Raw genomic sequence first — 72,089 nt, forward strand, 5'->3', positions numbered from 1 at the left:
TGTTCTGGGGTGGAACTGGGGATTCCATCTGTGAGGCAAGCAACTGGCTAGCAGAATTCTCGCTTTGCTGAGAGTCCCTGTTTTCCTTTTTTATTGTTCCTTTTCGCCCAATAAATTTTATTTTTCTCACCCTTCAAGGTGTCTGCGAGCCTCATCTTTCATGGCCGTGTGACAAGAACCTGGCTTTTAGCTGAACTGAAAAGAAAGTCCTACAACAAATGGGGTCACTTTTACAGAAAGATGCTCTTAGATGCCATGCATTTAATGAGCAAGAAGTTTTAGTTTTGTGTAGGTTGGTCCACCCATGCATTTTCCAGGACCCCTAAAGGGGCTTATGGGTGTCACCTTAATCACCTTAAATTTCTCTGAGACGCCTTGAGATTTTACATCCTAGGGCCAGTTTTTCTGTAGGTCCAGGGATCAACAGCCCCTTTATGTCTTGGGACAGCATTTCACAATATCCCCCTAAGTCCACCTCCCTGTGAAGTGTGTGTTACCAAATCTGTAACATAACCTATGTGAGGCTCAGCTATATCCAGCCAGGAAACCTGTTTATATTTACAATGATAGAAAATAACATCAGCATAAATGGCCAATAATAGATTTAATAAGAACTTTTTTTTATGAGATGGAGTTTTGCTCTTGTTGCCCAGGCTGGAGTGCAGTGGCACGATCTCAGCTCACTGCAACCTCTGTGTTTTGGGTCCAAGCAACTCTCCTGCCTCAGCCTCTCGAGTAGCTGGGATTACAGGCATGCACCACCATGCCTGGCTAATTTTGTATTTTTAGTAGAAATGGGGTTTTACCATGTTGGCCAAGCTGGTCTCAAACTCCTGACCTCAAGTGATCCACTCACCTCAGCCTCCCAAAGTGCTGGGATTACAGGCATGAGCCACCACTCCTGGCACATCCAACAGTTTATTATACAGTTATTAAAACCAAGTCATTTAATTCATTCACTTAACAAATATTTTTTGTGCCCTGTTCCCAGATTCCCAAGCTGGCCCTGGGAGACAATGGTTTAAAAAAATGCCTGCCTCGCCTCTGAGTAACTGATACTTGCTTTCCAGTGGGAAAGCTGGATAATAAACAAGTCAATAAGCTAAATAATTACAAACTATAGTAACTCTATAAAGAAAAGGGAGCTGTGATAAGAAGTAGAAAAGAGAAAGCCTATTTTCCATAGGGGTCATCAGGGAAGGTCTCAGAGGAGACACTGACTCTGAGACTTAAAAAAAAAAAGGAGGAACCAGCCGTGCATAGCACAAGAAAGTCCTCATGCACTCAGGGAGCCAACCAGTTCCTGTGCAGCTGGCATGTCGTGAGTAACAGGAAAACAGTATGAGATGGAACTGAGGTGGGGGCAAGGAAGGAGCAGTCTTCCTGGTTGCTTTCCACCTCAGTAAGGAAGCAAAGCATGATTTATGTTTGTTTATTTTCATGAGAATGTATCACTGAAGAATAAGTAAAGAAAAATATATTACATGCATGCAAAAAAATACATTATCATTCAAGGATAGAAAGAAATGTTGGAAAGGAATACTTCAAAAATTCAAGAATGTCATGGGTTTATGAGTGATCTTTTTGTTACTTCTTTTGGCCTATCTACAAGGGACATATGTAAAAAGAAAAAGACCCATAGTTTAAACACAATGACACTGTAGAAAACTTAATGGATGCCTGAGTGTAATATGGTTGGCAAACACTGATGACTCGGCATGTGAAGCACAGGCAAATCCTAATGGGGGCTGCGCACCCTCCAGAGAAGCGGACCTGTCATTGCTGCTCTCCCATTAAGATGTGAGGTCATGTGCACAGATCCTCAAAGATGACTCTTGAATGGGATGTGGACACCATGATATATACTACTACAATTTTCATATTGTGGCTCATATGCCCTTTGAAAGCTAGCAGAAATAAACCCTTGAGAACTGAAATGGCGTCTCTCTAGACCCCAGAAATATTGTCACAGGAAATATTTTGATTGTATTAATCACCATTGAATTCCCCATTCCCTGCCTTCCAATCAGCCCTTGTTTAAAGCTTATTTTCTGTGACAATCAAAGATTTCTTTCAGATAATCACGAAAACTCTTCTTTGGGAACTAACAAATGTACTCATTGGGTTTCACTGTCTCCACCTCCAGGTGAGCTGGAAGACATGATGTGTATCCTAATGCTACTCACTTTACAGCTGTACTCAGATAAATGTGAATTTGGTTTCAATCTTCAAATACATTGTCTGAGATGAGTTGTGTAGACCACTGCTCCATGATTACATTCGGGGAGATTCAGAGGTTCGTGACTGTGTCTAAGCCAAAAATGGTGGCAGTATATGATATGAAAAAGTGAGTAAAAGGTTACATAACGGAAAATACGAAAAGTGAATTGCTCCAGGGTGTGCCTTCAAGATTGCAGCCAATCAAATCTCCCAACAAGAGAAACTAAAAGCATATAGCCAAAATATTTTTAAGTTTTTTTTTTTTTTTTTTGACAGAGTCTCGCTCTGTTGCCAGGCTGGAGTGCAATGGTGTGGTCTCAGCTCACTGCAACCTCCGCCTCCTGGATTCAGGCAATTCTCCTGCCTCAGCCTCTCGAGTAGCTGGGACTACAGGCACACACCACCACGCCCAGCTAGTTTTTGTATTTTTAGTAGAGACAGGGTTTCACCATGTTGGCCAGAATGGTCTCTATCTCCTGACCTCGTGATTCGCCTACCTCGGCCTCCCAAAGTGCTAGGATTACAGGCGTGAGCCACTGCGCCCGGCCTAAGCTACCTTTTTCAAGACATTGGAGAGCCCTAAGGGGAGGAGGCCATGAGTGACAAAGACCTTGGTATAAAGGAGCCCGGTTGGTGTCAGCTACTGTTTTGCACAACCTTTATCCATTAGGCACTTACCAGCTTAAGTGTGATGGGATGGGGGACTGTGAATCTCAGTGGAAATCCTAGCATAAAACAGAAGCAAGGTAGCATTCTCAGCAGCCTCTCAAGGACAAGGAAATAAAAATTGGAGCTCATGGTCATCAAGGTAGCTAGAACTTTAAAGACTAAGATCTGAGAGAAATGGGAAAAACAGAAATGAACTCAGAGATTCTTCTCAAGACATTTGAGAATGCCTTATTTGCACAGTGAAAGAAGCAAAGAACCTGCAGAGAAACCTCATTAAAAGACTGAAAAGCTAAACATAGCTTTCAGCAGTCTCATAGTTTCAGGGAGATGAAAATTACAGTTAATGGTTGTCTTGATTTATGACAAGAGTGACACCATAGTACAGTGGTGGAAAGAATCATTCTTTGGATGTATGGTGCTAGATCAAATGAATATTCATACAGACAAAAAATGATTCTTGAGACTTATCTAAAAGTTATACACAAAACTCTAAATTGCCTGCACTTCTAGAAGTTACAGATATAATGATAATCCTTCTAGAAAGGAGTATAGGAGAATCTCTTTATGACATTGGGTCAGGAAAATATTTTCTAATTAGTTCATGGAAAGTAAAAAACTTCAAGGAAAAAATCAATTTAGCTACATTAAATTGGAGAGTTTTACTTAAAAAACAAACACCAATAATTAGCTTGACTATGGTCATTTCACAATGCACATGAATATCAAAATATCATGCTGCACGCATAAAAAATATCAGTTTTTGTTTGTCGATAATACCTCAATATAACTGTTGGAACAAAAATACTAGTAGGAAAAGGCAAGCTGTAGAAACACTATAAATATATTTTTTAAAAAGAGGAGATTCAATAGAAATGCTGGGAAATTTTGGAATAAGCATTTCGTACAAAGAAAAAAAAACACATCCAAATGATCACTGAAAGTCAGTGTAGCAGTTAGTTAATTCTGGGTGTGGTGGTGACTTACAGGGTTGAAAAGGGGTCTTTCTTGGGGGCCAGTAGTATAGTAAGTCTTAATTTTGGTGGTGGTTATACAAGCATGTTAACTGTAAAAAAATTGTTGAGTTCTACACCTATGATTTGTGCCTTTTTCTTTATATCAACTGTATATATATAATTCCATTTAAAATCATTTATTTAAATTTTACTTTACAAAAGAGTAGGAACACTTCCACTTTCAATCAGTATGGAGTAATGAGAGCAGGTTTTACCCACCCATATGATACAGACAAAAAAAAAGAAGTCTAGAAATAAAAATATTTGAAACAATAGATTTTAAGACATTGGACATTAGCCAACAAGGGATGCTGATCCCTGAGGGATGGAAGACAAACTAGATGGATACTACAATGCTTCTAGTTCACGGCTCTAAGAGAGTATTCTTGCTGTAGTACAGGGAAAAAGAAAGCTCTTTGATTTGAGGACTCTGAGAGACCAGCAGACCAGAATCAAGAGGACATCATACTGAAGAAGAGAGAGCCCCACTCTCTTGAGAGAGAGAAAGAACTCCCACATTCTTCAGAGGAGCCTCAATGAACATGAAACAGAATTCCGGTCAGCAGAGGAATGTGAGGAACCCCCTGAAGCCAGAGGAAAGAAATACTTGAAATAATTTGTAATAACCGTATTCAGGGCCAGGTGTAGTTGTTGTTCTCGTCAGCAAGAATGGAAAGCCTCATGCTTCATAGAGTATTACACAGAGTGCAGAATGGATCTCACTCAAGAAGGGGTGAATCATTAGACTTACAACGAGCACTGTTCAAGTTGCAACTAAAACGTTGTAAAAGTAAGTTCTAAAACTGACAAACTATTTTCATAAAATATAATGGCATCCCAGAACAAAAGCCAGGATTATTTCTAGTAATGCCAAAAAACAAAAAAACAAAAAACCCTCACCCAACTAGGTAAACTGTACAGTGTCTGGCATCTGATCCAGATTTACTTGGCATGGAAATAAGCACACAAATATGACCATAATAAAGAGAAAAACCAATCAGTCAGAAACAAAAGAGAACGGACGCAGACGTTAGAATTACTAGACAAGTACATGAATGAAGTTGTTATAACTGCATTTCATATGTTCCAAGAGGTAAATAAAGCCATTTCCTCTCTTTCCCTCTCTCCCCCACATAAGCACTGACACGCCCACACACATACAGACAGAAATGCTCCTCAACTTACAACAGAGTTATGTCCAGATAAACTCAACATAAGTTATAAGTAAAAAATGCATTTAATACTCCCAGCCTATGGAACATCATAGCTTAGGTTAGTCTACTTCACACATACTCATAACACTTACTTTAGCCTTCAGTTGGGCAAGATTATCTCACACAAAGCCTATTTTATAATACAGTGTTCAATATCTCATGTAATTTATTGAATACCACACTGAAAGTGGAAAACTGTATTGCTGTATGAGTATTCAAAGTATGGTTTCTACTGCATAAATATTGCTTTTGCACCATAGTTCAGTTAAAAAAATCCTAAGTTGAAACATTGTAAGTCCAAAACTGTCTGTATACGTATATGCATTTGTATATAGTTACATGCATATATGTCGAAATCTACATATCTACATATGCGATGAATAGATACAAGTGTTTTAACATGTAGAAAATCCTATCTCTCCCAATTAAAACTTCTAGAGATAAAAACCACAATCTCCGAGATGGAAAATACCCTGGGTAGGAATAACAGCAGACTAAGCATCACAGAATAAGAACTGTGAACCTAAAACTGTAAACAGTAGAATGAAATTATCCAAAATGAAACAAAGAAAAAAAAAGAGAAAACAGAGAAATGAGAAGAGCATCAGTGAGCTGCAAAACAATCCCAGACACCTAATATTTGAGTAACTGAAGTTCCAAAGGAGAAGATGAAGAGGGGGTGACAGAAAAAAATAGATTTGAGGATATAGTGACTAAATTTTTTTCACCTAGTTTTATCAAAACTAGAGATCCAATAGGCTCCATGAACCCCACCCAAAACACAAGAAGCATGAAGAAAAATACACAAAAGCACATCATAATCAAATCAGCCAAACCCAGGGATAAAATCTTAAGAGCAGTCAGAGAAAAGAAGTATTTGATACAGAGTAACAAAATAATGATGAGAACCATTTCTTGTCAGAAACAAGCAAAGCAAGAAGAGAGTCAGATAGCATATTTTAAAAACTGAAAAAACATGGTTCATATATTTGACAATTGTCTATCCCCAGAAAAATATTTTAAAAGTAAAGGCAAAATAAAGATTTCTTTACACAAAAGACTGATAAAAGAATTTATCAGCAACAGACCCACACTACAAGGAATATTAATAGAACTCTTTTAGGCAAAAATGAAATGATTTCAGAAGGAAATATGGATGTCCACAAAGAAATAAACAATACTAGACATGATAATTGAATGGACAAGTACCTAAGTTTTTTTTCTCATTTCTCATTATAAATCTCTTTATAAGATAATTGACTATTAAAACAAATACAAAAACAATGTAATGTGAGTTTTATGTAAAAGTATGGCAACAATTGCGAAAGGTTTAGGGGAAGAAATAGAAGTACAGTATTTTAGTTTCTTATACTTATGCAAAGTAGTATAAATCACTTTAAAGTATACTGTGATTGTCCTTTGCCACACCATGGGTATAACTGTAGATCATCATATTAAGTGAAATAACTCAGAAATGGAGAGTCAAGTACAGCATGTTCTCATTTACAGGTGGGAGCTAAAAAATGTGCGCACATGGACATACAGAGTAGAAAAATGGACACTGGAGAATCCAAAGGGAAGGGAGGCTCGGAGGGGAATGAGGGATGAGAAATGACTTAATGGGTATAATGTACACTATTCAAGTGATGGCTACACTAAAAGCCCACACTTTGCCACTGGGCAATATACCTATGTAACAAAACTGCACTTATGCCCCTTAAATCTATTGAAAAAAACTATACTGTGATAAGTTACATTGTGCAATTTAAACTCTGAAGAATGCATCATAATAACAAAACAGATTTAATCAGCAAACATAGAATATAAAATGGAATCCTAAAAATATTCAATTAATCCAAAAGAAGGCAGGAGAAGAGGAAAAGAGGAAGAAAGAACATTTGAGGAAATTATAATATAAATAGTAAGATGATAGATTTAATTCTAAACATATCAGTAATCATATTACATGTAAATGTATAAATACTCCAACTAAAAAGGCAGATATTTTTATTTTGAATATAAAGGAAGGCTCAACTATGAAACCCACTTTAGTAAAAAGAAACATATAGGTTAACGTTAAAAAATGGAAAAAATTCCTGCTCACACTGAACCAAGGAAAAGTAAAATTGATACATTACTATCTCACGAAGTAAACTTAAGAGCAAAGAATATCATCACAGATAAAAAAGTTTATTTCAAAATGATAAAATAGTCAATGCATTGAGAGGCTACAATAACTTTCAATATTTACGCTCCTATTAACAGAACTTGAAAATACATGAAGCAAAAGCTGATAGAACTGCTAGAAGTAGACAAACCCACAATGATAATCATAGATTTCAGTATTCCTCCCCAAAATTGATAGGCCTAATGGAAAAATCTGTGAGCATATAATATACTTGAACAACACTAACAATGAACCTAATTGACCTTTATAGAATAGTCCACCCAAGAAGAGCAGAATACACAGCTTTTTCAACTGCACATTGAATAATCACCAAGTTAACCCACATCCTGTGCAACCTAGAACTTAAAGTATAATATATATATATATTATATATATATACATGGAGTTTTTCCACTCTCTATATGGTGTATAAATAAAGGCAGTTTTCCTAATCCCATTCCATCTGGGTGCCTTTTATTTCTTTTAATTGCCTTATTGCACTGGCTAGAACTTCCAGTACAATATTGAATACAAGTGATCTAAACAGGCATTTTTGTCTTGTTCTTGATTTCATGGGGAAAGCATTCAGACTTTACCAGTAAGAACGATGCCAACTGTTGGTTTCTCAGTAGATGCCTCTTACAGATTGAAAACTCCACTGATTATATATATATATTATATATATTATATACATATAATTGATTATATAATATATAATTATATCTATTATATAATTATATATTATACACATATAATTGATTATATAATATATATAAATCAATTATATGTATATAATATATACTATATATATAATATATATTGGAATATATTCAGTCAATATAAATATATTCAGTCAATATAAAAGCATTTCAGTAATACAAAATATATGTTGTGACCACACAGGAATTAAAAATTGTAATCAATAACAGAGAGATTTCAGGAAAATTTTCAAATGTTTCAGAAATTAAATATGCAGTTTTAGATTTCTATGGGTCAAAGAAGACCTCAATGACCCAGAATTTGAGAGGGGGAAGTTTAAATGCCTGTATCAGAAAAGAAGAACAGCCCTTCGATGACTTCAGCTTCCATCTTAAGAAACTAGAAAAAAACAGATAAAACTCAAAGTAGGCAGAAGAAAGGATATGTTTTTAAAAAGAGCTCAGAGTAGATGTCAATGAAATGGAAAATAGAAAAAAAAAAGAGGGAAATTAATCTGAAAGCTTGTTTTTAAAGAATATAAAAAGTATTGATAAATACCTTTCACACTGATCAAGAAAAAAAGGCACACAGATTCATAATACCAGGGAGCAGAGAGATGGCATCACTACACATTCTAAAGACGCTAAAAGGCTGCTAACAATATTACAAACAGTTACGTAGCAGTAAATTTGAAAACATATATAGAAAAAAAATCTTGAAAAACAAAACTACTGAAGCTCAAGTGAAGAACAAAGAGCTAACTTCAACAGCCCTATATCTAATAAGGAAATTTGCATTATTAGTTTAAAAAGTTCTTTAAAGAAAATTCCAGTTCCAGACGGTTTCACCGTTGAATTCTACCAAATATTTAAGAAAGACACAATACTCATTTTATAAATTTACTTTAAAACATTGAAAAAAGGAAACTATGAGGCCAACATGGCCAGAATACAAAAACCAGACAAAACTTTACAAGAAAATAAACCTAAGAACCGATATCCTTCATGAACATAAACATAACAATTCTAAATAAAATTTTAGCAAACTGAATCTAATAGTGTAAAAAAGCATAATACCACCAGATCCAGTGTTGTTCATCTTAGGATTGCCTAGTTGGTTTAAAATTTATATATTCATCAATTATTTACTTCATATTAACAAACTTAAAATACAAAATCATAGGATAATCTCACTAGATGTTAAAAAGCATTTGGCAAAATTCAGCATTCATTCCTGATTAAAATATAAATAAATAAACTTCTAACCAAACTAATCATCAGGGAAGATCCTTGCAATCTGTAAGAGGTATCTACCGAAAAACCAACAGTTGGCATCGTTCTTACTGGTAAAGTCTGAATGCTTTCTCCATGAAATCAAGAATAAGACAAAAATGCCTGTTTAGATCACTTGTATTCAACATTGTACTGGAAGTTCTAGCCAGTGCAATAAGGCAATTAAAAGAAATAAAAGGCACCCAGATGGAATGGGATTAGGAAAACTGCCTTTATTTATACACCATATAGAGAGCGGAAAAACTCCATGTAGGAAATTCAATCGACTGGAACTGCTTAAAACACTTGCAGGGTCCAAGCACGAGATTCAGCAAAATCAAACTACAAAAATCCTTTCAAAGAACAATCAGAAATCCAAATTGAAATTCAAAGATACTACATACTTCCAAAGAACAGTCAGACATCCAAATTGAAATTCCATTTATAATGCATCAAAAATATAAAATACTTAGGGATAAATAATAAAAATGGGAAAGACCTACATTGAAAACTATAAGACTTTGCTGGGAAAATTATAAATAAAGAGATCTATCATGTTCGTAGATGAGAACTCTCAATATTGTTAACATGTTGATTTTTCCCAAATCAATTTATGATTCAATGAAATCCCAATCAAAATCCATAAAGACACTTTAAATAGAAATTAACAAACTGATTTTAAAATTTATAAGGAAAGGCAAAAGACCTAGAATAGCCACAACAATGTTGAAAAAAAAAAGAACAAAATTAGCACTAATCAAAATCATAACATGCTTTTTATATAAAACACAACTAAAGAGAATAAAAATGCAAGCCACAGACTGGGTGAAAACATTTGCAATCATAAATTTGACAAGAAGTTTGTATCTAGAATATAAAGAATTCTCAAAGTTCAAGAAGAAAAAAAAATGACATGAGTGAAAAATGGAAGGAAAATTTGAACAGGTGCTTCACCAACATAGATACATGGAAAGAAGGCACACAAATAGGTATTCTGCACCATTAACCATTAGAAAAATAAGAGATTACTACATATAGAGATTACTACATAGAGAGAGATTACTACACATCTATTTAAATAGCTAAAATTAAAAAGATGAATGGGGCCAGGCATAGTGGCTCACGCCTGTAATCCCAAAACTTTGGGAGGCCGAGGCAGGTGGATCACCTAAGGTTAGGAGTTCGAAACCAGCCTGGCCAACATGGCGAAACCCTGTCTCTAATAAAAATATAAAAATTAGCCAGGCATTGTGGTGGGCGCCTGCAATCCCAGCTACTCAGGAAACTGAGACAGGAGAAGCACTTGAATCCAGGAGGCGGAAGTTGTGGTGAGCCCAGATCATGCCACTGTACTTCACCCTGGGCCATAGAGTGAGACTCCATCTCAAAAAAAATAAATAAAAATAAAAAGACTAATGTCAGGAACGTGAAAGAAATACTCCACAATGACTTTGGAATGCAAGTACTTTGGCAATTTCTTCGAGTTAAACATATGCCTATCATATGATCCAACCATCCTAGGCATTTGCCCAAAATAAATGAAAAGGTATATTCATAGAAGCCGGCACATGGATTTTCACTGCAGCCTTATTTGTGGATAGCCCCAAATTGGAAGCCAGCCAAGTGTCCCTTAACAGGTTAATGGATGCACAGAGAGTGGTATCTTCATACAATGAATACTAATCAACAATAAAAAGAAACAAAATATTATTCAATATTTTAATATTGAATATTTTATTAAATATTAGGAATAAAATGGATGAAGTGTAAAATAGCCATGCTGAGTAAAAGAATCCAGGCTGGGTGCAGTGGTTCACCCCTATAATCCCAGGGCTTTGGGAAGTCAAGGCAGGAGGATGGCTTGAGGCTAGGAGTTTGAGACCAGCCTCAGCAACATAGTGAGACTCTGTCTCTACAAAAATACTTAAAACTAGCCAGCTGTGGTGGCACACACCTGCAGTCCAAGCTACTCAGGAGGCTGAGGTGGGTGGATCACTTGAGCCCAAGAGTTCAAGACTGCAGTGAGCTGTGATTGCACCACTGCACTCCAGCCTAGGCAACACAGCAAGATCCTGTCTAAAAAAAAAAAAAAAAAAAAAAAGAAATCCAGACCAAAAAAATAGTACACATTCTAAGATTTCTTTAAATGATGTCTGAGAAAAATGCAACCTCATTTATAGTCACAGGAGGCAGAGCAGTTGTCTGAGGAGGGTGGTATGGAGGGGTGTGAGGGAGGGATTACAAATCAAGGTGAAAAATCTCTCCGACCCCGTCTCTACTAAAAATACAAAAATTAGCCAGACGTGGTGGCTCATGCCTGTAATCTCAGCTACTAGGGAGGCCGAGGCAGGTGAATCGCTTGAACCCAGGAGGCGGAGGTTGCAGTGAGCCGAGATCGCACCATTGCACCCCAGCCTGGGCAACAAGAGAAAAACTCCATCTCAAAAAAAAAAAAATCTTTCTGAGAAGATGGATGGGCTCATTGTCTTGATTGAAGGGAGTTTTTCACAGGTGCATACATATAGCAAAACTTAGGAAACTGCACACTTTCAATGTGCACAGTTTAGTGTATGTTAATTATACTTCAATAAAGCTGCTAAAACTACTTGTCCACAATTTATTTGCCAATTTTTCTGTTAATAAACAAACAATCAAACAAGATATAACAGAAAAGTATTTGCAAATAGCTGTGAGTCACCAATGTTGTGGTTCCCCAAACTTTGGAAATCTTCTTTTATATTTCCTTTGTTGGTGGGAGAGGAAGCTTATTTGTTTCCTTCCTGGGCCCTGGAATTAAAATATGTTGTTGTCTGTGGAAGATACATGAACTCATTACTACCAAATTTAGCAGCCATCATCAATAACATCTCTGAAATCACAATTTTCTGTGCTAATTGTATGATTTTCAATACTCATTAAAATAAATTCCTATTTTTTCATAGTCTACTCTATTTCCTAAAAATCATCTTTGTATTACCAGTTTGATGTTCTTTGTGGAACACAGTCAGAGCTTAATGTCCATAGTGAAGTGCCTGTCTCCATCTCATTTACCTTCCTCTCTTACCTCACACTTGCTGTATTTTCTCTAAATATGGTGGTAATTTCAAAACACATGGGTTTGCTTAATTTTCACTTCTTAATATTCCAGTGGATGGCCAGATGTGGTGACTTAAGCCTGTAATCCCAACACTTTGGGAGGCTGAGGCAGGCGGATCATCTGAGGTCATGAGTTTGAGACCAGCCTGGCCAACATGGTGAAACCCTGTCTCTACTAAAAATACAAAAATTAGCCAGGCATGGTGGTGAGCACATGTAATCTCAGCTACTAGGGAGACTGAGGCAGGAGTATCACTTGAACCTGGGAGGCAGAGGTTGCAGTGAACTGAGACCAAGACATTGCACGCCAGCCTGGGCAAAAGAGCAAAACTCTGTCTCAAAAAAAAAAAAAAAAAAAAAAAAAAAAAAAAATTCCAGTGGAGATTGTACCTGATCGTTTATTAAGCCTTAATGCTACCTCTGTGCTTCTAAAACTCTATCTAAGGATGATCTAGGCTGCCTTGCTAGTAGAGTCCTAATTTTTGTCTCCAAGTGAACGTCAGGTGCATGAGGTTTAAAAGGTAAAAAGCAGGGAAGGCACTGGTCTCTAGTGGCAGGTGCAGAAATGCGTGTGGGCCTTGGTGGATGGTGAGCATGAAGCGGTGCGCCAGTTTCCTGACTTCCTCCTGGGCATCAGCCAGTTGGGTGCCAACATAATTTGCAAGATTTATATCAGCCTTTCTGACTTTGCCTGCTCAGTCCTTCCTTCATTGAGTCAACCTTTAATTCTCTACATGAAACAAGCCCTGCTACAAGCATCTAGTGACTTCAGATTTATTGTCTAAACCAATTAGTGTTTTCATATTTGGTTGGTTGGTTTTGTCTTTTAAGATACTAAACTTTGTGGAATTTCTTAAATTGTGGTTAAATATACATAACATACAAATTTACTCTCTTAATCATTGGTAAGTGTACAGCACATTCACACTGTTGTGCAATTGATCTCCAGAACTATTTTCACCTTGCAAAACCAAACGCTATTCCTATTTCCCCCGCCCCCAGCAAGCACCATTCTCCTTTTTGTCTCTGTGGATTTGACCATTGTAGGTACCTCGTATAAGAAGAATTATACAGTATTTTTCTTTTGTGAATGGCGTATTTCACTTAGCATGATATTTGAACCAGTTGTATTTTGTCATATTTAATATATGGAACCTTGGCCTGAGGAATAAAGCAAGTGTTTGATTTTGTTGATATAAAATAGATTCCTTTCCTAGAATTCTAAGTAGTTCTACCCATGCAAAAAAATTCACATGTTGTGTTTCTTACTTCTTTTGCAGTTTTCTACTACCCTGATAGACAGTGCATCCAAAGTGCTGACGATGGCTAAGGATAATATGCCAGAGAACCTCTGCCTACTGGCAAGCCCCAGGAGACCTCTCCTTGTTGTGTTAAGTCTCTGAAATCAGACATTCTCACCCATGCTGAGTGTTATCTAGACATAATTTCTCTCTAAATTCTATTACTGGCCTTTGGCTGCCGACAAATAAGTTAATTCACATCCATGTCAATAACTCAGTCGCACTAAAATTGAATCAATGAATGTAATTAGGACTCCAAGTATGCTGTAATTTGGCAATGATGGTACTCATAGTGAGGTGGTGAGATTAATCACTGGGTGTCATAAATGAAATGTGCTGGTTCATGAAGAATCCAGCACAACTTCCCTGGCTGGGATGAGGGTTGGCAGTCGTGGGTTTTCTTGGACAGTGTCAGGCCCATACACTCTGAGGGGAGCCTGAGTGTGCTACCATGAAAAGATGCGAGTGTGAAGAATGTTTTCCATCACCTGGAGATTCAGGGTCAAATGAGTCAGTGTTCTGTTTTGGCTGCCCAGGTTTTGGGGGGGGGGTGCTAAATGTCTTTACGAGCCTAGGAAACTTGTGGTCCCCCAACTATCCAGAACAACGGAGGAAAATTCGAAATGAAAATACCTCGTGCAAACTCGAAAACTCATCCATGAAAAACTAACAGCTTGTTCTGCACATGAATCTTCTGAGTTTGGTTTTCTGGTTTACAAAACCACAGCGGATCAGAAATAGCAAGTTATAAAATGAAACAGAGCGAAGTATACAGGAAATGACAATGGACAATAAGAAAACTCTGGAAAATAATGCAAACACCTCCGTTTGGGCCATTAAATGTAGGAGCAAATAGCTCTACAGAATGCAGCAGATCTTATGTTTATCTACAAATTTCACCACACTGTCAAGAAACATGTTCATAATTACAATGTTCAGATGCCCTGAGGAGATTGATAATCCTTGTAGTTTATGGAGTCAAGGAATACAGTAATATGTTTAAGCACAGTTCTACCACCCTCACATATTAGTGGGCTCATACATGGTTTGTTTGTTTGAGACAGAGTCTCGCTCTGTCGCCCAGGCTGGAGTACAGTGGCACGATCTCGGCTCACTGCAAGCTCCGCCTCCCGGGTTCACGCCATTCTCCTGCCTCAGCCCCCCGAGTAGCTGGGACTACAGGCACCCGCCATCATGCCCAGCTAATTTTTTGTATTTTTAGTAGAGACGGGGTTTCACGGTGTTAGCCAGGATGGTCTCGATCTCCCGACCTCGTGATCCGCCTGCCTCGGCCTCCCAAAGTGCTGGGATTACAAGCGTGAGCCACCGCGCCCGGCCGATACATGGTTCTTAATATGTAACAGGCATTGTTATCTAGCATTTGACGGTGCTCATTTTAGACAAAGAAAATGAGGCTCAGAGAAATTAACTTTCTTAAATCACAGAGCTATTAAGTAATGAAGTGTGAATTCAAACCCCAGCAGCCCAGCCGCAGCCCTGCTCTTAAGTACCACAACATATAGCTCACTTGTGACACTTCCAGATAGCCAAAAGCTTTATTCTATTGGAAACATATCCTACTGCCCTCTAGAATAAAATTATTGGAAATATGTGATATATCTTTAAAAGGAAACTAAACAATGTAACTCTTTGGAGCCTGGGGGAGCCTGTGCTGTTCTCGTTAAGCATGAGTATTAGTGAGTTGATTTCAAAGTTTATTAAATGAGTAAGTGTGGGAAACAAATTAGGAAAGAAACTATTCAGAGGAATAAAAATGACAGAAACAGAAGTTTAAAGGTTATAATGTCCTCATGTTACAAAGCATGTGTCTGTATGCTGATATAGGCCCATATATATTGAATTCCTACAGACTGATGGTTTTGCGAGCACATTACATCTCTTTTAGAAAGAATAAACACACATATTTGATAAAGAAGTTTGGTAGTAGGAAAATAGATTGGGCTGTTGAGTGCAGGTGATTGTCATGTTCTGTGGTCTAAAGATAACCAGCTATGGAGTAGAGGGCTGGATCTGATTGCTATCTCTACTATTTGTAAGCTCTTTGACCTTGTGCAAGTTAACTCCTTGTATCTTTCATTTTCTTATCTGCAAGACTGGGAAAATAGTAATATGTGCTTGCCAAGTTATGAGGGAGGATTAAATGAATTAGTCTTTATGTATTTCTTAAGACATGGTACTAGATCAGGGGTTCACCAGTTCTTTTCTGTAAAAGGTGAGACTTTGAAATATTTTCAACATTCTTGGCTACCGGGACAGAATTGCAGCCACTGAATTACTGAATTCTTTTCTTTTCATGGGAAAATAGCCATACAAAACACAGAAATTAAGGGGCACAGTTGTGGTACAATGAATCTTCATTTACGAAAACAAGCTGTGGGGCAGATTTGACCTCAGGACTGTGGTTTGCTGACTGCTTCACAAGATAAATGTGGGTTAATATCATCAAAGGATTTTGATGAGAAGTTAGTGGCATGCTATATGAAAAGTGTGTGGTACAGTATCTTGCCCGTGAAAGGTGTTTAGCGAATGATAGTTATGATTATAAGGCAGGTATTTTATATGTAACCTAGAAAGTTACATATGGCTTTCAGATCTTCAGACTCTGTTCTTGCTTCTTAATTTTCATCAAGGAAGGTTAAGAGACAAGGTTAACTTAGCTAAGAAGCAACTATGTGCAGGAATAAAGGTAAGGAAAATGACAGAATTTGGTTACAGTTCCAAGATTCCTAGTTCAAAATAGAATAGGAAGAACGGCTGATTTTCTCCTGATGTGGCCTTCCCTGACCTTGCAATATCTCCCCAGAAGGCTGTAGACTCTTTCTCCTTTATAAAACATTAAATGTGACTACCTTACATCAGTAACAGGTGTATTAATGGGGGTGCTGATGGCAGGCAGGGAACAAGCTGAATGACATGAATTCTTCCCTTCATAAATGGGCATCTTTCCATGAAAACACAATATCATTTGTTGAATGTCAAGTAGACTAGAATTTCAGACCTGGAAACATTTGCCTTGAAGCATCAAAATAATTGAATACTGTAATGGCTCAGCACCTGGCTTAAAGTTATAATACCAGGATTTACATTATTCTTAGCCACAGGCATATTTTTCACCAGCTTTTAACAACCCACCTCCTTTTCCCCTTCCCTCCCACACAATAACTGGGATGACTTGTCTAGATCTTAGGCAACGATCCTCTTAGCACATCAGCTCCTGGAAACAAATGCACTTAACCAGAAAAATAGGGACATCAACCAGCAAAGATGCAACCTCATTTAATAGAGCTTGAAATTACTATAATCTTTAAAGTACAGTGAGAAGAAGAAATTTCACCTGCCTGCACATCTGTCGTTGACTCTCCATCTGACTTGGAGGGACTCTGAGGGACCAACCTGAGCCTGGGAAGAGGCAAGATTCCCCTTCAAGGACACACTGGGAACTTACGGACCTCTTTCTCCATGGTGCAGAGCGCAGAGGTAATTACATAATTGGCTGTTCAATTACTTTATTCAAGAGTCACAATCTCAAATTCCATAAGCCACTAGAGAAATGGCATCAATGAATGAAGCAGGTCATTTTAGGGACTTCAGTTAACGGAAAGGGGTGTGTCCCAATAAAGACTCATACAGTCAACTGTTTCCATGCTGGCATGCCCCACTGTTAATTGATTTCCCACATTTTCAAGGCAGCAGGAAATGTCATTTTTAATATTTTTATTTTTGGCTTTACAGAATTAGTGCAAAGATAGTACAGAGTTCCTGTAAACCCAATGGGGATACCCAGTGCCCCATTATTGACATCTTACATTAGTATGGTATATTATTATTATTATATATTAGTGTAGTATTATACATTAGTATAGTGTTATACATATGCATAGTATGTGTGACATACATTATTCATTACTAGGTGTGTTACTAATAATTATTATATATTAGTATGTATAATAATACATACTAATAATACATATTATACATTGGTATTAGTATTAGCAATAATTACTATATGTTAGTATGGTATATTATTATTATGGTGTATTTGTTATTATTAACTAAAGCCCATATTTTAACCAAAAGTGTAAATGGTAAATGTTCTGGTATTTAAATATTGATCACTGTGATAGGCAGAATAATTGATTCCCTCAAAGATGCCCCCAATACATAGGCAGAATAATTGTTCTCCAAACATGTCAAAGATGTTCTAATCTTTGGAACCTATGAATAGGCTATCTTACATGGCAAAAGAGACTGTGAAGATGTGACTGAGATGAGGGTTAATCTAATGGAGAGACTGGGAGCTTGTCCTGGACTATCCTGGCAGACCCATTGGAATCACACATGTCCTTATTAGAAGGAGGCAGGAGGGTCAGAGTGAGAAGAGCTGTGAGGAAGGCAGCAGAGATAGGAGTGATGTGGTCATGAGCAAAGGAACACTGGAAGCTTCTGGAAATGGAAAACGGCCAGGAGATAGATTCTACCTGAGAGCCTCAGAAGAAATTGAGCCTTGAAGACACCTTTAAGGGATAATGATGTTGATGGTTCTCTTGTTAGTCCAAAATTACCTTTGTTCAGATTTCAATTCATGAGGCACATATCCCAGGGGCCCAACCCACACAAAAGAAAAGCTTCATAGTTAAAGTCTTATTAAAGGAAATCAAAATAGGCCAATGAGGATTTTTCTTTAGATCTTTGAAATTGAAAAGACTGACAATGCACTCTGAAACCGTGCTCTCTCTGCTTGCACAATTTCAAAAGCATAGCCACCCCATCTGCAGTGATACTTCACCTGCAAATCCAGTAAGACCCATTTTAGATTTCTGAACTAGAGGGTAATACATGTGTGCTGTTGTAAGACTGTGCTAGTGGTAATTTGTTGCAGCAGCAAAAGGAGCGAATATAGGCATCAACTCAATAAGAAAGAAATAATCTGTTCTATCAAACACAGACTCATCTTCTAGGCCCCCACTGTGCAGAGGGCGCATGTCTGCTATGTGACACTAGTCTCAAGGGGGATTGAGACTGTGTCCCCTCTGCATCTCAGACCTTACAACAGCACCTGACACAGAGAAAAGACTCATTATATATGGATTAAAGTAATACTTTTTAGCCCTTGAAAAACTGCTACATCAATGGTGGTCTTTGTACAAGGAATGATGTGCATTATTTATTCTTCTTTGGCAAGAAGTGTGAGAAATATCAACTCTATTTATCTCTGTCCACTTAGGGCTCCTGAAGTACTTATCCTTATTTCCAAGCAACTTTAAGTATGTCTTTGGTTTCTTATTATGGAACAAAATGAGATACATACTTAACGGTTTGCAAATGAAGTATCATTGCAGATGGGGTGGCTATGCTTTTGAAAATTGTGCAAGCAGAGAGAGCACCGCTTCAGAGTGCATTGTCAGTCTTTCACTTTCAAGGGTCTAAAGAAAAAAACCTCACTGGCCTATTTTGATTTCTCTTAATAAGACTTTAATTGTGAAGCTTCTCTTGTTTGGGTTGGGCCCCTGGGATACGTGCCTCATGAACTGAAATCTGAACAAAGATAATGTTGGACTAACAAGAGAATCATCAACATCGTTCTCTAAAACTCTGCAAAGTCCAGTGCGTTTGCCATTAGACTTCAGTTTTCCTTTGCAAAGAGAAATCAAAGGCGGTTTGAGAAGACCACACACACACACGCACACAAAGCACAGAAATGGGAATCTCAGGATCAATACATTATATTTTTCCAGAGAGGCTCTGATGGGAGAAAGGGCTTTTCTGCATCTCGTTCCCTACATCTTGCCTCTCCTGCCCACCCCTGTCCTTTCCCCCTGCACAAACACACTGTAGGCCTAGCCATTGGACACCACTGCCTGTGTTTTCCCTGTTTCCTCTTTGACACCTGAACCCTGGCAAGGAAGGGGTAGTCTATGCCATCCTGGGTAATTCTAGTTTGAACATTTCCCCTCGCAAGTCTCATGTTGAAATGGGAGCCCCAGTTTTGGCGGTGGGGTCTGGAGGGAGGTGTTTGAATCATGGCAGCAGATCCCTCATGAATGGCTTAGCACCATTCCCTTGGCGATGAGTGAGTTCACAGAAGAGCTGATTGTTGAAAAGAGCCTGGTCTCCTCTCACTCTATCACTGCCTCGCTCCTTCTCTCTCTTGCTCCCACCCTCCCCGTGTGATGCACTGGCTGCCTTCCGCCATGATTGTAAGCTTCCTGAGGTCCTCATCAGAAGCAAATACTGGCACTATACTTTGTGTACAGCCTGCAAAACTGTGAGGCAAATAAACATTTTTTCGTTATAAATTATCCAGTCTCAGATATTCCTTTTTAGTAATGTAAAAATTGCTTAACACACTAAGTCTGTTTTGAGCACATTCCATGAGGTCTGCTCACAGGTGATTGTCTCCTCCACACACCCGTGCTCTGTGCTGTCGCTGTTGGTGCATCCCTCTCATGATGTCACTGCTGTGGACACAGCCTGCCCTCCCCTCCCCAGAGTTATATTTCTATAGACCTTGCTCTTCCTATATATTCCAGAAGCAATTCAGTTGGGGTGTGGCCAAGAAGGGAGACAATCACAGAAATGATTTCTCTCTTCTGCCTCCTTCAGGAAAATCTGGGCTCCAAAATCTGGTTCTACTGATACCTGGCTGTGGCCAAAATCTTTCCACCCCTCCAAGGCCTCCATTTTTTTATCTTCATGAGAAAGAATGATCCAATCTGCCTATCGGTATTGTGAGTGTATGATGGCTCCCCTGAAGTCCTGCAATTTCTTGACTGCAGGTTCCCAGGAAATGGCAGATGTGACTAGTAATGATTCATTCATTGTTTCATTAATCAAACCAGCTTCCACTGATGATCTACCGGGTGCAGGACTCTGGCATGGCAGGCTGTGCATTCTGGCCGCGCTCAGTTCAAATTTCAGCCCTGTCTTTTGCTACCTGGGTAAGCTGGGCCGGATTACAGATCCTTTGCACCTCAGTTTTCTCCCCTCTAAAATTAGCGCTACAGTGGCGTTGCCCTCAGAATTGTTTTGTAAGGAAATCAATGAGTGTTTTGCATAACGTGTGCAAGACACATAATTGGCCCTAGAAAATTTTAAGTAATAATAATGCTACTATTACATTTATAGAATGGCTCAGACAGTGTGACTCCCAAGCTGTGTGTTAACCACTGTAATTATTGCTAGTAATGATGTTATTTTAAACTTAATTATTCCTATATGTACACAGTAGGGCCCCCTTATTTGGGGCTTAGCTTTCATTGGTTTTAGTTACCACAGTTCAAAAATAGTAAGGTATTTTGAGATAGAGAGAAACCACATTCATAAAACCTGTGTTACGGTATATTGTTATAATTGTTCTATTTTACTATTGTTAGTGCTAGTCTGTCATTGTGCTTAATTTATACTTTTACAATTTTAATTTTTTGTAGAGATGGGGTCTCACTATGTTACCCAGGCTGGTCTCGAACTTCTGGCCTCAAGCAATCTTCTTGCCTCTGCCTCCCAAAGCACTGGAATCACAGACAAGAGCCACCATATCCAACCTCCTAATTTATAAATTAAACTTTATCATAGTTATATATGTATAGGAAAAAACATAATATACGTAAGGTTTATACTATCAGCAGTTTCACGCATACACTGAGGGTCTTGGACTGTATCTTCTGCAGATAATGGGGAATGACTGTATACCCATGTATGTACGTCTATGTGAATATACACATTTAGATGCAGGAGTAGGTGTAGGTGGATATAGGTATGGGGTATACATAGACAGACATAGAGATGTATTTTTCCTCTTTAAAGAGCAAGGACTTAGGAGAAAACAGAACTAACAAACTGGAACATAAATCTGAGGAAACTGTCCAGAACACAGAGGGACAAAGCCCTGAAAGATATTCCACAGAAGTTAAGAGACATGAAGGATAAAATAGGCAGATGATCCATAAGGAGAGAGAAGAAGAACGAAGAGGAGCAGCATCTGAAGAGCTGAATCCAAGCATCATCTAAAGTTCATTTTTTTTGAAATGCACCTTCAGATTCAAGAATTTACATCAAAACCCCAAGCAGAATTTGTCTAAGCTCGTGTCTAGATAGCACTTGGTGAGTAAATTCAAGCAAGCTTTAAAAATATAAAATAGTGGCCAGGTGTGGTGGCTCACGCCTGTAATCCCAGCACTTTGGGAGGCCGAGGCAGGCGGATCATGAGGTCAGGAGTTTGAGACCAGCCTGGCCAGCATGGTGAAACCCCATCTCTACTAAAAATACAAAAACAGCCAGGCATGGTGGCCTGTGCCAGCTACTTGGGAGGCTGAGGCAGGAGAATTGCTTGAATCCAAGATGCAGAGGTTGCAGTGAGCCGAGATTCAGGGCAAGACTTTGTCTCAAAAAAAATATATATATATATATATGTGTGTGTGTGTGTGTGTGTGTGTATATGTGTATATATATATGTGTGTGTGTGTATATATATGTGTGTATATATGTGTGTGTATATATATGTGTGTATATATATGTGTGTGTGTGAAAATAATAAAAATGATAAATTTAATGATAATTAAATTTACAAATATTAAAAATCAAGTGATGCTAAAATTCCAAGTAATAATAATAATATATAATTCTAACAATTTGGCATTGTGTATTTTAAGTTTATGCTGGTTAAGTACGTATAATTTGAAATTATGTTACAGTGTCCTAATATTTAGATTTAAAAAATCAAGCATAGTACAAAAGCCATTTAAAGATACAGTTTTAAATGTCCTTTTCAGGGACATGGATGGAGTTGGAAGCCACTATCCTCAGCAAACTAACGCAGAAACGGAAAACCAGACACCACATATTTTCACTTATAGGTGGGAGCTGAAATGATGAGAACACACAGACACATGAGGAAGAACAACACACACGGAGGCTTGTCGGAGGGGGAGAGTAGCGGGAGGGAGAGCATCAGAAGAATAGCTAATGGATGCTGGGCTTCATACCTCAGTGATGGGATGATCTGGGTAGCAAACCACCAAGGCACACGTTTACCTATGTAACAAACCTGCACATCCTGCACATGTACCCTGGAACTTAAAATAAAAGTTGAAGAAAAAAATACAATGATATAGACAGAATACGGGAAAACTAATGGAAAAAGTATGTACAATAAAGGCCAACCAGGGAAAAGCTGATAAAGTTTTATTAAATATCAGAGAAAATACTATTCTAGGCAAAAATGTTCTGGATACAAATAGAGTACTAAATAATGACGTAAGAAACAACCTACGAGTTTGTGAGAAATTTAAAATTGTAAGTAACTAAGAACATAATTTAAATGTAAGTTGCTGTATGTATTGTCAGAAATATTAGGTGAATTTGACAAACAATTATAAGAATTGGAAGGTTTATCACAGCTTACTTGGAAGTTGATGTGCCAAACAGATGTAAATGAGTTAAGAATAAGCACTAGTTGAGCAAATTTTAACTAAAGGACTTATATAGAAGGCATTCCCTTAAATGAAAGAATATGCATTTCCTCTAAACACAAAATATCATTTCTAATGATATAAAAAAATCTTTAAACAATTAATATAAAACAAAACACTTTTTTGAGCCATTGATTTCATCCATATAAATTCTTTTTATTTATTTATAACTTTTATTTTAAGTTCAGGGTTGCATGTGCAGGTTTATTATATAAGTAAACTTGTATCATGGGGGTTTGTTGTATAAACTATTTTATAATCACACAGGTATTAAGCCTAGTAGCCATTCGTTGTTTTGCCTGACTCCCTCCTTCCTCCCATCCTTCACCCTTTGGTAGGCCAGAGTGCGTTGTTCCCCTGTATGAAGACTTTTTTTTTTTTTTCTGTTTGAGACAAGGTCTTACTCTGTCACCCAGGCTGGAGTGCAGTGGCGCAATATTGGCTCACTACAGCCTCAACCTCCTGGGCTCAGGTGATCCTCTCACCTCAGCCTCCCAAGTGGCTGGGATTACAGGGCCATGCCATCACACCCGGCTAATTCTGTATTTTTTGTAGCGATGGGGTTTTGCTATATTGCCCAAGCTGGTCTCGAACTCCCAGGCTTAAGTGATCCCCCGCCTCAAACCTCCCAAAGTGCTGAAAACACATTTTTAAATCAGAAAACATTAAAAGTAAACCAAACCTTCATAGATTTGGAATTTATAAAAAACAGGAAACTGTAATACAAATGAGAAACATTTAGAGTTGAACCACAATGAAAACAAGGCCGATAGATCCTGGGACAGGCACTGAAACGGTGTGTAGAGGACACATCACCATACATGCATTCTGGAAGTGAGAATTTTAAAACATAGAACAAAACGGCAACAGTGAGTAGAAAAAAAACAATTAGAAACAGAAAAATTAGTTCGAAGGAAATCACAGGGGCAATTAAGAGAACCAATAAAACCAACACGGAATCTTCGAAGAAACCAAGGAAACAGTGAAACCATTTGAATGATTGACCAAAAGAAACCGTGTGTGTGTGTGTGTGTGCGTGTGTGTGTGTGTGGTGTGCATGTGTGTATATGTGTGCATGTGTGTGTGTGCCTGTGTGTGTTTAATAATAAAGGTAAAGACAAGAAGAGACAGCTGTAAATAAATTATCGTCTTTGGAGAAGATCAGAGATAGTTTTCCTCCTCCTTCTTGAACTTCCTTCTCAGCTTCAGTAAGAATGGTGACTCTCTTGCAGGGCACGTGGGAAGGAATTAAACTTCAATTTCATTCAGTCCTTCTAAAAAACAAATAAGTAATCCCTATATGAGAGACAAAGCTAATAAAATGTGTGGCATTATGGAATGATTGAGATCACATCTGATATTAGGAAAGGAATTAATTGTTAGAAAAATATGCAAACACTGGCCTTTGCAAATTTATCTCTACTGTAAGAACCTATAAAAACAAAGGTAATGTTGTCAGAACTTCTGAGCCAGTATTAATGAGTTTCCTTTTTTTTTTTTTTTTTGAGACAGAGTTTCGCTCTTGTTGCCCAGGCTGGAGTACAATGGCGCAATCTTAGCTCACTGCTACCTCTGCCTCCCGGGTTCAAGCAATTCTCCTGCCTCAGCCTCATGAGTAGCTGAGACTACAGGCACCTGCCACCATGCCCGGCTAATTTTTGTATTTTTAGTACAGACGGGGTTTCACCACGTTGACCAGGCTGGTCTCGAGCTCCTTACCTCAGGTGATCCAACCACCTTAGCCTCCCAAAGTGCTGGGATTACAGACATGAGCCACCGCATTCAGCCTACCAATGAGTTTGATAGAAATTTTGTCTTGCAACCAAATCAGGTTGTGTGTGGCCTTCCCCTTCTTTGTGACCTTCCTGTGCTCACGTGAATCTGCATGTGCTCTGGTGCCCACACTCCGCCCTTTATGTATTAACAGGAGGAGAGCTTTTATGGTGGATATAAAGATTGAAGAGAAAGGGGTTGGCAAGACTTGAATGAAAAGAATTTAGTAGTAAGAATAATTTTTAAAATATCCAATCTGATCATTTTTTACAATATCAAATTTGGTCCATTTGCTCTTATGTGCAGGGGCTATATAGAAGTTTGTTTTTCTGAACAAGAAGGATTTATAAGAAAGTTATTAACTTATTAACATTTATAATAATATTGTTATTATTTTAAGTGCCCATTAGGCCACATGTCTAAAAAATAGTAATAATTTATCTCCAATCTTTACAAAATCACAGCAAGGGAGATATTGTTATCCCCATTTCACAGGTGTAAAAGCTTGAGGCGGTCAATAGTTATAGCAGAGCCAGGATTCTCAGCCATGTCCCTCCAGAACTAAAATCTAGCTCTTTAAAATTCATTGTTATCTTTCCAATTAAAGGGAAAAAGTGTGTAGACCGACAGGTGACTTCTCAACCAAAATAATTGAAAGTATCTCAGCAAAAATATTCTTTAAGAATGATAGTGAAATAAAGACATTTCAGACAAAGAGAAACCGTCTTTGTTACCAGAAGACCCACATTAAAGAAAATATCAAGGGTTGTTATTAAGGAAGAATGAAATAATCCCAAATCTTGGCCAAAACACACACACACACACACACGCACACAGATGCACACACACACCCCAAACCCCAAAACAATAACAATAACAAAAAACCAAGAAGGAATTAAATCATCACAAAGGGTGAATATGCAGAATGAATAATGACCACATAAAACAATAACACAAATACAAATAATCACGTGAGAAATGTAATGCACACATAAACAGAATTAACATGCATGGCAAAATGGCATTTAATTCAAAAAGTGCATCAATGAAGTTAAACAATTCTAAGATTTTTGCGTTTTCCTGGAAAAGAAGAAAAGCCACAATTAATGTAACCTTTAATATGTCAGTTATCCATATTGCAATCTTTAAGATAATCACTTAGAAAGAGTAATATTATTTATAATTTCCTAATTCATAGGGAAAATATGTAAATAAACATTTTCTAATTTGGAATAAGAAAAGACAAAACAGGCAGGACAAACAGAAAAACAAAAGCAGAGTGAGCTGACAGCCCAAATATATTAAGAATTGCATTACGTATAAGGAGACTGAATCTAACAATTAAAACAAAAAGAAGCATCTCTTTGGATTAAAATAAAAGTATATTTATAGGAGATTCACTTAAAAGAGACAGAGAAAGATTGAAAATATTAGACCATGCAAGCCATACCGAAGATTTTGTGTCCAGAAAAATATCTGACAAATTAGTCTTTAAGATAAAATGTACAACTAGAGATAAAGAGACTCTATAAAAGTTTAAAATCATTGAGAAGATAGAATGATTCTCAATGTGCTTGCACCTAAATGGTTTAGCCTCAAAAGGTGGTTATTTTGGGTGACATTGATTATATGCTTCTATATGTATTCTGCTTTATGTTTTTAAATCTATGTCTATTAGTCCGTTTTCACACTGCTGTAAAGATACTACATGAGACTGGGTAATTTATAAAGGAAAGAGGTTTAATTGACTCGCAGTTCCACATGGCTGGGGAGGCCTCAGGAAACTTACACTCATGGCGGAAGGCAAAGGGGAAGCAAGAACTTTCTTCACATGGTAGCAGGAGAAAGAAGTGTGAGTGCAGGAAAACTGCCATTTATAAAACCACCAGATCTCATGAGAACTCACTCACTATCACGAGAACAGCATGGGGGAAACCAGCCTCATGATCCAATCACCTCCTTCCCTTGACACATGGAGATTACAATTCGAGAAGACATTTGGGTGAGAACCCAGAGCCAAACCATATCACTGTATTTTTAATTGTTTACAATAAATATATGCGGAACTGCTATAGGATTAAATAAGAGACTACTCATATTTCTTTAACATGGAATTAACCCCTAGCAAGCACTCAATACATGGTAACTGGCATGCTCACACATATCTCCATCATCATTAACCTTTTTGTAATCAAAACAGAACAATGGTCAAATAGGAAAAAGTAGGAACTGGAGTCCTGCAGAGTCGATTGTTTTTACTATAATTTAGTCATAAAAGCAAAGCATGAGAGTCATTTGTCTCACCCGGCATTTATAAGCCATCCTCCCTGAGACATTTAGGGCTCATCAGATGCAAGTCATGGAAGATACAAAAGTATAACCACTATTTAGTATTTCCATCACTCCTGTAGGCCCTGTCTTTGATCCGGTTAGACTTAGTTGTGTTTCTAGAACTCCAAGTACCTGAACGTATCTTGGGGTCATGTGAGGGAGACTTGGCCTTGAGGAGAGGGGCTTCACAGACCGGTTTATTGTTACTCTCTCAGGGAATTCAGTCCGGAGCCCAGAGCCTAGGTTTCCATGAGTAACTCCTGACATCTGCTGGCCAGTGTGCTCCTGGCCTGTTCACTGTATGCTGAGAGCCAGAGAATGTTCACTCAAGACAGTATCTCTGCGTTGGGTTTTTTTAATATTTAGAAAACTTTATTATACTGTTTATCTCAAAGAAAGAATAAAAAAATTCAACTATTAAAAGGCCAGGCATTCTCTAATTTCCATGAACTATAAGTAGAAATGATAAGGAAAATAAATGTCCAAACACGCAAATAACCATCAGGTTAAAGTGAGAATTAATATCCCAGTTACAAGCCATTTAGGAATTAACAAAAATGACATTGCATGTCAAATTATAGCAAAGCAACAAAACTGCAGCCAGAGGCAGGCTCATAAGACTAAAAAACTGATAGATTTTTTTTTTTTTGTTTAATTACATGGATAAGTTCTTTGGTGGTAATTTCTGAGCTTTTAGTGCACCCATCACCCTAGCAGCGTACACAGCACCCAATATGTAGTCTTGTATCCCTCACTCCACCCCACGATGTTCCCTGAGTCCCCAAAGTCCTTATGTCATCCTTATGCCTTTGCATCCTCATAGCTTAGCTCCCACTTATAAGTGAGAACATACGATATTTGGTTTTCCATTCCTGAGTTACTTCACTTACATATTTGAGAGAGATCACAGCTCAATTCACCCTTCAGGCTCATGAGTCCAGAAGTTTTTGCGCAGCCAAATTGAAAAAAAAAATGACACCTATAAAGTGAGTGGAAGCCTAATGGGAGATTTGAGTAAAGGGTAGGAGCCTGGATGTTGAAGTCTGTCTCATAAACCTGTGCTCACCTCCTAGTGGTACATCTGTATCCCAGCTAAATAACACCTTTGTGCCTCAGTTTCCTTGTCTGTGAAATGGGGCTGAAAATATGACCTACATGATAAGATTATTATGGGATGGAAGTAGTTAAGGCATATATATATGTATATATATATATATATGCATGTTAGAACAGTTCCTTGCAAAGAACAATTTCTTAATATGTGAGCGGTGTTATTAAACCCTAAAATTGTGACTCATACAATTTAATAAAGCTATTAATCAATCTAATTTACTGCACATTTATTTTAAAAATCCCTAACAAATTATGGGGGCTATTTGCATTCTGCCAGCACTGCAGGAAGCTGCAGATAGCTCTGGAAAGTAGTAAATGTGCTGTATAGAACAACTTCTTTTATACCCTGCTTTTATTCTAAAATACGAGAAGGCCTGGGTGTAAATATGGTGAGAAGTCTTTTGTTGTTCCTATTAACGTGAAAATGAGCTTGTGTAATGCACTCTGATTGTGTCTAAATCATCCCCGCTCCTGGTCAGTTTCACATCGTCTCAGACAAAGAACACTGGGCCTTCTACAGTAATCACATATTAATAGGCATGCATTAGTTGTGGCACAAAGAGCTTTTTTAGTGGATTAATTGAAAGTCTCACTGTGCAAGCTTGAGAATCTCAGCTAGTGACATTGAACATGCACTCTTACAATTAATGATGAACAATAAAAACTAAATAGTGTCATGGATCCCACTGCCAACATTTTGCTTAGGAAATTCACCAGCCTGAGCCATTTTCATGTCAGAACTTGGAACCCCACAGATGGGCTGAAGCACGGATCCTATATGCAAGCCAAGGAGGTTTAAATGCTGGTTCTGCTAGCTACTAGTTGTGTGACCTGGCGGGAGTCAGGAGTGCTCTCTGAGGATCAGTTTCTTCATCTGCAAAATGGGAATTACAGAAAGAGTGCCTATCTCATTCAGTCACTGTGAGGACAAAGTGAACCAGCTTGAGTGTGAATGCACCCCATAGAACCCGGCATGTAAAGAGTACAAAGTAAGTGTTAGTTATTATTATTATTATTATTATTATTATTATTATTATTATTTATTAGTTGGGTCCTCACAGGAAATACATGGTACACTCAAAATGGGATTGAATTTAATAAATTTAATAAAGATAGTACTTAAATAGATTGGACAACATTAAATAAATGGGAGATGGCACTGCACCCAGGACCTAGCAACAGTGGGAAGCCATTACACTAACTCCATACCACTACCCCAACCAAAGGAACGAGAGGAGGGGACAGTTGCCACACCATACAGGAGCTTTGGCATTAAGAAGGCCTTGGCATCTGAAGCCATGGAAGCTGTGGCCTCCATAAAAGGAGCACAGACGATGCCAAGTCATGGAGAGCAGGGAGAGAGGGAGGGTGATAAATCTCTTGACTTCTCTCTTCTTTTGACCCTGAAAACCCAGCGTCTCCAATCAGAAAATCTAACCAGAAGCCAGAGAGCAGAGGAAGCCAGGTGCTGCGATATGAAAAGGTCAGCCTACAGGTTAGAGTAGTGCAGGGTGCACTACGGTTAGGAATAGATCTGGAGGGGAGATTGGCAAATATCAGTCCCCAAAGAGAGTGGTCTTAGGGCAATCTATATTATGCATGCAATCAGTATGAATAAACTGAGCAAATATTACCAATATAGCTGCATACCCCACTGCCAAGAAACACTAAGGGAACAAATATAACTGTGGAAGTGACTCAGTGCCTTTGAGTCTGGTTCTGGACTGTGAACAGGAAGAGTGATAATCCTAACAAAAACAACTCGAATAAAAATAGTAACAGCAACTGGCATTTCTGTAATACTTGGTAATTTTCAAGTCGCTTTCATGTATATAACCACATTTCAGCCTTGTAATAACTCTATTGGAAGGTAGGTATTTATTTCCATTTTAAAATGAAAAGTGTTTAGTTTTCAAAATCCCCAGTGCAATTCTTGCTTAAATTTCCTAGAGAATGCATGAAAAATGTTGATATTACATGTTAGTGTTCAGGAATACAAGATGTGGAATTTACTTGTTTTACTTAAGTCATGTGTTGTGAGGCTTGTAATGTGTCAAGCTCTGTTCTAGACACTGGGGATCCAGCAGTGACCAATACAAAGCCTTGCATGTTTTTGAGCTGCAGTTACTTTGGAAGAGCCTGGAAGTCCTTCAAGAAGTTAAAAGAGTTGTTTATGACCCGAAAATCCCAATAGAAATGAAAACATATATCCACACAAAACCTTGGACATAAATATTCATAGCAGAATTGTTCATGATCGCCAAAGTGTGGAAATAGCCCAAATGCCTATCAGCTGAAAGATACATAAACTCGTATATCCATACAGTGAAATATTACTTAACAATAAAAAGGAATGAAGCACTGATTTCTGCTACAGGAAAGAATCTTTAAATTATTACACTAAGTGAAAGAAGCCAGTCACAAAAAATTACTTATTATATGATTCCACATGTATGAAAGATCCAGATTAGGCAAATCTAGAGAAAAACTTAGATTAATGGTTATTTAGGGCAGGAGCGATGAGTGAATGAGAAGATTGGGAGTGACAGTGATAGCAGCAGGAGGCAGCCAAATGCCCAGACAGGGGTGGGAGCCTGTGACCCCATCTCCAAGCCGAAAACAGCTGAAAGCCTGAAAGCCAAGCTACAAGTTAAATCCTTGGACTGGATTGAGAACTTGTCTTCCTGTTTGGCACACTTTCCTCTGATTCATGCCCACCCTTCACCTATTTTACATATAGCTACACTTGCCTAATTGGTTTTCTACACTATCATGCCAACCTTTGGATGGTGTCTTCACTTTAACCTTTTTTGCGTACTCACAAACCAATCAGCACACACTCCCCATCCTGTGCCTATAAAGTCCCCAGACTCAGTCAGTAGAGGAGACTATGGCCTAACTTCAGGGAAGGAGATGGCCTGACTTTAGGGAAGAGACAACCTGACTTTGGGGAAGGGACAACCTGACTTCAGGGAAGATAACCTGCCCTTCCTGTCCCCTCTCCAGCTTCCCTCTCCACTGAGAGCTGTTTTCTTCACTCAATAAAATTCTCCACCTCCACCATCCTTCAATTGTCTGCATGACTTCATTCTTCTTGGATGTCAAACAAGCGCTCGAGACCCACTGAGTGTGGGTACCCAGAAAGGCTGTCACACAAGCCCTTTGCCTTTGCTGGCAGAGTGCAACCACCCCATAGATAAGGCAATGGGCCAACTGAGCTGCTAACACACTGTGGATAGCTGAACTAAAGGAGCTCTGTAACACCTCCTCTCTGGCTTCAGGGTCATGGGCACCCTCACCTGGGCGCTGCCACATTCCCCTCAAGGTGACATGCCTGGACTGGCCCCAGGTCTCACTCAGAGCTTGCTCCTGTGTTGACGCCCAAAGCAGCCAGCCAGATCCCGTGCTCGCTCACTCACTTGTTCCCTTCTGCAGAGTGTTGAGCATGGGAGACTGAGTAGATGGGCATCCCTTCCACGAGTCTGGCAAAAGGGGCAGAGAAAAACCCGCATCAACAGCTAAATGATGTGGGGTTTAATTTTAGGGTAATGAAAATGTTCTAAAATTGGTCATGTGATAAATGCGTAACTCTGTGGATATACAAAAAGCCAATTGCATTGCAGCGAATTGCATGTTATGTGAATTATATCTTTTTTTTTTTCTTTAGACTGAGTCTGGCTCTGTCACCCAGGCTGGAGTGCAGTGGCAAGATCTCGGCTCACTGCAACCTCTGCCCCCTGGGTTCAAACGATTCTCCTGCCTCTCAGCCTTCCAAGTAGCTGGGATTATAGGCATGCACCACCACGCCCAGCTAATTTTTGTATTTTTAGTAGAGACTGAACTATATATTAATAAGGCTTTTCTTTTAAATGCACTACCCCTTGAAGCCTGAGATTTTTATCTAGTGAGATATTGAGACTTTTAGCCAAACTTCTCTTGGTAAACCTCACATACTGTACTTGACCCAGAACACAATAATTGTGAGATATTTTGGATGTTCGTCACCACTCAGATCTCATGTTGAATTGTAATCCTCAATGCTGGAGGTGGGGCCTGGTGGGAGGTTTTGGGGTCATGGGTGTGGATCCCTCATGGCTTGGTGCTGTTTTCATGATAGTGAGTTCTCAGGAGATCTGCTCATTTAAAAGTGTGTGGCACCTCCCCCTGCCAACTCTCTCTTGCTCCTGCTTTCACCATGTGAAACCCTGCTCCCACTTCACCTTCTGCCATGATTGTAAGTGTCCTGAGGCCTCCACAGATGCCAATGCCAGAGCTATGCTTCCTGTACAGCCTACAGAAGTATGAGACAATTAAACCTCTTTTCTTTATAAATTACCAAATCTTGGGTATTTCTTTATAGCAATGCAAGAATGGCCTAATACAAGTTGGATTAGAATTTTTACATAAGCAATCACCTTGGATGTCCTGCTGAGCTGTATCTTTCTGGAGGCATTTATAAGAAAAAGTGAACACACACACACACACAACTATTCCTAGACCTGATTCTTCCTCCAACTTTACATACATTTCAAATTAATAGAACTATGATTTGTTGAGAACCTTTGCAGGAAAACAATTTACTGAGCAATGCATGTTCCTTCTGATATTCTCATCAGCTTCATTTCCAAAGAAAAGGTGACTATTCTTTTCATGTGCTCTTCACTTTGTTTTATTTCATTCTTTGATGCTAAAAATTAAAATGTCTTCAACTTTTGTGCCAATGTCTTTGTAGATTGTATCACTTGTCTTGCTTAGAGATAAAACGTACCTGTGTCTCTGGCCTTGGGAAAATCTGAAAGCCCAGGGCTGCTCCCCAGAGCTAAGCTTTTATAGGCACATCTACCTTTCACTGTCCTGGAAAATCATACTCAGGCCACCATCTCCTCCAGTCATAGGGGTTGCATCCTAACGCCTACAAATAGCCCTGTTGGATCCTCTTCCTTTGGGAGGTTTGGGATAAGAAGATGGGTACTTTCTCTCCCTTTGGAGGGAATAGAGGTAACAGCACAATTGATTTTTCAAAGATAATCCACCTCCAAGAATCTTTCGTCCTCACCTCTCATAGCTTCTAAAGTCTTAAAGCAAATAAAAGATTTCAATAATTGTGGAAAAAAAAGTATTATGTCTTTTGAAAAACCCATGCATAGCAGATTCAGGATACTACTTCAGAATTTCTCATCTTTCTTGATACCTGGTTGGAACCTGAGTTTGGCATCATTGTGTGCATCTGTTTCTGCGTGTTGATCTGTCTGTGCAGCTGGGAACGGGGGAGTGCAGACTGTGGGTGGGTTTCTATGGGGGTCTGTGTGAGCATAGGGCCCATAGACTGTGGAGGGACTTAGGAAAGGCAGAAAATGCTCCTTTTCAATTCCCCACCAAGAGGGGACCTGTCAAATCCAGGGCAGTAATAAAATCCATCAAGTTGGAAGTTCTCCTTCAAGAGCCATGGAAATGTGAGTGAAGTATCTGTCTGATCCTCAGGGCAGTCCATCGTATATGATCTCATTATGCAGGACTCACAAGCCCTGTGTCCACTGCCAGACAGAGAGGTCCTGAGGAGCAACAAAGGTGTTCCGCTTCTTCATATTCTATTTCCTTCAGCCTCTATTTGGGGCCTAGCCCAGGAATAAATGCACAATGCATACGGAGAGTGGAATAATAGCTTTGAATGAATATATTCATCCAGAAAAAAAGAAAGATACCATAATCAATGAACTAAATATTCATGCCACGATGTTATTTTCAAAAACCAGCAAGTCGCAGAAAGTAACTTCTCTTGAAAGTAGAAAATACTGAAGGAAGAAAATAAGGACAGAAATATGTGAAATAGAAACGAAATATACAATAGAAAAAAATCATCAAATGCAAAAGGTATTTCATTGAGAAGACTAATGAAATTGATTTGAATCTAGGAAGACTGATGAAGGAAAGTAAGAGAATGAATAAATTGCAAATATTGACAATGAAGATAGGGCATCATTAAAGATCCTATGCACATTTAAAATAAGAAATTTATAATATAAACAATATTATTTTTAAAGAAAAAATTCAGGTAATAGCCAAATTCCTAGAAAACGACTGAGAATATATAATGAATTTGATATAAGAAGGAGAAAATTGGAATATATCTGTGTTTAATAAATGAAGTGTATGAATTTTTCTTACAGCCTTATCTAAGCTAGCCCTAATTCCCTAATTATCTTCTATTATATCATCCAGTTTTATTTTTATAGCAGTTATCACTATCCAAAATTGTATCATCTTCTATATATCTACTCCCTGTCTCCTTTCACAAAAATATAACTCTTTTTAGAGTCTTGGGACATTTTGGATATGCTTTATTGTTGATTTTAGGCAGTAGAGAAATCAGCTATATTTTTTATGGGCAGATAGTCTATTACATTTTTTAAATCTCCAGACTATGTGTTTATGTCATTGTATTTATTATAAACATTTATTTAAAAGTATTTTATTTTGATCCTATTGAAAAATTAACTAATAGGGGATGAGAGTCCTCTCTGTCTTGATCAACTCCACAATCCTGGTATCTGGAGTAAGACTGACTCACATTAAGTATTCAAAAATTATGTTTAAACAAATAAAGGCACACAGGAAAAAATAAATGTATCTATATTGTAAATAATTTCACCATCTGAGAAATTTTTATGGCAGGAAATCTTGTTACCAGTGTACAATGGTGACCACAAATACAGAAATGAGAAAATTCCACCCAAAGAGGTGACTTTCAGAGATTCTTTCTTCTCCCTCTCTTCTACATTTCTTGAAGTTTCCTTCCAAAATATTCTCTCATAAATGTTTGAATATATTAGATTTTTTCACACTTCATGACATTAAGCCCCTTTCTCACCAGACTACTGGTGTCTCCAAGTCTGTCTCCTCTGTCAGGAACTCCTGGGGGTCCCAGTGAAACGGGTCCTCACCAGCGTCCCCCTGGCCTGTGAACCCACAGGATCAACAGTCAGAAGGTGGCAGATGGAAGATGTGGCTTCCTGAGTTCTCCTGTAGGGCTGCACTTCATAAAGTCATAGGGGAAGGCTGCTAACATTGAAACGTTTTAGCGTCTATTCTGAACTGTGTGGTTCTCAGAATTCAGGACCAAAGTTGGGCTCTGTGTGTCAAGTTATCTGCATAGAAAAGCCATCCTGGTGTCCAACGAGGAAAGAAGAGAAATTAGCAAAAATATACAGTCAGATCTTAGTATCAAGAATTGTATTTTCTCCCTACAAAGGCTACCTGAGAATATCCAGAGACTACAGAGGTCATCAAGTTGACGCATCAATGTTTACATGTAAGTCATCCAAGATTTATCTCACTAGTTTGTGAATACTATACCCCTACCCTTTTGCCTCTATTTTGCTTTAGAAATATTTCCAATAAACCAGTTTATGAAGGAGGGTCCAGAGCAGGAAAAGGCCAACCCTTCAGCACTGCATTCCATTTCTAGCCATACTCCCAGAAATTATAATTATAACCCCAAACAACAACCCACTCATTAACATCTGCAAATAACATGCAGTTCAGGATGAAGTTTCTAAATTGCCTTCAGCCAGAGGACTCCCCAAACCATTTCATTGTCATGATCAACATGGAAAATCAACTTTCAGAGCAGTCAGAAGAATGTACATATTCTTCTTCTAAATATTGCAAATATTTAAATATTTTATTGAATATCCTAATAGCATATTTTGAATGTTTTTTTTTCTGGAATACATTTAAGTATAGAGAGTTTCATGATTTAGTCATAAACACTAAAAGAAAACAATTATGGCACTTGTCAAATAAATACATAGAACAATTATGCTAGTGGTTCACCAAATCCCACATTGAGAAGCCTTTTTTTTTTTTTTTTTTTTTTTTTTGAGATGGAGTTTCGCTCTTGTTGCCCAGGCCGGAGTGCAATGGTGCAATCTCGGCTCACTGCAACCTCCGCTTCCCGGGTTCAAGCCATTCTCCTGCCTCAGCCTCCCGAGTAGCTGGGATTACAGGTATGTGCCAACATACCTGGTTAATTTTATATTTTTAGTAGAGATGGGGTTTCTCCATGTTGGTCAGGCTGGTCTTGAACTCCTGACCTCAGGTGATCCGCCCACCTCAGCCTCCCAAGAAGCCTTTTAATTAGGAGAAGAAGAAGCCAAACCTTGGTCTCCTGCCCTCCTTTAACTCCCCATCTCGTGAACCAGATTTTGTTTCACGAGGGCACCAAAGAACTCTCATCTCAGTCCTTTCTTCATCAAGGGCTAATCTTGTTTTAGGGACTTAGTAGAGGGGTGCTAAGAATTACAGCATCTGAGGTCAAAGTGCCCTAAGTTCAAACATCAGCTCTTGTACTACTTAAGATCTTTCTAAATTCAGCAGGTCGTGGTGGCTCATGCCTGTAATCCCAGGACATTAGGAAGCTGAGGCAGGCAAACCACTTGAGGCTGGGAGTTCAAGACCAGCCTGGCCAACATGGCGAAACCCCATCTTTACTGAAAATACAAAAATTAGCTGGGCATGGTGGTGCAAATGTGTAATCCCAGCTACTTGGGTGGCTGAGGCACTAGAATTGCTTGAACCTGGGAGGTGGAGGTTGCAGTAAGATGAGATTGCGCCACTGCACTCCAGCATGGGCAAGAGAGCGAGACTCTGTCTCAAAATAAATAAATAAACTCATACAATTCATGTTACCTCCTAACTATTCAATTTCCTCATCTGTAAAAGGCGTTGAACATATTGTACAGTGTAATTAGATTATGATAAAATAATGTGGGCGAATCAGTTGGCACTAAACAAAAGCTCAGTATATTCAAAAACTTACTATTTTTGTTTGTCTCCATAATTCATGAAATTAGGAGCAAGTAAGTTTTGGGCTGCAATTTGGCTGTATGCTGTCTTACTGGGAAATGCCTGAAACATTTTTAAATACTTTATTGTTGGTTTTAGAAAGTGAGGAAATCAGATTTTTTTTTTAATGGGCAGATATTCCACAATATTTTTTAAATCTCTAAACTATATGCTTATGTTATTGTATTTATTACAAATATTTATTTTTAAATATTTGGTTTCGATTATTTTGAAAAATTAAGTAATAAAGGAAGACATTTATGTCCCGCTAGATTTGTTGGGGATGGGAACTGAGCATGGGGGGTTACTGAGAAGAGCTGCAATTTACTACACACGACTGACAACATCTACTGGTCAACAGCCACACAAAGGCTCATCTAAGCATGCCACCATGCTCTCCTTACTGCTGGCTCAGAAAGCCTGCTTCTACGAATCTGCTACTATTTATTATATTATTGTTTTATCGCTTGAAGAACAGAAAATGTAACCAATATTTGGAAAGACCTAACTGAAATAGATAACTATGGAAGCATGCCTTTCCCTTGTGTGTCCGGAAGCACCAGGTATGAAGTCCACAGGACACAATCAGGGGTTAAATGAGAAAGACACATGTTAGATTTGGGGTTTGACATGGAGTACTGAGCTGTCACGAAGATAATGGTGCATAGATGCAGCATCATTGTGTTCTGAGAAAGTGATCAGATGGATCAGGCCTGTGAGAAGAGAAATCTCTGGGCAGATCCTGTTTAAGTCTGGAATTATTCATTGTCCAACCAGAAATTCCAGGTCCTGCTAACAATATGCTGCCTTCATGGATATCCAGAAGCCAAGTGGAAAGGGACTCAATTGCATTTAAATTAAATTTGAATAAATATTTTAGTAAAAATAAATAGAGACAACCACAGTCTTGCCTACAGTTGTTCCTCTTTGGCAGGAGATGGAATAGAAATTGCCTATTGTGAGCTCTCTCCAGACACCCAGAGAAGGGCAAGGGGACCCAACCTCTGAAATAATGCATTTTCCACTGAACTACATTGTGAGATAGAATGAGTTCAGACTTTCCTTTCCTCTACTTTTTCAAACCAGAATGAAAGATAACCCTATGTATTTTCTAGAAATTTCTCAAAATTCTAGAAATGACCTCAGTTAGAACAGAGCAAAATGTGGATCTAATTAAATTCAAGGGATGAGGAGGTGGAGGCAGACTATGAAAAGAATCAGCAATTCAGTTTGCAGTTGAAGCCACCGACTAAGTGCCTGCTCCTGGAACACCAAGCTCATTTCCACTACCTGCTCACAAAAGGACAGGAGTGTTCCAATGTAGCGGGAAGAAAGCTTAATTTCAGGTTAGAGGGTGAGCATTTCAACAGAAGAGCAGAGGAAGTCTAGGGTGGGGTCTTGGTCAGGGAGGCCCTCTCTGGAATGGCTGTAACAGGGTCTAACAAGGACAGACAGCAAATCTGGTGATGGACAGCTTCTAGATGAGTGGGACCTAAAGGATTTCCAGCCCAGAGGTGTGAGCTCAGGGCTGCCAAGTGTACAGATGCGGGGCCAGGAAAGCCTCATTCACATCTGCAGCAGTCCATTCCCATGAATTCTATGTAAATGGAGCCCCCTGGAGTTATGCTATGGTGTGGGCGAGGTCCCTGTTGGAAACCGAACATGGCATAGTCTGGCAATTTTGTCTGAGACACTGGCAGTTAAATATCTTTGTCAACCTTCCTTCCAGCTCTGTACGATCAATACTTCTCAATTTCCTAAATTCTAAATACTCAGTTTTCCCCATAAACTGGGTCTTCAATCACTACATCTTTACTTAAAAAGATCCCCTCTCTCAGGGAAAATGTATGTTCACCATTATTGATGGAAAAAGTCAAACTCTGTAAAATATTTAAAGAGGTTTATTCTGAGCCAAATATGAGTGACCATGGCTGGCTCAAGGCATGGCATCAAGAGTTCCTGAGAATATGTGCCCAAGGTGATTGGGTTATAGCTTCATTTTATACATTTTAGGGAGACATAAGACATTAGTCACTACATGTATGGCTTACATTGGTTTGGTCCAGAAAGGCAGGACAACTCAAAGTGGGGACCTGAGGGTCATAGGTGGATTCAAAGATTTTCTGATTGGCAACTGGTTGAAACATTTATTATCTAAAGACCTGGAATTAAAACAAAGGAGTGTCTGATTTAAGATAAGGGGTTGTGGAGACCAAGGTTCTTATTATGTAGATGAAGTTTCATAGGCAGCTATGCTTTGAGGCAATAGATGGCAAATGTTTCCTATCCAGACCTTTAAAATGTTCCAGACTCTCTGGAAAAGACCTAGTAAAGAAAGAGAATTTGCTACAGAATGCAAATATCCCTCACAAGAGACAACTGTGCAGGGCCATTCTAAAACATGTCGAATAAATGCATTTTGGGGTAAAATACTTTGATTTCCCTCAGAGCCTGCTATCTGTCATGTGATATATGAAAGTCCTGTTGGAATCTGGTAACTTATTGTTACAGAGAGTCTGGTCTGTCAGTCTTGAGATCTCTGTTTTAATGTTAATGCTCGTCAATTGTACCTGAACTTCAAAGGGAGGAAGGTATAACGAGGTATGTCCAACCCACTGCCTCCCAGTCATGGCCTAAACTAGTTTTGCAGGTATCTTCATCAACCCCTTGGCCAAGAGGGAGCCCTTCCAGTTGGTTGAGGGGCTTAGAATTTTATTTTCGGTTTTCACCCCTCATGTTTGTTCATACTGAGGTCTATTTCTCAAATATGTCGATACTCCTGAAAGTCAAATGATAGGAATATGGCAAATAGCTGTGTATTTGATGAGGTGGTATTATAGATGGCATGGATTTTTCAAATTTTCCATGTAGAGGAAATGGCTAGCAATGTGAGTCTTCATGTTTCCATTCTGAAATGAAGATATGTGCCTGGCACATACTGGAAAATCAATAAAATTCTGTTGAATAAATGTGGAAAGAGGTTTATAAACCTCTTTCCTCTTTCAGAGGAAAGCTGAATTTTCCTGAAATATCCCTATTTCAGTTCCAAGGGCTTTATGCATTAAAAATATCAAATATTCTTCTATTTTTTCCATTACAGCTCACACAAATGCACATGTGTTCTGTGAATCAAAGGGTCAGCCTTGGACACGTCTGGCATATCAAGTAAAGGATTTCTCTGTAATTTTTGAAGAGATCCAGTATAATGTGTGCTCAAATGTTCTGAAATGTTCATGAATGACTTAACTTGTGGCTGACTCTAGAATTGTTTGTTATGTCTTCTGTGAAAAGTGTTGTTCACATACCTAGAATTTACTGCCTGCTCAGGCCTGCCTAGCTAAGCCATAATATTTTCCAGGGATTCACTTCTCAGGATCACAGCCTTGGACTGGGCAGGTCTGCTTGACCCTGGAGTATTCTAGTTCCCTTGCAGTCATTGGTTCAGGAATGTGTAGACCTATGACCTTACTCAGATGAACAAGATATAAGGAGAATTTTACTAGGGGAATTCTAGTAAAAAGCTTTGCTCTTCTAAAAAAAGAGACGTAGGAAGCTACCTGCTGTCTTCTTTATGAGGAGCTTCCTACGTCGTTTGATGGAATTTCAGGTGCTACCTTACCACTAGTCTAAGGATGACCATGCAGAGAGATGAATGGAACCTGGGACAAGTTGGCATGGCTGAACTGTTGACTTTGCCAAGTCAGCACCCCTACTCCTTGCCACTGGATCTTTGGGCTTTCTAGGAGAAAGAGTAAGACCCTTCATTGCAGGAGTCTGATGAGCCAGGATTTTCTGTAGCTACAGCTGAAAACATTGAAAAGATACAACTTATTTGTAAATGGCCATGTTTTACAGAAAACTAATTGTATTAGAAAAATTCATTTTCTCCTCAGAAGACCATGAACTTCTTGAGAGCAGAGATTGTATTTTGTGATTTAATGATGCTCAGAACCAGGTACAGTGAGTCCTTGTGAAGTTGTTTTGTTTAGTTTTGTTTTCATTACATTTTGGGATAACTCGTGGTATTCTTAAGGCCACCTCTTCAAGTATACTGTAGCAATTTTCTCTGCTTTGCACTCTGAAGACCATACAGGTGAATAAGATTTGAATCTATCCCTAGATAGCTTTAAATATAGTAGAAGAGGCAGATGTACACACAAGGTATAATCCATGGAAAAACAGGAAATAGGAATACTATTATGATATTTATTTTCTATCAAGCAGAATTGAGTTTATCTACAAGTAACAGTGAAATTAATCATAATGGCTTAAACATTAGAGATTGCTTTTCCTCACGTGACAGCATTTCTAGAGGTTACTGGAGTTAGTACAGCAGTTCAGAGGAATCAAGAGAATATTTTGGAATCCTTTGGCTTTTTCCTTATCATTGAAAAGTGACCACTATATCTCAAGCCATCACATCCTAATCAGCACAAAAAATATCTGGAAGAGATGATGCCAGCCATATCTCTCCTATTATCCATAAACAAAAGTTTGGCAAGAAATGCCTCACAGTGATTTATATGTAGACTTATAATTTAACTTAGGTCAAACAATCACTCTCATCTTTAAAGACGACCTGACAAAAGGGGAGTAAGACTGTCAGTCACCTCGAGTTAGCCTCACCACTGCCCGACCACAGAATGGGCAATTTTAAGCTTGAGAAGTAAAGGGGATTGAGTATCAAATAGACAGCTATTACAGAATGCCACTTACCTGATGTATGACTTGAGCTGGAGCCTGGAAATAGTTGAGGCTGCAGAGGGACGTAGAACAAGATTATGAGGCTGTGGCTGGGCTGGGTAGCTTTGTCTACTCTCTAAGAACAAAGGGGAAGAATATGGCCCCATGATGGCACACGCTGAGCATACTCAAAGACTGTGAGGAGGAAAGAGGATTTAATTTCATTTAAATATGATCACTTGACAAGATGTCCACATTATGATATCTAAAGCAGGTTTATGTTTTGTCTTGGAACTTGTCTTAGACATTTAGGTATTAAGAAGACTGAGATGAAGAAGACAGAAAATTGCTTCATGCTTTTATTTCACCCACAAAAAGGAAGTTGTTTAATAAAGTTGCTCTCCTCTGGAGGAATAAGTTATAAATGAGATTTAAGTTTTCATTAGTAGCGTATTATTGGGTAGCTATGTTGACGTAAAGAACTTCAAGTTTAACCAGGACATACTCTGAATTTCCCAAAATATCAATTTTAAACATAACTCACTATTACTAATGTTTGAAAATGCAACTTCACAAATTAATTGGGATATAATTCATAGACCACACCACTGTTCATTTAAAGGGTACAATTAAATGGTTTTATTAGGCTCACAGCTACCAGCAAAATCTGATTTTAGAACATCTTCACCCCGCAAAAAGAAACGCTGTGCCCACTGCCAGCCACTCCCATGACCCTCCATCTCCACCCTCCAGGTGCTAAGTAATGACTAATTTACAGTTCGTCTCTATAGTTTTGCCTGTTCTTGACGTTTCATACAAACAGAATCACATAGCATATGATGATCTCTTGGGACAAGATCCTCTGATTTATCATAATATTGTTAAGGTTCATCCTTGCTGTAGCATGAATCAGTAATTCATTTTTTTAATGGATGAGTGCTATGCTATTGTCTAGATAGACCATAGTTTGTTTATGCATTCAAGTGGAGAGACGTTTGGGTTGTTTTCATTCCATGATTATTACGACTACGTTGCTCTGAAAATTCCTGTACATGCTTTTGAGTGCACACATTTTCATCTTTCTTAAGTATGTACCTATGTGTGGAATTGCTGGGTCATTTAGCAACTATGTTTAGCTTTTTGAAGAACATCCAACTGTTTTCCAAAGTGGTTACACTATTTTATATTCTCACCAGGAATTATGAAGCTTTCCATTTCTCCACATCCTCGTCAACATTAGTTATTACTTGTCTTTTAATTATAGCCACCCTAGTGGTTGTGAAGTATAACCTTACTGTGGTTTTGATTTGCATTTCCCTAATGACTAACGATGTTGAGAATCTCTTCCTTTGCTAACTGTCCATTTGTGTACTGTTTTTCAAAGAAAAGTATCTTTTCAAATACTTTATTGGAGAATGACATTCACTGGGGCAGGAGGCAGAGGTGAATGAGGCTAGAGATGGAAAGAGTTATACCCACATCTGAGCTTGATAGGATCTGTCATGTTTTGTCCATTTCAAGTATTCTCACTGGTGACTTACACTCTAGAAATTACTGAGGACCCCAAAGATGTCTTGTTTCTATGCCTCAGATGCATCTATATTTAATATATTATTACAATAATATATTATTATTGTTATATTAATATATAACATTATTAATACAATATTAAACATTGAGATATTTAAAATATTTGTTATTTCATTTAAAAATAAAAACAAACCTATTAAAGATGAATATACATAAAATATTTTTATGAAAACATATATTTTTCAAAAGAAAATTACTCTGAGGATAGCAGCATTGTACTATATTTTTGCAATTACGCATAATGTTTTCTTTAATAGAAGACAGCAGGATTCTCATCTCTCCTGCATTCCATTTGAGACAAGATGTTCGAATTGAAGCAAATGAGAAACATACAAAGAAATGAAGTAAATAAAGAAGCTATGGCCTCACCCTGATATGTTGCTGGTAGGAGAGACAGCAGCAAACACAGGAAACTCAAGGAAAATCAGTGTGGCTAGAGACAGATACTGAACTGGAGCCTGGAATGAGTTGAGGCTGGAGAGGGAGGTAGGACAAGACTCTGAGGCTGTGGCTGGGCTGAGTGGCTTTGTCTATTCTCCAAGAGCAAAGGGAAGAACATGGCCCCATGACAGCACACTCTGGGAAAGTGAGACTTCTGAACTGGGGACCTTGAAACAGGAGGGCCCACATTACCAGCCATGTAGGAAGCATCTGTTCAGCCGCAGAATGCAAAAAGGATGAGAGGATGGTAGGGGGGCACTGCCTCCCCGTGTAACCATAATAGGTCCCTTACCCAACATATGCAGCAAATCAACACCTGGAGGTATGGGGTTGCAGCAGAGAAAGAGCTTTAATCGTAAGGCCACCGAAGGAGGACATGGGAGGAAACCTCAAATCCATCTCCGCCAGGAATTCGGGGCTAAGGTTTGAAGAGATTTGGAGTGGGCTGAAGGGTGGAAATTGTTGATTGGTTGGAGCACAGGGTGAAGTCATGGGCCAGAGAGGGGAAGAAATTGTACTTTCATGCTGATCTCATTACTCTGTGGGGGTCTACACACCAGTTGCTAGAATTTGTGGTCTGTAAAACATCCTAAGCAATCCTTAAACAAAAGCCCCATGAGCTGATTATCAGAGGTCCTGTCGACAGGAGCAATGGGAATGCAAGTCAATCCTTCAACAGTCTCATGACCCTGTGTCCTAAATCCTGTCTGTAGGAACAACAGGGAAGCACCTGGTGAGGACCTGGTGCTACCAGGTTTCTAGCAACAAGGAAGGGGCCAGAGTGCAGCCTGATGCATCCTTAACCATAATTCTATTTCAGTCCAAAACCTTGTATACAATTCTTATCAATCCTGGGGGGATGGTTTCACCCAAGGCCTGACATGGGAAAGGCTGCTGAGGTCAACAGTGACAGCAGCGGAAGCCTTGGCAGTGGTGGAAGTCACCATGGGTGGCTAAGAGGCATCCCTCTCCAAGTTCTGTGCTGAGTGCACATTGCAGTTTGGTTTTTTGGGGGAAGGAGATTCTGAAATTGAGTTTAGCATGCAAGACATTTATTTGGGAGTGCCCTTGATATAAACATCTATGGGAGAAGGGGGAGAAAGCTGGCAGAGAGGGATGTTGAGCTGGGAGGTGGTCCCGGTGGCCTCAGCCCATTCTGTTGGTGCTCAGGACCCCACGTTGCCTGTCAGAGCTGTGCTCCATCGGGTCAGGCATTTACTCCTCAGCAATGGTAACCACCCAAGGGGTTCACCTTGCCCTCTGCCTAAACAGAGTGGATTCATCAAGACAGGAGAATTGCAACAGAGAAAGAATAATTCACGCAGAGCCAGCTGTGTGGGAGACCGGAGTTTTACTATTACTCAAATCAGTCTCCCCGAGCATTCAGGGAGTAGAGTTTTTAAGGATAACTTGGTGGGTGGGGGAAAGCCAGTGAGCCAGGAGTGCTGATTGGCCAGAGATAAAAATCACAGGGAGTCGAAGCTGTCTTCTTGCGCTGAGTCAGTTCCTGGGTGGGGGTTCACAAGATCAGATGGGCCAGTTTATCTATCGGGGTGGTGCCAGCTGATCCATCAAGTGCAGGGTCTGCAAAATATCTCAAGCCCTGACCTTAGGGGCAGCTTAGGGAGGGTCAGAATCTTGTAGCCTCCAGCTGCATGACTCCTAAACCATAATTTCTAATCCTGTGGCTAATGTGAGTCCTCCAAAGGCAATTTAGTCCTCAGGCAAGAAGGAGGTCTGCTTTGGGAAAGGGCTGTTACTATTTTTGTTTAAACTGTAAACTTTGTTTAAACTATATGAAACTATAAACTAAGTTTCTCCCAAAGTTAGTTCAGCCTAAGCCTAGGAATGAACAAGAACAGCTTGGAGGTTAGAGGCAAGATGGAGTCGGTTAAGTTAGATCTCTTTCACCGTCTCAGTCATAATTTTGCAAAGGCGGTATCACAGTTATTACTATTATTGGCTGTGAACCACCCCTAAAAGGGCATGACCTTGATGGGAAAGATTTGCTGCACTGGCAACAATGCAGGCGAGATTTGAGGGCTATGTTCTGGTTATTTGTGACCTAAAGCTGAGCTGCACGTGTGGGATCCAGCTGTCCGGGTCCACATGCCCCTGTCACCATGGTGTTTTACATACTTGGTCTCATTTGCTCTTCATATCAACCCTACGAAGCAGTGACTTTATTTTCCTCTTCGACAGGTGAACAAACAGACTCAGAATAGTCCTTGAGCTTGCCATTGGGAAGTGAAAATCAACTGCTTGAATAAATGTAAGGACTCAGGTAAGATGCATGGGTACAGACCAAGACAGCCCTAATGTTCCTCTCACCTTAACTCTTCTTGTTGCCTCCAGGTCCCTGGTTTCCCTATTCTTAGAGCATTTACTTTAGAAGACTTGCCATTGCGGCTCTTTCTCTGCCCCTTGGAGAGGCAAATTTGTTCCAAATCCTCCTGCCAGTGCTAAAAACCTGACCTGTCTTTCTCAAGGACCTGGGAGCCATTCATTTGAAATGTAGACATCCAGGAACATGGGCTGCCCTATTTCCCTGTCTCTGTGGGAGGGAAGGAGCCTAACTTCAGCGGGATTCTTGCTCCAAGTGTTAAAACTCCTGTGGCCCCACCTGGGGATAAACTCAGCATACAAGGATCATTTTCCACACCTCTATGATTTCATATCCAACCAATCAACAGCACCCACTTTCTAGCCTCCTGCTCGCCAAAGCATCTTTGAAAAATCCTAACCTCTAAGCCTTCGGGGAGACTGATTTGAGTAATAACTCTTGTTCCCTGCATGGCTGGTCTAGTGCCAATTAAACTCTTTCTTTACTGCAATACCATATCTCAGTGAATTGGTTTTGTCTGTGCAATGGGCAGGAAGAATGTGTCTGGTGAGCATCTCCACACATTCAGAAATTGTCGATCTAAGACAATGGAGTTATTTTCACCCTCAACAAATGTCTCAACTCTGTGACATTTTAAGCAAATCTTAACTTTGACTTATGAATTCAAGAAGGAAAAAAAAAGTAAGAAAATGTGATTGTAATAGTTCCTCTGAACGTCCTCCCCCCTGGAGACAGGCTCCCTTGCTGTTGTGTGGTCACTGTTCCCATTAACCTAATGAAATCTACACTTGCAAATGAAGTCCTGGGGTCCAGACTAAATGTTCACTGTCTGGCCACATGCTAATATTTCATGTGCTAGCTCATATCTTTAAATGGACTCATGGAAATGTGTTAAATGATATAACAGAATAAAAATCAAGCTTAACTTAAAGAGGAGTCTTTTTTTTCTATATGAGGAAATAAAGCAACTGAACATTTCTTTGCACTTTATGTTAAATTAAATGCTAACATGTATAGAGAAAAGAAAAAATGCACTCTGATTATGAAGGGACTGAGTCAAATTCACAGCCAGGGTCTTTTTTTTTTTTTTTTTTTTTGAGACAAAGTCTCACTCTGTCACCCAGGCTGGAGTGCAGTGGTGCGATCTTGGCTCACTGCAACCTCTGACTTCCAGGTTCAAGCGATTCTCCTGCCTCAGCCTCCCAAGTAGCTGGGACTACAGACACGTGCCTGCAGTACGTGCAGTATAGTACAGGCATGCCTGGCTATTTTTCGTATTTTTAGTAGAGACGGGGTTTCACTGTGTTAGCCAGGATGGTCTCGATCTCCAGCCAGGGTCATTTTAGTGAATGAGAACTGTGAATCAAAACCCACAAAAAGCATTTTTAGAAATCAGTTGGCTTTTATTTTATTTGAAGATAATCTCAGCCATTTGCTTTGCATTGGAATTCATTTTGTTTTGATCTGTTTTGCTAATAAATCACGCATTCAGTTTTGCGCACCACAGGGGCAGGCATCATACATGTTTCATAAACCAGTGTCTACCCATTGCTTTGCAGAATACCGGACGCAGGTGCTCCAATCCACATAGTGCTGAGGCAGTGAAGTTTGTGTTCCAGGAACTTCAGAATTCCTGAATGTATTGGGGTTGATAAAAGGTGATGAGATGAATGATCGTAAACTTAGAGGTTGGTGACATGTGTCCTAGCCCCTTGTCTGCGGTAAATCTCAGGTAAACAATACGCCCTTCTTGGGTTTCATTATCTCATCTGTAAATGAAACTGTTGGACAAAGTCAGTACAGAGGACACGTGCTTTGGCTGGAATGTGAGATAATTTTAGGTGTCATCACTCTTAATGTTAAATGGCCAGGCGCTGTGGCTCACACCTGTAATCCCAGCACTTTGGTAGGCCGAGGTGGGTGGATCATGAGGTCAAGAGGTCTGGACCATCCTGGCTAACGTGGTGAAACCCCACCTCTACTAAAAATACAAAAATTAGAGCATGTCTGTAATCCCAGCTACTCGGGAGGCTGAGACAGGAGAATTGCTTGAACCCGGGAGGCAGAGGTTGCAGGGAGCTGAGGTCGCGCCACTGCACTCCAGCCTGGTGACAGAGTGAGACTCCGTCTCCAAAAAACCAAAAATGTTAAATAGTATTATGAGGAATCATTTCCCATTAGCATCTTCTTTTATCCTTCTGGTGATACAAAAGGATCATCTTTTTTGTAATAGCATTTTTTTTACACTTTTTGAGCTCCTATTTAAAAGAGCAAATCCATGTTCAGAATTTTGGAGGTATGATTATGTAGGTAGAGCGCTATAAAATTGTTCATCTTTATTATATTTATTTTTATGGCAAGATGTAGTGATTTTTTTCACTTAGAGTTCAAGAAAAGGTTCATTTTTAAGTAGATGAATTTAAACACAACAGTGTGTCAATTTATAGACAAATACTGAGAAACAGCATAGGTAGATCTCAGGAGTGGCAATATTTGCTGGTAGTGCATAAGTCAGTGATATTCATGGGACCCTGCATGCTGGTGTGTCAGGACCCTTGTTGTCTTAAAATTGGACCTGTCTACTGTGTATTCACCTTTCTTTCTAAAAGTGCTGTAGTTTTCTTGGAAGTGGAAAAATAAATATACCTAAACACAGACACAAACAAAAACTGCATGGATCAATTTCTCTTACAGGTAGAAATCGCCTTGTGACCCAACAGCAGCCAATAAGATGGAAATAAAGGCTACGAAATTATCAGAAGGCATCTACAAGGAATACTTAGATGAGGAGGTGACTCTGGTGGCAGTTGTTCTTTTGTCTTTCTCACCTTCCTTCTTGTCCTGTCTAGGATGCTGAAGTGATGGCTGGTATACAGATGCCCTGTTGTGATGTTGAGATAAACATGAGAATAAAAGTCCGCGATTACAGATGGCAGAGAAGAGACAGAAAGATAGGATGTAGGTGGATATTGATGGAACTAAGTTTCTATTACACAAGTTCTACCACTAACCTCTGGACTTCATGATATGTGAGGGAGAAATAAACTCATATTTTAGAAGAGATCTATGTTACCTGCAACTGAACGGAATGCCTAATTGGCACATCCTATGTGCTCCAAACCTTCCTTAATTTCTATGTGTAAGGCATACTCAGTCTTTACCCATTATTCTGTTCACATCCATTCACTCAATCAGCCTCCCAACTCTTTAGTAAAGAGTTTACTATAGTTTACTCTATTACTAAGGCAGATTCTGGAGCAAGCCCCACAAATCATAGATTGAATATCCATTCATTACAAGAGAGAGATTTAAAGATACTTCTATCCAAACACATTTTAAATTTCCAGCATCTTTGAGGTGGTGGAGGTTCATGGTGGTTGATAGGGTTTAAATGACTTGTGATTCAAGTTCCATGTTACAATGTAACAGTGCAAAAGTTCATTTTTTAAATTTATTTTACTTTAAGTTCTGGTATACGTGTGTAGAACATGCAGGTTTGTTACACAGGTATACATGTGCCATGGTGGTTTGCTGCACCTATCAACCGTCACCTAGGTTTTAAGAACCACATGCATTAGGTATTTGACCTAATGCTCTCCCTCATGTTGCCCCCCACACCCTGACAGGGCTCAGTGTGTGATGTTCCCCTCCCTGTGTCCATCTGTTCTCATTGTTCAACTCCCACTTATGAATGAGAACATGTGGTGTTTGATTTTCTGTTCTTGTGTTAGTTTGCTGAGAATGATGGCTTCCAGCTTCATCCATGTCCCTGCAAAGGACACGAACTCATTTGTTTTTATGGCTGCATAATATTCCATGAGTCTGGATTTGGTTACAGATAGAGCTGGATGAGCCTTAGCTATATCTAATGGCTTTTGACATGTTATATCAATTTCTTACTGCTTTTGTAAAGGAATATATTAAGAAGAAAAAATTACAAATGACCCTTTCTTTACAAACTTTTAGGGTAACCAAGTTCAGTTATTAAAAAATGGATGTTTGCAACATTCATAGTAATTCTTTTCAGAAAATTAAAAATGATTAAAAATTATAATTATTTTGATCCCATTCAGATATTATATATTTAACCGTGAGATAATTCTCAGAGACAAATGTCAACTTTAAAAAAATGCTAAATAAATCAAAATGTCCACTCTAAAATAATAAATTAGCTCCGATTATTTCTTCTTTTTAAATTTTTCCTTATAGTTGTAAAAATAAAGTGAACGTTTTGGCTCATTTCCTCATTAAAGTTTGAATTTTCCAGTCACCACTGTTTTGTTCTTCCTTACAAATGTTTATGTGCCTGGAATGAGAACATTACCCTATAGAATGTTTGGTGGTAGAAGTCCTTCCAATGAGGGAGCAAGCAGGATGCCAGCTTAGAATGATTACATAGGCAATAAACTCAAATGTTAATAGGTATCGAGGAAAGCAGTGTGAGTGGGTTTGGGAGGTTGATCATAAGGCAATAGGGAGTGGTGAGGACTGTGGCAAACAAGAGAGCTTCTGCTCTGCCTAATGTGGGGCACCTGGGACACAACTTCAGAGGCTTCTTTTTTGTGACATCTTTCAGTATGTAGTGAAAAGTGGAAAAAGACTCTTGTTTTTTAAACACTGTCATAACAGCAACATAAAATACACTTCTATGACCTATATCCAATCTGTGTGTCTGCATGGGACTCAGTGACCTCAGTCTCTTAGGACTAGTGAATAATCAGAGATGTCAGGAAAGAATGGGCTGGGGATAAGTGGAAGTTGACTTCTGGTCTCAGAAAAATAAAAAAGACAAAGAGATGGGATCTCATCTTTCAATGTACCTTCTATCTTTGAAGTGAGTCTAACCCTACCTGGCATAGAGAATGACTTAGAGCTAATAAAAGTTAGAAAGTTATTAATCCAATTTTTAATTGTTACCAGAAAATAATGCAATTCTTAATTATCACCAACCTTCCAATATAAGAATATTTCTCCTAATTTTCTTCCTCTCTGCCCTTCACTAAACATAAATCCAGAACCATGAAAGTCAATTCCTTCTCCCTGGCACTGCTACTCATGACGCATATTAAGTATTCAAGTCTTCTAAATTATTTCACTCTTCGCACAAAGAAAATAGCATGAATATTTATAAGTGAGGACAACTCCCAACATAAATGACAGAACTCTAACTCAACCATAAAGATACGTCTTTTTTCACCTAACAAGAAGTCAAGTAGGAATGGCTTTGGGGGAAGTTGATCCAAGGGCTAAATATTATACCCAAGGCCCCAAGTTCTTTCCATCTCCCCGATCCTTCATTCTTGGTGATGACTTTGTCCTCACAAGGGCTGCAAATGGCTATAGCAATCCCAAGTGTCTCATTCAGACATAATAGCAGGCACAAGAAATGACCATTTCATCCTGTCTCTTTCTTAGGAATCTGGACATTTCTCTCCCAGGTACCCACAAACAGAACTTCCTCATCATGGGCCAAAATTGGGTCACATAACCATTTCCACCCTCACTGGAAATGAGGATAGAATTAGCCCATCCCTCGAGTTGGAGTGAATTCAGATTCTCCTGGGGTACATGCTGTATGTAGGCAGAGTAGATGTCTTAACCAAATCATAATTCAGGACAACAGTTGGTGGATAGGTAACCAAAGTGCGTATAGGATTATTGTCACAATTTTGGGTTCTATTTTCTAGTCTCCTGTTTTCCAGTTCTTATAAGCCAACCAGATTGATCGTGCCAGCTCATTCCTGTTTCTTGATTTCACTCAAAACAAGAAAATCTAGAGATTCTACTTGAAGCTGAACAATAGCAACATAAAAGAAAAGTACCAAAAAATAAGTCTTGCAAAAATCCAAAACGCTGACAACACCAAATGCTGCCGAGGAGGTGGAGAAACAGGAAGCCTCCTTCATTGTTGATGAGAATGTAAAATAGTATATTCACCTTGGAAGACAGTTTTGCAGTCTCAAAAAACTAAACGTATGCTTACCATACAATCCAGCATTCACGCTCCTTAGCATTTACCCAAAGAAATTGAAAACCTGTGTCCACACAAAAACCTACTCATGAATGTTTATAGCAGCTTTATTCATAATTAACAAAATTTGGGATGTCTTTCAATAAGTAATGGATATAACCGGACAATAGGATATTATTCAGCTTTACAAAGACATGAGCTATCAAGCCCTGAAAAGCTACTAAAGAACTTTAAATGTGTATTTAAAGAAACCAATCACACAAGGCTACAACCCACATGATTCCAACTATGTAACTTTCTAGAAAAGGCAGATTAAAAAGATAAGTGGTTTCCAGGCACTGGGAAAATGTACAGGTAAGTGTATGGAGCGCAGAAGATTTTTAGAGCAGAGAAACTACTCAGTATGATAATATAATGGAGGGTACGAGTCATTATATGCTTGTCAAAACCTGTAGAATGAACAACACCAAGGGTTACTGATGTAAGCTGTGGCTTTGGGTGATAACGATGTATCAATGCTGGTTCATCAATTGTAACAAATGTACCACAATCATAACAAACAATTATAGGGACGTTGATAGTCCAGGAGGCTGTATCCATGCATAGGTTGGAACAGGAGGTATGCAGGAGCTTTCTGTCCATTCTCCTCATTGGGCTCTGAATTTAAAATGGCCCTAAAAATAAAGTATTTTTACTTTTTTTTTTTCCACTCTGACTTTTTTTTAACTTTTAAGTTCAGGGGTACATGTGCAAGTTTATTACATAGGTAATAACTTGTGTCACAGGAGTTGGCTGTACAGATTATTTCATCTACATATGTCTGTTTCATCCAGGTATGAAGCCTAGAACCCATTAGTTATTCTTCCTGGTCCTCTCCCTCCTTCCACCCTGCATCCTCTGGTAGGACCCTGTGGCTGTTGTTTCCCTCTATGTGTCCATGTGTTCTCATTATTTAGCTCCCATTTATAAGTGAGAACATATTGTATTTGGTTTTCTGTTTCTGTGTTAGTTTGCTAACATAGGATAACGGCCTCCAGCTCCATCCATGTTCCTGCAAAGGACATGATCCTGCTCTTTTTTATGGCTGCATTGTACTGCATGGTATATATGTACATTTCTTTATCTACTGTACCACTGATGGGCATCTCAGTTGATTCCATGTCTTTGCTACTGTGAGTAGTGCTGCAATGAACATTAGCATGTTTGTGTCTTTAAGATTAGAATAATTTATATTCCTTTGGGTATATACTCAGGAATGGGACTGCTGGGCAGGATGGTATTTCTGTTTTTAGGTTTTTGAGGAATTGCCACACTGTTTTCCACAATGGTTGAAGTAATTTACACTCCCACCAACAGTGTTTAAGTGTTCTTCTGTCTCTGCAATCTCACTAGCACCTGTTATTTAAAAATCATGTTTTCGGCCGGGCGCGGTGGCTCACGCCTGTAATCCCAGCACTTTGTGAGGCCAAGACGGGCGGATCACAAGGTCAGGAGATCAAGACCATCCTGGCTAACACGGTGAAACCCCGTCTCTACTAAAAAAAAAAATACAAAAAATAAAAAAATAAATAAATAAAAATCATGTTTTCAGCCATCACATTTTATCAAGGCAAAAACTGAGTCCCAGCTTAAAAGGAGTGGATGGGTCAGAGGAGACTCCAGTCTCATTCTAAGTGCCCTGAGTGCACGGATGTCCACTGCAAACTGGAAGAGAACTGCTGAGAGGTTTTCTCCCTTCCACTGGGGGGAAGAGATGATAACAATGCCCTTCCACCTACGCCTGTTACTTGTATTTCTGATCCAGATAAAGCATGACATTAAAAATGCGTTTGTGGGGAATTCGTGTTTTGAAACATTAACTGATTTTTCCTTGGTATCTCTTCTTACTCTTCACTCTTTTTCACACTTGTGAGGTCAACTCACCTAGCATTCATGGCATTGGAGAAGAGGGGATATGTCAAAGAAAAGCCTCCTGGGTTTTAAAATTCTGAATTCTAAAATAACTCAGAACACGTCATTTAAAAATTGATAAAGTCGAGGGAGGTTTTCTGTCTTCAAGACCAGGCAAGATACAGAAAAAAAAGAGGACCTGAAGGAAACGGAGGCTCTGGTGGGAAGGGTTGGTTACATCGTAACCTTTGTCTCAGTCCTGACTTTGGACGTCACTGCGGGTGGGATTTCTGAATTGATGGAGAATAACATTCAGGTATCTAATAGCAAGGGCACTCATAAAAGTAATATAAGGCCGGGCGCGGTGGCTCACGCCTGTAATCCCAGCTCTTTGGGAGGTTAAGGTGGCCAGATCATGAGGTCAGGAGATGGAGACCATCCTGGCTAACACAGTGAAGCCCCGTCTCTACTAAAAATACAAAAAATTAGCCGGGCGTGGTGGCAGGTGCCTGTAGTCCCAGCTAATCGGGAGGCTGAGGCAGGAGAATGGTGTGAACCCAGGAGGCAGAGCTTGCAGTGAGCTGAGATCGCGCCACTGCACTCCAGCCTGGGCGACAGAGCGAGACTCCGTCTCAAAAAATAAAAAAGTAATATAAGTTACTGAAATAAGAAATGTATCTTTTCTCTATACTTGAGCTTGTAGATTGACATTTGTACCTCTACAGGACCAAAGAAATTTAAGTTGAGTCTTCTTATATCCCTGCCAAAGAAGAAAAATGATTGTAAATGTTGAAGCTCTTAAAGGGCTGGACATGATCAGATGCCTCTAAGTTGGTTATCATAGAGACGAATAAGACAATAGACAGCCTTTTCCACTATTTCCTTTAGTTAGATTACATTAACCTTCCCATTTCACCATCGCCTGCTGATTCGCATATACTAGAAGCCTACAGTGATAAAAGCAGTATCATGATAATAAAGCAAAAGGAAAATCTTGCCAATATCTGGATGTGGGACCCTAAGCCGATTACTGTCCTCTCTGATCCTCAGTCCTGTTACCCACAAAAGGAGAGTGTGGGCTGATATAGATCAACTTTTAGTTGCTTTTGGGTTAATTGTGCAATTTTATGGTTGCAAGTGAATCATTTGTAATGTGTTCTGAGCTTGAATTGATATTTATTTTTACAACTCCATAGTAATTTTCTATAATTTCTCACAATTAATTTTATTTGACATGTGAAGAAACTTTGGTATATCCTAAACTTTAGATACAATGTTGCCATGGCTCAATCCCTGGATTGAAATTCGTTTTTTTAAACCTAAAACTTGAATATAGAAGATAAAATAGTCTCTGAAAAAAATAGAGCTCTCAGCACTTTGGGAGGCCGAGATGGGAGAATCACTTGAGCCCAGGTGTTTGAGACCAGCCTTAGCAACAAGGCAAGACCCTATCTCTACTAAAAAAAATGCAAAAATTATCTGGGTGTTGCAGTGGTGTGCAACTGTAGTCCCAGCTACTCGGGAGGCTGAGATGAGAGGATCACTTGAGCCCAGAAGGTCAAAGCTGTAGTCAGCCGTGATCACACCACTGCACTCCAAACTGGGTGACAGAGAAAAAAAAAAAAGAATCTGAATATTCACTAGATTTGTCTTGGAAGTGTTGAAGAACCATGTTAGATGAGAGAAGACTACAAGAAACAAGGGCTGCGAAATACAGTAAGAGTGGAACAGAGCTGGGTCCTCTTTCAGGGGTTTTTCTAAAGGTTGGAGCTCCTTCATGTTCTTGGTGATGCCAGTCTTGACCCTTTCCTGCTGCAGGTGCTGAGTCTGCAGTTTAAATAGCCTTTTCCTTCCAAACAGAACTATCCAGCAGTGAGCGTCCAGATGGGTACAAGAAGCACCTGGGTTCTGTGTGTACCTATATGGGTACAAGTAAAACAAGCCACCCAGCAAAGTAGATGGGTTTAAGAGGTAAAAAGACTGAAATTACCTCTTTTCATATCAAAAGAAAATAAATAATCCTTTTTTGTATCTTAATTAACACTATACTTTCTAATGCAGCATCTGTTTAATAGAATTTTTTTAGCCTTCCCAAGAGACAAGCAGGATTAAAACCATGCTCTGGCACAAGGAATGTGGGTTAGAATTTGCTCCCTGAGGAATGATCTAGACAGCTTCAGAGTTTAGTCACCAGCCTACTTCAGAGCTCAGTAAATTACAGTGCCTAGGCTAAATCTTGCCTGCTACCTATTTTTGTTAATTCAGTTTTCCTTGGAACGCAGACACACTCACTCGTTTACATATCATCTATGACTGCGATGCAGTAGCAAAGCTTAGCGTTTACATCAGAGACCACACGGTCTGCAAACGTACAATATTTACTATTAGATCCTTTACCAAAGATCTAGGCTGACCATTGGCGCACATATTTATGAGCACTGATGCACAGCAAATGAATGTCACATTTGTATTTCTAAATAAATTCCTACAAGGTGAGTGGATAAGTAACAATTCTGGCTGAATAGTATCATGATGCACAAGTGTATTTCTACTAAAACCAGTGGGCCTAGAAGTCCCATACGTCTTTGTCCCCAGGAGGAAGTACTGTGTGGACAGAGCCATACCCCACAGATGCCAGCCTGGCAGGGTTTTCTTAGAGTATTCGGTAGTTGAAAAAAAAAAAAACAAAACTTGTTCATTGCTGCTCTTGGGCAATACGTTTCTTTCAGTTTGCACACGTAGCAAGAACTTCTCATGGGACAGCCATATCATGATGTGCTTAGAAGCATCTCACCCACCATGCAGGTTGAAGAGTGTCCCCCAAGAATTCACATTCTTCCTGGAACTTGAGGATGTGACTTTTATTTGGAAATAGGGTCATTAGGTCATTACAGATGTAATTAGTTAAAATGTGTCATATTGCAATAAGGTGAGTCCTTGATCTAATATGTCTGGTGTCCTCTTGAGAAGAAGAAGACTCAGAGACAGGAATGCACGGGAGGAAAACGATGTGAATAGAGACACATGGGGACAAGGCTGAGTGATGACAGAGGCAGAGATCTGAGTGATACATCTACTAGGCAAGGAATGCCAAGCACTACCGACAGCACCAGAAGCTAAGAGAAGGGCATGAAACAGATTCTCCCTTAGATCACGCAGAGGGTGCATAGCCCTGTTGATACCTTGATTTCAGACTTCTGGCCTCCAGAACTATAAGAGAATGACCTTATGTTGTTTTAAGCCACCTTGTTTGTTGCACTTTGTTGAGATGACCCTAGGACACTAATATGAACTCCATATGACAGCTTGCATCTCTGATGGGCATCAGTGCCTGTAATAATTTTCTATTGCTACTATACCAAATTATCCCAAATGTAGCAGTTAAAAATATTGCACACTTATTATCTCACAGTAGGTTAAAAGTCCAACATAGGTGTCACTGGGCTAAAATCAAGGAGCTGGCAGGGATGCAGTTTAACTTGCGGATTCTAGGGCAGAATCCAATTCCTTGCCTTTTCTAGCGTCTAGAAGTCACCCACATTCATTGGCCTCTGGCCCTCCTACTCCATCTTTAAAACCAGAAATTGTAAATTAACGTAAGTACTGCTTTTTTTTTTTTGGCTGGTCAAGTAAAGTAGCAGGAGTGGAGAAGGAACATGAGGCCTCCTTATGTGGCCATCTCTCAAATCGGTCTTCTGCACTCATAGTTCCCTCCGTGCACAGATGAAAATGTTCTTCAGTTTAAAAACTCATCACTTTGGGAGGCCTAGGTGGGCGGACTATGAGGTCAGGAGTTCAAGACCAGCCTGGCCAACATAGTGAAACCCTGTCTTTACTAAAAATACAAAAAATTAGCCAGGCATGGTGGCAGGCGCCTGTAATCCCAGCTACTCGGGAGGCTGAGGCAGGATAATTGCTTGACCCCGGGAGGTGGAGGTTGCAGTGAGTGGAGATCGCGCCACTGCACTCCAGCCTGGGCAACAGAGCAAGACTCCGTCAGGAAAAAAAAAATAACTCGAGTGATTAGATTGCACTCACTGAATAAGCAGGACATTTCCCTATCTTAAGGTTCTGAACCTGAACCGTAATCACATCTGCAGAGTTCCTTTTGACAGGTAAGACGATATATTCATTTGCTGAAGAGTTAGACCCAGGCAACTCTGAGGGACTATTATTCTGCCTACCACATCCTCTCTAGAGATTGTCCTATCCCTCATGGTGTCTGACTTCCTCCAAGAACTCCAAAGGAAAGGGATTAAATTTTTTATTTCTTCACTCCTGGATGCTCCTTGGTCCTCATGCAAATCTGCCCACTGTGTCTCCAGAAGAATTCCAACTATATATTTCAGGGAAACCAAATAATGCCTCCTTCCACTTCTACTAAAATATACGTATGAGAGCTGCAAGGAACTTTTCTTAAAAGCCTTTGACATCTCCCCTTTCCATCTTCTTTCTCCTACCTTTCTCCTCTAGCTAATCTGAAGCAGGTGTGATGGTTACTTCCAGCCACTGTTGTGGACCAAGGGAAGGCAGAGCTCTGCCTAGTGTTAGGGAAGGAGGATGTCGGAAGGAGCCTGATCCCTGGTGTCCTTTAGGCTGTCATACCGGACCTGTGCAGCAGGTCCTTTACTATATTAGAACGATATGTGACTTTTACTATATTAGAACCAAAGACACTTTTATCTTATTTAAACCACTCTTTGTTTTAAATCTATCTATTAATAGGAAGCCAAACTAATCCCATCTGCTGCAAGAAAGAGAATAGAATTCTAAGAAATCCATCTTCATTGGCCAATAATTTTCACTTAGCAAGATAGGTCACAGTAATTCATCTTTCCTGAAGTATTCCAAATAAAGCATAAATTTAGGAATAAAACTACTGTGATTGAGGATTCAAATTTAGTAATGGAGTGACATTTTGTGTCAACTTTTGTCAAATATATGTCATAAGAAATTGTTTCATTAGCTAGCTATCTAAATGAGTGAGAATATCTGTACTTATATCTGATTTATGCTGGTCCTACGGGCAGCTGTTACTTCTGGAGAATCTGCTTAGAAGACAAACAAAAAATAAAAACTAAAGTCTGTTCACACTTAAGAGTCTAAGGTTCCTGGCATTTGCCAGTGTTGTCCTTGGCTTTGCTGCTGGGAAGTGGGTGGGAAAGAAGCCACATGCAGGGGTCAGGATGGCCATAGACTAGGGTGGGACAGGAGAGTGGAGCTGGGATGAGGACAAGCAGGAGGTCACTGGGTTTTAAGGACCCAAGTCTAGGAGGTGGCAACATTACCCTATGTTTGAGACCAACTGAGGCAAAGACAGGATCACTCAGGGGTGGGGGAGATGATAGTTAAAGGAGCAAGGGGTGAGAGAAAATGATCAAACTTTTGCTCCAATGTGTGACAGTTAACTTTAGTCCACACAAGCACCTCTAAGGATTAGGCGGGGTCAAACCATTTTATAGATGAGGAATCAGAGGCTGAGAGCTGAATGCATTTGTCAGTCATACATGTAGTGAGTCGTGAGGCCAAAGTATGAATTGAGGTCATTTTAACAGCAGAGATTGTGTTCTCTTCACCATACTGATAACGAGGGACCATGTTTGACTGAGGATATCACCTGCCTCCTTGTAGTGTTGGAGTTGGTTCTAGGGGCAGCTGTCCTCAAACTGCTCCGCACAGGAGACCTGTCCAGGCAGTGGACTGTGTTCCTGTGACCACCACTCATGCTCCAACTCATTGCCATGCTCAGGTTCAAGAGTGTCCCTGAAAGCCCGTTTTCCTGAACATGCCTGTCATTTCAAAAGCTGGAAAATTTTATACACACACACACACGCACACACACAGGCACACACACACGCACACAAGCACTTTCTTTATCTATTTATCTGTGGATTCAGGATCCAGGTTGTTCCCACATCTTGCCTACTGCGAATAATGTTGCAATAACACGGGGATGCTAGCATCTCTTTGAGGTTCCAATTCAGTTCTGTGGGAAGAATCCATCCCAGACTCTGATACACAGCATCGTGCCTAAAGATAATGATGCTGTATTTTACACCTAAAATCTATTAAGAGGGTAGATCTCATTTTAAGTGTTCTTGCGACAATAAAAGAGGAAATAGTGTTTTTAAAAAATCTATATCTAAATAGTCACATTTAATCTATTTTTGGTTGTCAAAAAGCAGCCCCTTTCTGTCTTATGTTCAACCCACGTGTCTGAGAAGGCCAAGGCACCTGTACTTCAGGTCATTCAGGTTATTAAACTTGGTCAAGTATTTTCTTTACTTTATTTGAAAATACAGGGTGCCATTCTGTCACTTAGGCTGGAGTGCAGCAGCGGGATCATAGCTCACTGCAGCCTCAAACCCCTGGGCTCAGGCAATTCTGCCTCAGCCCCTAAATAGCTAGAATTGTAGGTGCAGCTGCAACACTCAGCTAATTTTATTTTCTTATTTTTTGTAGAGACAGCATCTCCCTATGTTACCCAGGCTGGTCTCGAACTCCTGGCCTCAAGCAATCCTCTTGCCTCAGCCTCCCAAAACGTTGGTATTATAGGCGAGCGCCACTGCACCTGACCCATCAAGTGTTTTCTGTGGAACGTGAGGATAAGACAAAAACTTCCATACACAACTCACGTATATTAAACATGACCAATTACCAGGCCTTCCGCTAAGAATTTTCACGTCTCCTTATTTAATCTTCTCACCCTATCAGGTAGTTATTACTATAATTTTATTGATGGGAAAATAGGTGTTAAAGATGCTTAATGACTGACCAGGGCCACATGGTGGAGACTGGTTGGGACAAGGGTTTTTGTGACACACATATCTATGTTTTCAACGCTCTAATATGAAGACAGAAGCATCTGTTCAATGAGGGGAGAAATCTCAGGCATTACGCAAAAATGAAAGTGACATTTTCAAAGAGATAAGTCTATAAAATCTTGTTCGGTGATACTTTAAAGGAGTTTTGGGAAAACTGAAAACTACAAGCCTTGCTCCATTTCCTTAAATTCGGTGTCGGCTAGAAAGTAACGCTGAAGCCAACAGCAAGAAGTTTCAGTTAATCGTTTTATTAAGGGACCTGTGGACTCAAGTGCTTGGTGGGGAGAATACTTCCCATCATGGTATAGAGATAAGGAGTACGCTAGTGAATATTTAGATACCAGCTATCATGACATTTAAGTTGAATCTTGACCTGATGTATATATCATACATATACATCATAAAATTGAGATTAATGTATATCATTTATGGAGAAGGGCAAAGAGGTTTCCTGGATATGAAAAGGTTTGTTTTAATAGCTGCAGAATCACTGCCTTATAAAATTGAGACTATGAATGCTCACCATAAGTGTTTGTGAAGATGCCTTCTATTAAAAAATACATTTGATCCCTTATGAAATAACGCATGCTCCATGAGAAACTGGCTTAACCTTCAACATTGTGGTCATTAACTGGCAGCCTGCGACCTCCCTGAGTTTGTTCTGTAACTACAATATTGCAGAAGTTATCTGACTTCACTTACAAGGCAGGAAGCAACACAACTCACTGTTGTGACTTTCCCCCTGTAGTTCACAGATAAGTCCCTTGCAAACCCAGCCCACTCATTTCCAAAAAGCAATACAAGTGTGTGTTTTCTCCATGATTCTCTTTACACAGAGAAGACAACACCATCCTGCATCTTGCAGTTCCCATCGTCACTTTCTGCTCACCAGGGGCTGCTAGTTACAGGGATGCAATAATACTTGGGAGAAAATTTCAAATGTGAACCACGGAGAAGAGTGCTCGAGAGCGCAACCTCTTTGTTGAGCTTTTTGCATAAAATATTATACTGGGAATATAAAGTCAGAGAGAGTCTACAGAAAGAATTTATTGCAAGTGATTTTTTAACTAGAGGGAAATTGAATATTATGTTATGGCTCCCTCAGTCCATTTAAGTGTATGCAGTGCACATTGTAAGATGCCACAGATAAACCACCTGCCTCCACAAGGACTTTTATTCATTATAAACGATGTTTGTTTCATAACTCACAGTGGCCCCTACCCAGTACTTCCTCCTGCCATGTTCACGAGGAGAAGCTGGTGAAGATGGCTGTTTCGGTACATTGCATCAGGCCAGATGACTGAAGTTTCAACAAAAGACCTCAAAAAAGAGTTCTTCAGAAGCCATTTTCTTTTACCCAAGCCATTGCTGGGATGCCGAGGGTTTCATTATTTTTCTCAATATAAATCAGAAGGTTTAAAGAGCTCTTAAAAAGAACTATGTGCATTTTCTGTGGTGAAGTTGCTTCTGCATTTATACCACTCTGATCTCCAGTTCTCATTCCTGGGAAAGCCATGATGTTTTCCAGAAACAGTAATTGATACTATGTACAAGGAGTTTAGAAAACTATGCTGGCCGGGCGCGGTGGCTCATGCCTGTAATCCCAGCTCTTAGGGAGGCCAAGGCTGGTGGATCACGAGGTCAAGAGATCGAGACCATCCTGGCCAACATGGTGAAACCCTGTCCCTACTAAAAATATAAAAAATTAGCCGGGCGTGGTAGGGGGTGCCTGCAGTCCCAGCTACCCCGGAGGCTGAGGCAGGAGAATGGTGTGAACCCGGGAGGCAGAGCTTGTAGTGAGCCGAGATCGCACCACCACACTCCAGCCTGGGTGACAAAGCGAGACTCCGTCTCAAAATAAACAAGCAAAAAACAAAAAAACCCAAAAACTATGCTATGAGCAAGTGGCACATTATTCTGTTGTCAAAAATTCAAGTCACTGGGTGAACCCTGATGCAAAATGCATTTTAATGAAATGCCTTTTGAAAATCATAACTGGAAAAAAACATGATCAGCATCTCTCTTCAATAACTGTCTCTGACCGCACTAAATCATAATTATATTTGAAAAACTAAAATTTAAAAAAGCTTTGTATGAATAAGAGAAATAAGTTACTGGGATGAAGATGGGCACAGACAGCTGAACTAAAAATGCTCATCTTTCATTAATCAATACATTTTTCACATAAGAAGTTTATCTGGTTTGGACAAACATAGCTCAAGTATTTTACATAATCATGGGGACGATTGGGCTATGACAGTTTAATGCTATTTTGCAAAGCCATAATTTTGCTGGGGCTCAGATGAGTGAAATTTGCCTGGTTGTTTTCCTAACTTCTTAATCATAGACCATCTCTGAGACCAGTATCCACATACCAGAGTTTCACATGCAGCTGTAGAGTGTTACTGGCTTCCACCTAAGAATCTTCCTTCCTCTAATTTCCAGTAAATGCTCCAAGAACAAGAACAAAGAGCCCCAGCAATGGGCGATAGACACAGAGTCTGCCTGGAAATGTGTTTCCTTCACCTTTATGCTCATCTCACCTGAGCAGAATCATGTAAGAGAATCACATGGTATGAAGATTCTCTTATGTGATTTCTGAGGACTAGAAGACCACAATTGCATGTTTTGTGAATTAGGCTTTTTAATTATTCTTGATTTCCATAACGAATGTGATTTCAGAGACAGAAATCAAAAGAGAAATGAAGTAACCTACACGAGGTTGACAGATGCTCCAAGGAAACCAGAGAAGAAGCTCTGCTTCAACTAAAAGTCACTGATCCAGGAGTCCCCTGCATTTATCGGACTCTAAAACCTATTGTTTTCCCATTATACCCCACTGCCTTTATTTTTACCAGTAGGAAGTAGAGTCCTTTCCTTAAAGATGTGAAAAGTATGTAGGGAAAAAAAAAGGTGTGAGTTTTAAGAGTTGCTTTACTGAGAGTTAAGACAAAGAAAATAGTTTGTAAGTGAATATATAATAGTATGAAGTATTGTGTTTAGTTGAAAATAACATCAATCTCTACATCAGCGGCATAAATATGTGGAGGAGTTCTGTCTTCTCATCAGATGAGGCAGTTTCTGGCCGTTGATGTGGCTCAGTGTCGCCATCAAGAGGCCAGTATTCAGCTCTCTTTAGCCTAAATCAATATCAGCATGTGATGTTTTGCCCTCATGGCCACAAAATGGCACCTCTCTCTCCAGGCATCACAGCTATATCCCAAGAAAGAAAGAGTGCTATATTAAAAAAAAAAAAAAAGAAAAAAAAGAAAAAAAAACTTTACTCAAAAAGTTTTTGGGTTTTGTTGTTGTTGTTGTTTTGCAGGGGACAGAGAGGACAGATATCTGTTCTAAGTATTTCCACTTTGCCGTCATTGGGGGTCACTGGCTCAAAGTGAATCATATGGTGACTCACAGTTACAAGAAAACCTGTGAAGCATTTTGTTTTTGTTTATGTTGTTTACATTTTTGGCTTTTCAACCTCTATAATAGAAGACAAGAGGAAAGAAAAAATAAATTCTGGTGTGCTCAATCCAAATTGTCTTCTATAGGCCTTGAATTGTGAAATTAGAGATGCTTCTAGGATCTTGAGATAGAGAATTAAAATTCTTAATTTTTGTACAGATTGAATTTTATTTCAAGTAAGTTTAGACACTATCTCAAATATTGATTTTAATAAATGAGGGTGTTTTTAAAAATGTTCCTTTATCTTCTCTACTTCCTACTCTCATTTTATACTTATTTCACAAATACATTGCACGATCCAGGAAGGAAAGAGTGCTGTATTATACAACGTTTTATCCACTAAAAAAGTTTATCATTAGCACAGTGGCTGTCCTGGAGCAGATATTTAATAAATGTTTGAGTATCTGATTAAAAAAATAAAAACAAAAACACATGGGGTTAATACTGAATGCATATATTCATTAAAATCAGCATGTCATAATTAGAAGACAAGGTTGAATAAATGCTGGCAAATATGAGTCAGCTACCAAAAGGTAATAAAGTACGATAAGAAAGAAAGATGCACAAGAAGAACTGCTAGTCTCAGTGAGTATTTGCCATTTCAGCACCATTTAAAAATAATGAAGAAGTTCTGCTTCTGGCCAAGATGAACTAAGAGGGATCTACCATTTAAAATTATGAAACAACAGCTGGAAAGACACTGGGCATCAGGTAATAAACAATGATCCCTGAGATATGGAAACAAACATATGAGCCCTGTGGTTGCCCCAGCTTGCTGCCCTTAGAGTGTCCCCAGTTTGCAGCATGTGAGGGGAAACTGAGGTAGAATCTGGAAAGAGTCTCTGAGCTGAAGAGACAGAGCTGGTGGCTGAGGAAGCATGAGGAATCTGGAGCTGATGGGAAAGGGTACAAAGCAAGGAGAGGACCCTGAAGATCTGGAAAGGGCCTCCTGGAATGTTGAGTGGATTGCTGGTCTGCACATATGTGGAGAACCTTCCTGTACCTGGAGAAAGAACCATTCAAAAGGATGAGGGGGAGCAGTGCCTGGTGTTCACTCGAGGGTGAAAATAGTACCTGTTCCCAACAGTCAGACCAGAAAACTTCACAATCCATGGGGCATTGAGTAGAGTGCTCAGGAAGGTCTTGCTTCAATAGTAGGAAAGAATTAGCTCTAGACTGAGTATATTGGTCCATTTTCATGCTGCTGATAAAGATATACCCAAGACTGGGCAATTTACTGGGCATTTACAGTTCCACGTGGCTGGGGAAGCCTCACAAACATGGCGGAAGGCAGGAGGAGCAAGTCATATCTTACATGGATGGCAGCAGGCAAAGAGAGAGATTGGGCAGGGAAACTCCCCCTTATAATACTGTCAGATCTCATGAGACTTATTCACTACCATGAGAACAGCATGGGAAAGACCTGCCCCCATGATTCAATTACCTCCCACCAGGTCCCTCCCACAACACATGAGAATTCAAGATGAGATTTGGGTGGGGACACAGACAAATCACATCATTCTGCCCCAGCCCCTCCCAAATCTCATGCCCTCACATTTCAAAACCAATCATGGCTTCCCAACAGTACCCCAAGGTCTTAACTCATTTCAGCATTAACTCAAAAGTCCACAGTCCAAAGTTTCATCTGAGATAAGGTAAGTCCCTTCTGCCCATGAGCCTCTAAAAATCAAAAGCAAATTAGTTACTTTTTAGATACAATGGGGGTACAGGCATTGGATAAACATAACCATTCCAAATGGCCAAAACAAAGGGGCTACAGTCCCATGCAAGTCTAAAATCCAGTGGGGCAGTCAAATCTTAAGGCTCAAAAATGATCTTTGACTCCATATCTCACATCCAGGTCACGCTGATGCAAAAGGTAGGTTCCCATAGTCAGGAAGTTCTGCCCCTGTGGCTTGGCAGGGTATAGCTTCCCTCCTGGCTGCTTTCACGGGCTGGCATTGAGTGTCTGTGGCTTTTCCAGGCAAATAGTGCAGGTTGTTGGTGGATCTACCATTCTGGGCTCTGGAGGACGGTGGCCCTCTTCTCACAACTCCACTAGGCAATGTCCCAGTGGGGACTCTGTGTGGGGACTCTGACCCCACATTTCCCTTCCGCACTGTCCTAGCAGAGGTTCTCCATGAGTGCCCTGCCCCTGCAGCAAACTTATTCTTGGACATCCAGGCATTTCCATACATCCTCTGAAATCTAGGCAGAGGTTCCCAAACCCCAATTCTTGACTTCTGTGCACTCACAGGCTCAACTCCATGTGAAAGCTGCCAAGGCTTGGAGCTTGCACCCTCTGAAGCCACATCTCAAGCTCTACATTGGTCCCTGTCAGCCACAGCTGGAGCAGCTGGAATGCAGGACACCAAGTCCCTATGCTTCACGCTGCATGAGGACCTGGGCCCACAAAACCATGTTCTCCTAGGCCTCTGGGCCTGTGATGGGAGGGGCTGCTGTGAAGACCTCTGACATGCCCTGGAGACATTTTTGCCATTGTCTTGGGGATTAATATTTGGCTCCTCGTTATTAATGCAAATTTCTGCAGCTGCCTTGAATTTCTCCTCAGAAAATGGGGGGGGGGGGTTCTTTTCTATCACATTGTCAGTCTGCAAATATTCCAAATTTTATGCTCTGCTTCCCTTATAAAACTGAATGCCTTTAACAGCACCCAAGTCACCTCTTGAATGCTTTGTTGCTTAGAAATTTCTTCCCCCAGAAACCCTAAATCATCTCTCCCAAGTTCAAAGCTCCATAAATCTCTAGGATGAGGGCAAAATGCCACCAGTCTCTTAGCTAAAACATAACCAGAGTCACCTTTGCTCCACTTCCCAGCAAGTTTCTTGTCTTCATCTGAGACCACCTCAGCCTGGACTTTATTGTCCATATCTCTATCAGGCTTTAGGTTAAAGCCATTCTCTAGGGAGTTTCACACTTTCCCACATTTTTCTGTCTTCTTCTGAGCCCTCCAAATTGTTCCAACCTCTGCCTCTTAGGCCCAGTTCTAAAGTCACTTCCACATTTTCAGGTATCTTTTCAGCAGTGCCCCACTCCTGGTACGAATTTACTGTATTAATCTGTTTTCACACTGCTGATAAAGACATACCTCAGGCTGGGCAATTTACAAATGAAAGATGTTTAATTGGACTTACAGTTCCATGTGGCTGTGGAAGCCTCACAATCATGCCAGAAGGCAAGGAGGAGCAAGTCATGTCTTACATGGAGGCAGCAGGCAAAGAGGGAGATTGGGCAGGGAAACTCCCCCTTATAATACCATCAGACCTTGTAAGACTTATTCACCATCATGAGAACAGCATGGGAAAGACCTGCCCCCAGGATTCATATGCCTCCCACCAGGTCCCTCCCCACAACACCTGGGAATTCAAGATGAGATTTGAGTGGGAACACAGCCAAACCATATCACTGAGTATTGCTGTGGTCCCACCTGAAAAACCATAAAGGCAAGACCCAAAAGAATCAAATTTTTTCCAAAAAACTTAATTGAATCCCAGAACCATATTCAAAATGTGCCAGAATATAAAAATAGCACTCAAGCAAGGCAAAATGTTTAACAGCTGGCATTCAAACAAAGACTACTAGGCATGAAAAAATGACAGAAACTCACCCTTCATCATGAGGAAAATAATCAGTCAACACAGGCTTCAACTGACCCAGAGATAGGATTAGCAAAGAAGAGCATTAAAACAGATATTATAAACCTTTATGTTCAAAAGTTAAACAGAGACATGAAAGATATTTAAAAAGACAAATTGGACTTTCCAAGATGGAAACTCCAAGTGCCTGAGATGCTGAGATAAAATACACACACACACACGCACATACATACACACACAGACATATACACACATACACACACACATACACAAACACACACACATACACACACACACATGCTGGAAGGGGTTAATGGTGATTAGACATTGCAAAAGAAAATATAACTGAATTTTAATGCATAACAATATAAAATACCCAAATGGAACATTGGGAGAAAAAGAATCCCTCCCCCTACCCACCCAAAATGGAAAGAGCGTTAGTGAGGTGTGGAACAACTTAAAGCAGCTTAGTATGAAAAGAGAGAGGGAAAGTAAATATTTGAAGAAATAATGGCCAAATGCTCCTCCAACTTAAGGAAAACTAGAAACCCACCAATCCAGGAAACACAACCAACTCCTACATGCCACGTGATCATATTTCATCTTTATCCAGCACTGTAGGAAGCATTGTAGACAATCAATCAACTGATGAGTGAAATTACACTGTTGCACATGAAAATATACAGCAATGTTGGTTTATAGAGGTTCATTTTAGATAAACTACCTTTTATTATTTTTTAAATTTGCTCTTATTTATAAAAGTTGTCCATGATTTAACACCAAATATCACAATAAACAGCTACTCGGGTGAGAAAATGTTTATGTTGATAAGAAAATTCACCACGGAATAACTGGTTACAAAATCCCTGAAGAGCTTATGGCTTTCTTTGGTGGGTGGAAATGCATACATGATGTGGACTCTAGCAGAAGACAACAATCAACTCTGACTTCATTAAAGTAGCTAAGGTATATGATCTTAGTCATATCGCCAATCTTATTTTAATGTATGATTCAAGATGGCTACTTGAATATTTAATTTCAGGCAAAATGTAAAGGGAACAGATTTATGTCTTCAAAGTACGGGCTTTGTAGGCAGACTAGCTTAGTTCTAATTCCAGCTCTGACGTTATCTGTTTAGTCTTGGGCGATTTATTTAAACTCTCTGTACCTCAGCTTCCTTCTGTAAAATGGGATTTAAAATGCTAACTATTAGAAGGAAGAGATGTAAATATTATAAAACACATTAATAACATGTATTGAAAGTTGAGTTATTAAAAAAGAGCCCATTTCATCTGTGTCTGCCATTATATGCTTATTTCAATATTAAATCCATTCCATTGTATTATCACATCATAGGGTTTTGTTTTTTTTTCTCCTTTACACCTGACATTTCAAAGGCAGGAAGTTGTCTGTACTTCTCCTTTCTCACTAAGACAGTTGCTAGTAAAAGTTCTTGATTGGGGGAGAAGCACATATACCTTAGCCCATTTAAAAATAAGACATTTATTTTAAATGGGGCAACATACCTAAATTTCTCTTTGACAACATCCTCACCCTGACTCAAATACCACTCTGTCAGTAAGGATGTTAACCACCTGATAAGACTATACGCTTGTGATGTTTTATCTATTTCCATCCTTAGCCACTCAAAAAAATTTCTTTTTATTGAGGTATAATGTACATGCAATAAAACCTATCCTTTTTAGCGTGCATTTCTGAGTTTTGACAGATGCACATAGTTATGTAATTACCGCTACGCTCGAAACACAGAATCATCTCATTACCCTAAGAAATACTGCACACTTCTTTGTCTGCTACATCTGGGGGAGTCATTCACTCTCCAGAGCCCCAGGTCTTACACAGGGGTCAAATCTCCTCTCCTATAATTATGCCCCTTCCAGAAGGCCATAGAAATGAAAACATATGGTGTGAAGCCTGCTTTTACTTATTCTAATGAATTTCAGATATATATATATATATATATATGTTTTCATATGTTATTCATCATTCATTCCTTTGATGTATGGTAAACACAGAAAAATGTGTTCAACATAACTAGCCATTATTGAAATGCTGATTAAAACTACAATGAGATACCACATAAAAACAACTCACATTACCAAGAATAGAAGAAGAAACAGAGCAGCTAGAACACTTATACAATGCCTGTGGGAACAGCAATTGAAAGAGCCACTTTAGAAAAATGCCCCAAAATTTCTTATAATGTTAAACATGCACTTACCACGTGAACAAGCAATTCCATTTTTTGGAATTCATTCGAATGCAATAAAAACTTAAGTTCATGCAAAAACCTGTACATGAATGGTTGTGTGGATATTTCTTTATAACCACCCCAAACTGGAAACAAACCAAATGCTCTTCAACTGGGAAATGATTTTTAAAAAGTTCATGCATTTATACAATGGTAACTATTGTTATCACCTTCACTGCGCCTGGAGGCCACAATCCTCAGGGAAGGTGAGAAGGCAAATGAAACACTCAAGAGGCACTTAAGAAAACTAACATAAGAAACAGCGACGGAAAAGACCCTTTCCAACTTCTAAATATGCAATCACTAGCTGACTTCCCCATCTCTGATAGGACCAAAAATACTGTAACTGGACACGCAATCCAGCTTTTACTCTCTTACATTTCCACCCTCACCTATTACATGAACAATGAAAAGCCCATACACAGCCCTGTAACCACGAATACCATCCTAACTTTCCAAGCCCCTTTGTGCATCCGATGCAACCTGGTATCAGGCCTGCCCCTGGGGCACCTACTATCCTATCAGTATAATTACACACTACAACTTCAAGCCCCAACTGATCATAGTAACTTCTGAATCACCCAAAAAGCTCCATTCAGACAGCTTGTCCGCTTCTCAGCGTCCCCAAAAATCATCACCTCCTCCCTGCTTAACAAACAGTCCAAATTTTGTAATGGCAAACATAATCCCTGCATGACTGTCCACCCCTGGACCTCCTGCAGCAGCACCCCCACCACTAGTGAATGCCTTCTCATCCCCTCTTTCAATCACTCCCTTGAATGGTTCCTAGTAGATACAAAATGGTTTTTTTCTCCAATGGGAAAACAGAACACAGGGAGCCACTCAGTTTGCTCCCAACACCCCTTTCCAGCCACTCACCACAGCTACCTTGGCAATTACTCCAGGAGTATGAGAAAATGAAAACAACAAACTCACACACCTTGTTAACATACACAACCAGTTCTGTTTACCCAGCCAAGGCATATTCTTCTTATGCGGAACTTCAACCTATATCTGCCTCCCCACCAACTGGACAGGCACCTGCACCTTAGTCTACCTAAGTCCCAACATTGACATTGCCCCAGGAAATCAGACCCTATCAGTGCTCCTCAAAACTCAAGTCCATTGGCACAGGGTCATACCACTAACACCCCTACTTACAGGGTTAGGAATGGCCACTGCTACAGGAATCAGAATAGCCACACACTGTCAAAGGACTTCTCAGACAGTTTGCAAGAAATAACAAAATCTATCCTTACTCTACCATCCCAAATAGACTCTTTGGCAGCAGTGACTCTCCAAAACCACCAAGGCCTAGACCTCCTCACTGCTGAGAAAGGAGGACGCTGCACCTTCCTAGGGGAAGGGTGTTGTTTTTACACTACCCAGTCAGGGATAGTACGAGATGCCGCCCGGTGTTTACAGGAAAAGGCTTCTGAAATCAGACAACGCCTTTCAAACTCTTATACCAACCTCTGGAGTTGGGCGACTATGGCTTCTCCCCTTTCTGGGTCCCATGACATCCATCTTGCTATTACTAGCCTTCGGGCCCTGTATTTTTAACCTCCTTGTCAAATTTGTTTCCTCCAGGATCGAGGCCATCAAGCTACAGATGGTCTTACAAATGGAACCCCAAATGAGCTAAACTCACAACTTCTACTGAGGACCCCTGGACCAACCCACTGGCCCTTTGGCTGGCCTAAACTTCCCCTCTGGAGGACACTACAACTTCTTCATCAAGAAGAGGCCCCTTCTTCATCCCTATCCAGCAGGAAGTAGCTAGAGTGGTCACT

The 72,089-nt window shown here is 39.6% G+C and overlaps 2 long non-coding RNA genes across 2 annotated transcripts; both read left to right on the top strand.

The window, feature by feature from the left end:
* Nucleotides 1–16,876: 16,876 nt before the first annotated feature.
* LOC100607072 lies at nucleotides 16,877–46,194 on the top strand. The gene is made up of 3 exons (XR_004032132.1): nucleotides 16,877–17,148; nucleotides 43,730–43,958; nucleotides 46,116–46,194. It is a non-coding gene; the product is annotated as an uncharacterized LOC100607072 (long non-coding RNA).
* A 1,639-nt stretch (nucleotides 46,195–47,833) lies between these two features.
* Nucleotides 47,834–49,598, top strand: LOC115837093. Its single transcript, XR_004032133.1, has 2 exons — nucleotides 47,834–47,915; nucleotides 48,952–49,598. It is a non-coding gene; the product is annotated as an uncharacterized LOC115837093 (long non-coding RNA).
* The last annotated feature ends 22,491 nt before the right edge of the window (nucleotides 49,599–72,089 follow it).

The sequence above is a fragment of the Nomascus leucogenys genome, chromosome 10 (genome assembly GCF_006542625.1).
Source record: "Nomascus leucogenys isolate Asia chromosome 10, Asia_NLE_v1, whole genome shotgun sequence".
NCBI classification, from domain to species: Eukaryota; Metazoa; Chordata; class Mammalia; order Primates; family Hylobatidae; genus Nomascus; species Nomascus leucogenys.